This window comes from Oncorhynchus gorbuscha, linkage group LG13, assembly GCF_021184085.1.
Source record: "Oncorhynchus gorbuscha isolate QuinsamMale2020 ecotype Even-year linkage group LG13, OgorEven_v1.0, whole genome shotgun sequence".
Taxonomy (NCBI): domain Eukaryota; kingdom Metazoa; phylum Chordata; class Actinopteri; order Salmoniformes; family Salmonidae; genus Oncorhynchus; species Oncorhynchus gorbuscha.
In genome coordinates, this window is record NC_060185.1 from 29864023 (window position 1) to 29935049 (window position 71027).

General features: G+C 43.4%; 3 protein-coding genes and 1 pseudogene across 6 annotated transcripts; 3 read left to right on the top strand and 1 right to left on the bottom strand.

Moving 5' to 3' along the window:
* Positions 1–2247: 2247 nt before the first annotated feature.
* Positions 2248–20882, top strand: LOC123992691 (vacuole membrane protein 1-like). Its single transcript, XM_046294102.1, has 12 exons — positions 2248–2297; positions 2918–3022; positions 3911–4043; positions 4170–4260; positions 4627–4737; positions 12340–12504; positions 12882–13013; positions 15210–15290; positions 15472–15588; positions 16156–16217; positions 19835–19937; positions 20080–20882. Exons 2-12 carry the CDS (start codon positions 2947–2949, stop codon positions 20230–20232), a joined length of 1224 nt encoding a protein of 407 aa, XP_046150058.1. The 5' UTR covers positions 2248–2297; positions 2918–2946; the 3' UTR covers positions 20233–20882.
* tubd1 (tubulin, delta 1) lies at positions 18583–26462 on the bottom strand. Of its 2 annotated transcripts, none has more exons than XM_046294100.1 (9): positions 26126–26462; positions 25882–26029; positions 24198–24414; positions 23186–23366; positions 22885–23049; positions 22470–22610; positions 22189–22372; positions 21867–22050; positions 18583–20212 (listed from the first exon to the last, which is right to left on the bottom strand). In XM_046294100.1, exons 1-8 carry the CDS (start codon positions 26274–26276, stop codon positions 21948–21950), a joined length of 1290 nt encoding a protein of 429 aa, XP_046150056.1. In that variant the 5' UTR covers positions 26277–26462; the 3' UTR covers positions 18583–20212; positions 21867–21947. The 2 variants fall into 2 exon arrangements, with proteins under 2 accessions (XP_046150056.1, XP_046150055.1); XM_046294099.1 differs by having other exon boundaries at positions 23186–23417.
* A 3-nt stretch (positions 26463–26465) lies between these two features.
* Positions 26466–39881, top strand: LOC123992688 (ribosomal protein S6 kinase beta-1-like). Of its 3 annotated transcripts, none has more exons than XM_046294096.1 (15): positions 26466–26649; positions 27693–27736; positions 27851–27986; positions 28089–28157; positions 28705–28852; positions 30994–31051; positions 31271–31371; positions 35790–35880; positions 36018–36108; positions 36228–36335; positions 36412–36474; positions 36727–36804; positions 36901–37008; positions 38791–38903; positions 39010–39881. In XM_046294096.1, the coding sequence occupies exons 1-15, from the start codon at positions 26581–26583 to the stop codon at positions 39263–39265; spliced, it is 1533 nt and encodes a 510-aa protein (XP_046150052.1). In that variant the 5' UTR covers positions 26466–26580; the 3' UTR covers positions 39266–39881. The 3 variants fall into 3 exon arrangements, with proteins under 3 accessions (XP_046150052.1, XP_046150053.1, XP_046150054.1); XM_046294097.1 differs by having other exon boundaries at positions 26467–26649; positions 27866–27986; XM_046294098.1 differs by lacking the exon at positions 27693–27736 and having other exon boundaries at positions 26498–26649; positions 27866–27986.
* Positions 39882–49627: 9746 nt separating this feature from the next.
* The window catches only part of LOC123992692, a 30574-nt pseudogene continuing 9174 nt past the window's right edge, over positions 49628–71027 (top strand).

The window sequence follows — 71027 nt, forward strand, 5'->3', positions numbered from 1 at the left end:
AGTGGTAAGGCATTGGAACTGCTGTTGGGACTCTGCTGTTGGGACAGCTTTATGTAGGCCCTAACAGTTTGTGGTTGCCGTTTGTCACGTCATAGTGCAATTAATGTATTGTTTAGTGTTATGTTATGCATGCCAGAAAGATTTACATGCTAAAATTGTCACTGGGATACTTGTATGAGTGATAATGAATCGCCTCTTGTTGGGATGTGTTTAAAAAAATAGATATATATTGTTTAAAAAAATATTTTTACCCCTTCTCCCCAATTGGTAGTTACAGTCTTGTCCCATCGCTGCAACTCTCATACAAACTCGGGAGACTCAAAGGTTGAGAGCCAGACATCTGCCAAGCCGCACTGTTTCTTGACACACTGCTCGATTAACTGCTTGATTAACCCGGAAGCCAGCCGTACCAATGTGTAGGCGGGAACATCATACAACTGGTGACCGAAGTCAGGGTGCATGCTCTTGGCCCATCACAAGGCGTCAATAGAGTGCGATGGGACAAGGACATCCCGGCCGGCCAGACCCTCCCCTAACCCGGACAATGCTGGACCAATTGTGCTCCGCCTCATGGGTCTCCTGGTCGCAGCTGGCTGCAACACAGCCCGGGATCGAACCCGGGTCTGTAGTGACGCCTCTAGCACTGCCTTAGACCATTGTGCCACTCGGGAGCGCCCGGGATGCATTTGTTGAGTAAGGATGCTTATGTGGGAAACCCGTTTGAGGTGTCAGAAATGGTGTTGTACGCACTGGGAAAAGTGGAGTCTGTCAGACTGACCACTAATGGTCTTATTTTGATCAATTGTATTTCTGAAGAACAGAGGAAGATTGCAGTGAGCCTCAAAAGAATCTGAACAACAGAAGTTTTGTGTTTTGAACTTCGGGAGTAGAGCACCCGTCAAAGGAGTCATCTCAGGGTTGATGATGGATGTTCAGGTTGAATACCTGGAGAAAATTCCTGGTTGGGTAGGTTACTTTCTAAATGTAATCTGCCACAATTACTAGTTACCTGTCCAAAATTGTAATCGGTAACTTAACTTTTGGATTACCCAAACCCAGTAATGTAATCTGATTACATTCAGTTAGATTACTTTTCACTTAAGAGTCATTCGAAGATGACAAACTGTATGTTACCAACTGAACGATATCTATTGCAGGATAAATCAATGTTAAAGTTTACATAGCTGGCCATACTGTATATGGATGTTACATTTTAATTTATGGATTAGTTATGTAGGTTTTTTCTAACCCATCACTTTCTACAACATAATTATACGATTAAATAATATCTTTACATTGCACCAAAGTCTATCAGAATTCCAGTCATTACAGAAATATTATACCCCTTGATCTTCAAGAATAGGACTTGGAAATATGGAAGTATAGATTAGGCAAATTGTTTTACCTGAGCATAAACTCAAAATAAAGGACTTATTAGCCAGCCCTACTGTGTTTATGATGTTGTCATGGAGGACTGATTGGGCTCATTGATTCGAGTTGGCATGGCATGCTTTCAGCACTAATGAAAAGTGCTATTTACATGTGAAAATTGAATGCCATTTGCTGCATTTGCTATAGACCTATAGTATTTGTAATCTGATTACAATACTTTTGCTGGTAACAGATTACAATTACAGTTTTTGTTTTAATTTTTTGTGCATCTGAGCATCTGACCCGCTCGGTGAATGGAGAAAAAGAAGAAAGTCTGTCGGTCTTGTTGTTTTAGGAGTTCCTGGAGTGCCCTGTAAGGGTGAAGGAGAAAAAGTTTGAGCGGTCAATCTAATGTCTTATGTGGATGCGAATAAAATAATTGGAAAAACAAGTGAAGATGCTGTATGGTAGTGAATGCACCACAGCCTGCAGTAAATGTTTGCTGCCAGTCAAAAGATACCCTGAGTGTTAAAAAGGTGTGTTTTGTGGCGTCCATTGCCACATCTATAAACTACAGCACAAGTCTCAAGTCTAAAAAAACTGGACATTATTATGGCTGCAGCAGAAAAGGTTTTTGGGACTTAAGAATTTTACATCTGAAGACTTGCAAGGAGCACTGGCGCCGGAAGACCCACCCTTCCAGGTTCCCCTAGGAATAAGATCTGTTTTATTTTTTTTACTGAAAAGTTGTTTGATTTGGTTTAGTTTATTTTTTTGGTAGTTCGGTAGTTTTTGGGGGGGTATTTTGTTACATTTTTGGGAATCCTGTTTCCACCCCGCACAGTAGGTGGCGGGATGCACATGAAGTTTTGCGATCGCCAATATACCATAGAAGAAGAACATTCCTCCAGGAAGAAGACTCGGAGGTATGACAGCTCATTTAATTCAATTTGTGTGACTAACACATTTATATTTGTCTAGAATATGTATCATTTTCGAATGTGAACAGAGTTGTGGCATTAGTCAACACAACTGAAGTAACTAGATCCTAACATGTTTCCATGGTTGTTGTAGCCTATACTATTTCCACAGTGTCGTTAGCTAGCCACTTAGCTAGACAGGGCTATCTGGCCAACTAGCGACGTCAACATGCAATGAGTTACTGGAGTTAATAATCCGTTATTCATAGTTATATACATTGAACAATTAATTGTAGCTAACTATGTTTTTATAAACTCACTCCAGCCAGCTTTGCTAAGGGAGTGATATTACACACTTTAACGTTACTTGCTAGCTAGTTCTTGAAAACCCATAGTGGTTTATACAGCCGGTCAATGTATTCCAGTGGAGTTTGACTCGTGAATAAGGGTTACTTGTTATCAGCTGTTTGTTAGCTTGTATACCGGTTGGCAAGTTAACTTTAGCGTGTGGCAACATCTTCCACTAGCTGTCATTTAGTGACAAGCAATAACTAGCTAATGTGCTTCCTACCGTTGACAGAGGCCAAAACCCTAAAAAAAACGTATTTGGTGGTCCTTGTGTTCAGGTTGTCTGGTCGATTCAACAGTGAATGAGATGGCAAAGAATGGGGCAAGCTGTGAACAACCACAGAAGCGAGGAACCAAAGACAAACAGAATGGACATTTTGCAGGTTGGTTTTGAAACTTCTCCAAGTGAACCAGCATTAGGCAGTGTGTTTATGGAGAAAAGCAACAGTTTTACCAAAGGAGAATGGTGTGTTTTGCTATTGGTAAGCAGCAACTGCAAAAAAAATATTCTCTTGGTAGTTCTTCTTGCAACATTCCAGTATTGCCAGAATGGTCCCAAGCTGTTGGGTACTAACTTATTCCATAGTTAATTAACTACTAAATGATTAAAAGGTCTAGACTATAGAACACCACCAATTGCTAGTTTTATGTTCCTACTTAGGCCTAGACAGTCACATGACTTTGTCAGAGTCACGATAGTCTTATGTCAAATTTAATTGTATTTGTCACATTCTCCGAATACCATAGGTGTAGACCTTACAGTGAAATGCTTACTTACATGCCCTTGACCAACAATGCAGTTTTAAGAAAATACAACAAGAAAGTAACAAATAATTAAAGAGCAGCTGTAAATAACAATAGCGATGCTATATACAGGGGGTACTGGTACCCCCTGTACATACTACAAATGAGGTAGTATGTACATGTAGGTCAAATTAAAGTGACTATGCATAGATAATAACAGAGTAGCAGCAGTGTAAAGGGGGGGGGGCAACGCAAATAGTATGGGTAGCCATTTGATTAGATGTTAAGGAGTATTATGGCTTGGGTGTAAGCTGTTTTAGAAGCGTCTTAGACTTGGTACTGCTTGCCATGCGGTAGCAGAGAGAACAGTATTTGCCTAAGGTGACAAGATTCTTTGACAATTTATAAGGCTTTCCTGTGTCACTGCCTGGTGTCCAGCAAAATAATTGGATATTGCAGTAGCTTTTTAAAAAAACTATCCCACTTTATAAGTTAGTCTGACCTAGAGTGTTCTCCGGTATCTACAGACTCTGCGGTGAGTGAGAGGAGGCAGAAAGATCGGGAGGAGCGTCTCGCTCTGGTGCTGTGGAGGAGACCTATCGTCACACTAAACTACTTCCTCTTGGAAACCTTCATCACACTAAAGGAATGGACATTAAAGTAAACCACCACTACTTAACAGTAAAACTAGAAATCAACTGTTCAATTGAAAGCTTTTTTTTCATTTTGCCAGTCTAGTCATGAAATAGTTGTACCTAATAAACTGTTTACTTCTCCCCTCTATAGGTTATGGCAAAGAAGGGGTACAGTGTTCTTGATCCTGGTATTGTGTTCACTCTTCTCCCTTGCCTACTCCACTGAGGGAGCACACCAGAAGGTAAGGAAGGAGAGAAACAGAAACCTCTATCACCACCTCTGTAATTGATTTATTTGAGATGTTTAATGGTTAAAGATAAGTAACTGTTCATTCAGATACACATAATTTCTAGAGGAAAGGTCATCTGAGGAGACTTTTTTTTGCTTGAGGCTCAGGCCAATACATTGGCTGTAACGTAGTTTATATGTTATTATGGTGTACAATTTTTACAATTCCTCTTTTTCCACCACTATCCTTAGCATAACATAGGTCACCAATATTCTATCCAAAGGATAAATGTATTTTGCAGTATGTTATGGCTATCTATGTCCATGCAAAAGCCTAACTCTACTTCTCTTTCCCCCTCCTGTCTGTTCTCCTTTGCAGTATGTGCAGTACCTGGAGAAAAGGTTCCTGTGGTGTGCCTACTGGGTAGGTTTGGGCATCCTGTCCTCAGTAGGCCTTGGGACTGGCCTACATACCTTCCTACTATACCTGGTAAGTAAGATAACCACCCTTCCCTTGCCTGTCAGCTGTGCCAACAAACATAAGTTAACTTATCACGCTCAGACAGTGGAAAAGCCTGCTGTATCTCTGTAGTAATTACTTATCTGAGAATGCTGGCACAGTATGTTTTTGTGAGGCTGTTAGCTCTGCTTGTTCCATAACTGGCACAATAGATACAAAAATATATAGTTACGGTGAATTAGTTGACAGGCTTGTCCTTGTCCTCTTTGAGCAAGAGGGACATATTTTGTGCACAGGGTATTTTCATCTGAGTGATGTTTAATGCTGACCACTACCAGAAATGTAATTCATATCCACAGTTTGTCCAGTGGGTGGCCTCATTTCCTATCTCATTCTTTGTGTGTTCAGTTCTCCATAGATCTGCCTTTCACCTCTGGGCACAGTTTTTCAAAAGTTATCTATCTGGACTAAGTCCAAATAGATAACTTTTGAAAAACTGGGCCCTGATTAGGGCTGTTACAGTGACCATATTATCGCTACACCTGCGTTCAAATTCCATGTGACAGTTGAGTCACAGTTACTAGGCTTCTCCAAAACTGCGCTCTGATGCCACCGATGGTTATTAGTAGCCTACCAAACTTTCTAACGGCCGGTTGCTAATGACCTGGTACTCAGCAATCTGTTCCTATAATCACTCCCGCATCTATGCAAATGCAATCGCAAATCTAATCAAACACTGAAAGAGAGCCCTGACATTGAGTTTGAGCAGAATAGGATCACATGTTGCGCAGCGAGAGCCAGCTCTTCATAGCTGGTTGATGCATAGAATGAAATAAGTGTTCCTATAAGCCCATGATGTGCAACATTTCTATAGGCTATGCAAAAAATAATGTTGATGGCCTCTATTGAAGAGGATCCTATCAGCTTTCTATAGGCTAGCCTACTATATTTATTTCTCAACTTTCCTAATATTAAGCACATTGCTTATTTTACAACGAGTAGATTCTGGCATGAAAATTAACCACGGGAAAAGTGTCCTCCATTCACTGACACCCCCCCCCCCTGTTCCTACAGGTGCTTGATAATGGCCCATTCTAAATCAAAACTAATTTCAAACACATTATTTGGCATATGTAAAGACAAAATTTAATTGAGAATAGTGTGAAATAATAATAATAATAATAATAATAATAATAATAATAATAATAATAATAATAATCACTTGTGAATGATGGCCAGCGTGTGCAGTCTAAGGGAAAGACAGTTTTTGACTTTTTCAAATCGTAGTCGCATTCATCATGTATCCTAGTCGATATGTTTTGACAAGGTTCGTATCACAACTAAAGTGGAAAATAACTCTAAGTATAGCCTATAGGCCTAGGATCCCTGGAACAGAGTTGGAGAGCCTACCAACTACAGAGTCTAGTGACACTGTTATAAACCCAGTCATTGCACAATCATGTATGTAGAGTTTTGACTGACCACTATTTTAAAAGAGGATCCAAGCCTTCTTGTGCTGCTATTTATTGCTCAATTCTTATTGCTAATTCAAATTGTGAATGAGACTGAGGGAAGAGCATCCTCCATTTGCTATTCGAGCGCAGGCTATATATTTTTTTTAAAGGCCCCCCCAATTTAAAAAAAATCTCTTTTTTTTTAAGGAGACAGGTTAATTGAAGGATTTTTAAGCCTCGAGACAATTGAGACATGGATTGTGTAAGTGTTCCATTGAGGGTGAATGGGTAAGACAAAATATTTAAGTGCCTTTGAACAAGATATGGCAGTAGGTGCCAGGCGCGCTGGTTTGTATGAACTGCAACGCTGCTGGGTTTTTCACAAATGGTCCAGCAACTTGACACAACTGTGGGAAGCATTGGAGTCAACATGAGCCAGCATCCCTGTGGAACACTTTCAACACCTTATAGAGTCTACACCCTGACAAATTGAGGCTGTTTTATACACTTGTGTTAAAATTAGTAGGCTACATTTAAAGACTATTTAAATTCTAATCAAATCAAACTTTTTGTCACATGCGCCGAATATAACAAGTGTAGACCTTACCGTGAAATGCTTACAAGCCCCTAACCAACAGTGCAGTTCAAGAAGAGTTCAAATATTTACCAAATAAACTAAAGATAAAAAGTAACACCATAAAATAACAATAACGATGCTATATACAGGGGGTACATAGTCAATGTGCGGGGGTACAGGTTAGTTGAGGTATTTTGTAGGTAGGGGTGAAGTGACTGCATGGGGGGGTGTCAATGTAAATAGCCATTTGATTAGTTGTTCAGCAGTCTTATGGCTTGGGGGTAGATGCTGTTAAGGAGCATTTTTGTCCTAGACTTGGCGCTCCGGTATCGCTTGCCATGTGGTAGCAGAGATCAGTCTAACTTGGGTGATTGGAGTCTCTGACAATTATGGGCTTTCCTCTGACACCACCTGTTATATAGGTCCTGGATGGCAGGAAGCTTGGCGCCAGTGATGTACTGGGCCGTACGCACTACCCCCTGTCATGCCTTACGGTTCAATGCTGAGCAGTTGCCATACCAGGTGGTGATGCAACCGGCCAGGATGCTCTCAATGGTGCAGCTGTATAACTTTTTGAGGATCTGGGGACCCATGCAAAATTATTTTAAGTCTCCTGAGGGGGAAAAGGTTTTGTCGTGCCCTCTTCACGACTGTCTTAGTGTGTTTGGACCATGATAGTTCATTGGTGATGTGGACACCAAGGTACTTGAAACTCTCGATCCGCTCCAATACAGCCCCTTCGATGTCACTGGAGGCCTGTTTGCCCTCCGTTTCCTGTAGTCCACGATCAGCTCCTTTTGTCTTACTCACATTGAGGGAGAGGTTGTTGTCCTGGCACCACACTGCCAGTTCTGACCTTCTCCCTATAGGCTGTCTCATCGTTGTCGGTGATCAGGCCTACCACTGTTGTCGTCAGCAAACTTAATGGTGTTGGAGTTGTGTGATCAAGCAGTCGTGGGTGAACAAGGAGTACAGGAGGGGACTAAGTACACACCCCCGAGGGGCCCAGTGTTGAGGATTGGTTTGGCAGATGTGTTGTTGCCTACCCTTACCACCTGGGGGAGACCTGTCTGGAAGGCCAGGATCAAGTTGTAGAGGGAGGTGTTTAGTCCCAGGGTCCTTAGCTTATAATGAGCTTTGTGGGCACTATGGTGTTGAATGCTGAGCTGGAGTCAATGAACAGCATTCTCACATAGGTGTTCCTTTTGTCCAGGTGAGAAAGGGCAGTGTGGATTGAGATTGCGTCATTTGTTGGGCTGGTATGCAAATTGGAGTGGGTCTAGGGTGTCCGGGAGGACGCTGTTGATGTGAGCCATGACCAGCTTTTCAATGCACTTCATGGCTACCGACGTGAGTGCTATAGGGCGGTAATCATTTAGGCAGGTTACCTATGCTTCCTTGGGCACAGGGACTATTGGTGATCTGCTTGAAACATGTAGGGATTAGACTCAAACAGGGAGAGGTTGAAAATGTCTGTGAAAACACTTGCCAGTTGGTCCGCGCATGCTTTGAGTACACGTCCTGGTAATCCGTCTGGCCCTGCGGCTTTGTGAATGTTGACCTGTTTAAAGGTCTTGCTCACATCGGCTACCGATTGCGTTATCACACAGTCCTCCAGAACAGCTGGTGCTCACATGCATGCTTCAGTATTGCTTGCCTCGAAGCGAGCATAAAAATATTTTAGCTCGTCTGGTAGGCTTGTGTCACTGGGCAGCTTGCGTCTGGGTTTCCCTTTAGTCCGTAATAATACTTTCAAGCCCTGCCACAAACTACGAGAGTCAGAGCTGGTATAGTAGTATTAAGAATTAGAGGTTGACTGATTATGATTTTTTCAATACCGATTATTGGAGTACCCAAAAAAAGGCGATACCGATTTAAACCGTCCGATAAAAAAAAAAAAAAAAAAAAAATTAAAAAATTAAAGTGACAATTACAACAATACTGAATGAACACTTATTTTAACTTAATATAATACATCAATAAAATGAAACGTGTTCAATTTGGTTTAAATAATGCAAAAACAAAGTCTTGGAGAAAGTAAAAGTGCAAAATGTGCCATGTAAAAAAGCTAACGTTTAAGTTCCTTGCTCAGAACATGAGAACATATGAAAGCTGGTGGTTCCTTTTAACAGGAGTCTTCAATATTCCCAGGTAAAAAGTTTTAGGTTGTTGTTATTATAGGACAATTTCTCTATACGATTTGTATTTAATATACCTTTGACTGTTGGATGTTCTTATAGGCACTTTAGTATTCCCAGTGTAACAGTGTAGCTTCCGTCCCTCTCCTTGCCCCTACCTGGGCTCGAACCAGGAACACATCAACAATAGCCACCCTCGCAGCAGCGTTGCCCATCGCTCCACAAAAGCCGCAGCCCTTGCAGAGCAAGGGGAACAACCACTGTCTCAGAGCGAGTGACGTTTGAAACGCTATTAGCGCGCACCCCGCTAACAAGCTAGCCATTTCACATCGGTTACACCAGTCTAATCTCGGGAGTTGATGGGCTTGAAGTCATGAACAGCTCAATGCTTGAAGCACAGTGACGAGCTGCTGGCAAAACGCAGGAAAGTGCTGTTTGAATGAATACTTACGAGCCTGCTGGTGCCTACCATCGCTCAGTCAGACTGCTCTATCAAATCATAGACTTAATTATAACATAATAACACACAGAAATGCGAGCCTTAGGTCATTAATATGGTTGAATCCGGAAACTAGCATCTCAAACAAGACCTTTGCCCTCTGACTCTGCGTGCAATTACCGCAAGAGAAGTGACACACTTTCACCTGGTTAATATTGCCTGCTAACCTGGATTTCTTTTAGCTAAATATGCAGGTTTAAAAAATATATACTTCTGTGTATTGATTTTAAGAAAGGCATTGATGTTAATGGTTAGGTACAGTCGTGTAACGATTGTGCTTTTTTGGCAAATGCGCCTTTGTTAAATCATCCCCCGTTTGGCGAAGTTGGCTGTCTTTGTTCGGAAGAAATGGTCTTCAGAGTTCGCAACGAGCCAGGTTAGCAGGCAATATTAACTAAATATGCAGGTTTAAAAATATGTACTTGTGTATTGATTTTAAGGGCATTGATGTTTATGGTTAGGTATACATTGGAGCAAGACAGTCCTTTATTGCGAATATGCACCGCATCGATTATATGCAACGCAGAACACGCTAGATAAACTAGTAATATCATCAACCATGTGTAGTTAACTAGTGATTATGATTGTTTTTTTCTAGTTCCTGATGAGTGATCATAATGTGACTGTGGTTGAGTCACGCTCCTTCCTCACTGTGGTATGTTTGTGACATCCAACTTGGCTGTGGTGAAATGAAGCATTCATCTGTGACGAAGACAAGGAAGTGATTCTGCCGAGGTCCCCATTTTCTTCAGTGAGGTGGCCATTGTTCACTAGATCTTATGATGTAGATACCCTTGAGTCAACAGCTCCATATTTACAAATGGGAAATTGCACGGTTTCTACTAAACTTTTGAAATAACTGCTTTGGAAATACAATTTACTATTATAGTCCTTCCAATTCTATGCCTAACGACCAATTTCCTTCACTAAATACTACCTAAACCCACTCGTAGAGACAGGCCTGAAAACGACAGCCTCTGGTAGTGTTGGTGTTGACCTCATGACGTGTCATCTCCCCTAGACGTGTGTATTACCTTATTCCCTTTCCCAAATCTCCCCACTCAGTGTGAGGGTGGTTATTTCCATCAGCTTTCAGTCATCTTTTCCAAAATGAGAAACTAGCTCTTTAATGCAACTTACAAACACTCAAATGATTCAATATGAATTCAAAAAGACAGTGTCAGTATCATGATTTGTATAGTGGTAGGCACAATTTTGTCTAATGCAACTTATAAACACTTAAATGATGCTATATTCATTCAAAGATGCAATGTCATGATTTCTATAGCCGTTGGCCTACTTTGTATTGTACAAATGTTCATTTGGCTATTACCAGTATGTTTGCTTTATATTTCAATCTAGGCATCACTAAAATATCAACCACTTGTGTAAATATGTGCTTATATGAGAGTGCTTGCTTAACTTTTTTTGTACTCTCCACTTAAACAATATATCCTCCTACTATCTGGAGAATGGTGAGGTTGTGCTCCCTGATAAAATAGTTAGGCTGTGCACACTTTACCATACTGAGGTGAGGTCAACATGTTGGAAAGTCCCAAGTTGAATGGTGCCAGAAACATCTGCCCTCTAAAGAGCTGCTATGGATTTACCTTGCCCCATAGTAAGGAGCAGAGACTATGCTCTCATTCAGCTGGGGGTTACAAGCATAATTGTATGATTCATGAGTCTGGTAATGCTGGATTCAGATGGAAATGTAGGGACTGTTCTTATTTTGCTGAACATTCAAGGCAATGGCCACCGTGCATTTCATTTGCTGTGTTTTGTGGATGATTTCTTTCCAAATAATGAAAAGGTTTTGTTATCATTGACTCATCATGGCGAAACGAGAATTGATTTGGAATGGAAAGGCAGGGATTGAGACCTTGTGAACCCGTATTGTGAAGACTCCCCAGCATGTCCGCTCGCTTTCTCTAGGAGAGCTATGGGGATCAGTACTGACTAATTGTCTTGTCTATCTCCTGTCACTTTGGTATCTCAATAGGATATGGCATACTAGGCTTCCTGTGTTGTGGTTTCAGGTTCCCTGACTGCCCTTGTTACTGAAGCCAGGTGGCTAAAGCTGGGCGACATGGACAAAAATCCATATCTCAATAAATTGACCCATTTTTGTTTAACCAATAACAATAAATCAGCAATAAATAACAACACTTCTTTGGTGGGTAAGTGCTAGAGCTGTGTACAAAGTCATATTGCTATTAAATGTGACTATTTTGCTCGATTACAACAGTTTTTTTTTGTTGACAGTTTCTTTACATTAGCGATACGGCTCAACTTATTTTTCCAGTGCCAAGTAAGACGACTGAGGTGGTAGCCTATGATTTCATCTAACATATCCAGCAAATGCATGATTGATATTTTGAAGTACAACCTGTCAAAATAGGATCTGAAATTATCAGATTTATTTTTGCCTCTGTAGAGAATCTGCTGACATCTTTGTAGATGCTATTATTCACCACCTGAGGAAGTGGGAACTCAACTCTAAATATGATATTGTAGCTAGATAGATTCATCGATTTAGTCTACATGACTATCAGTAAATGTAGTCTAATGTCCTACAAACACTTTCCAGCGCTAGGCCTATGCTACTTGATGTAGGCAAATGGCGCACTGGGCTCTGCGGGCGCATCAACCATACTAAAGCCTACACCGGTTGTAAAGTGGTGTTATGAACTCAATATTAGGTGAGAAACTCATTGGTATACTCACAGAAAGCTGGGACTCTCTTCTGTAACTAGAACAGTAGTTGCTTTGAAAACTGTCTTTGTCCCACAATAGCATTTTGAGCAAAGGTCATGTGCTCCTCAGATTGCATTGTGTAGCAAAATCAACAAATTAAGCTAAATGCTTCGGTAGTGTCTAATTTTCAGTTTTATCATCCCAGCTCTAGTGTGTCAACTGTACATGTTCAGTTGAATTAAAGAATATCCATCCTCTGGCTCTCAGGGTCCACACATAGCATCAGTCACCCTGGCTGCGTACGAGTGTGGTTCCACAGACTTCCCTGAGCCCCCCTACCCAGACCAGATTATCTGTCCAGAGGGAGGAGTGGAGGGCAGCATCTCACTCTGGTCCATTGTCTCAAAGGTCCGCCTGGAAGCCTGTATGTGGGTGAGTAAACATGCCTTCAATGGCAAAAATAAGTATAATTAACCTAAAGTCTAGGCTCAACGTTCTAGTGAACTCTATTGGGTGGTTTCCCGGACACAGATTAAGCCTAGTCCTGGACAAAAAAAAGCCAGCTCAATGGGGAATGTCCATTTAAAAAAAAAATGTTTTTATTTTTTGGTCCAGGATTTAATCTGTGCCTGGGGAAACCGCTCCTTTTGGTTTAGAACAATCGGGGCATCTTGAGGGCTCAACAATGGTAGTCTTCAATTGACCTCACGTAACCTCACCGAAGAGATTCTCTAGTGAGACCATAGAGCTATGCTAGACTCTGGTATGAACCAGTGCTAAACTAAACCAGTGTGTGACTGTCTCTCCAGGGTGCAGGTACAGCTATTGGGGAGTTGCCCCCCTACTTCATGGCCCGAGCAGCCAGGCTATCTGGAGCAGACCCAGACGACGAAGACTATGAGGAGTTTGAGGAGATGCTGGAGCAGGCACAGACTGCTCAGGTGAGTGGGGACTCTGTCCTCTCCTCACAGTGTAGTAGCCTGCCTCTTGAATGCCCCATTCCACCCAAGTCTCTGTAGTCTTATAAACTGTCATTCAGTATTTTATTTGGGGATGGAACTCTACCTAACTGTCCATCACTATTTACTGACTTCTCTATCTGGCCTGTGATTGGTCTCCAGTTATCACATGACTTTTCTGAAAGCCCCTCCCACGATTTCCAGTAACAGTTGCTAGTGGAGTGAGTCACGGTGAAACAAGCTCCCCTTTAATCATCCCTAAGGTCTTTCTTTCATGATCCTTTCAATTGAAGGACAGGCAATGTGAACAGGCTACTGACATGACAACCAGTGCCTACCCCTTAGATTGGATTGCTAACTAAGCAAAGAGCTCAAGATTAAGAATCAGATTTTCCTCCAGTCTAGTCTCACTTAATGGAATCTGAAAGAAGTAATATCTTATCATGTCTTTACTAGTAAATGTGTGTACCACTGCATACTCTTATTATTAAGATATTGTGACCTTGGGACTATACGGTTCTATCAGCGCAAAGCATAGTTTTGAGATTGAGCATCAGTTTTTACATCCAACAACTCAGAACTGTTTGGAAGTGAATTATTTTTTCATAACCCATTTAAAGTCCTCGCCTTAAAGGTACCTAAAATTAGAGTATCCAAACCCAATCCAACATTTGTAAAAATAAAATATAAAAAGTAAAAAGTGGGGTGCAAACACAGGTCGAACCTTAAGTTTCTGAAATGTCAATATAAGTTCAGCCATAAGGTTCTATCAATGTTCCAATTATTTCAATAGGTAGACATTTTAATGATTAAATAAAGAGAATACCCTTTATAATCACATCAGCAAATATATTCATCTTCATTACACGGTCATTTTAGTTCACTAAAATGACAAATACACTATATCCTATGCAGAACTAGCAACATTGCTAAAGCATAGCTCTGGATGAGTAAACTGATATTTTTCTGGTCTCTGACACCCAAACTCTGTAAACTACTTGCTAGTTGTCAATAAAATGTGGTATGTTTGTAGTTTTAGTGAAATACTCCTTCCATTAAGGGGTGGCAGGTCGTCTAGTGGTTAGAGCGTTGAGCCAGTAACCGAAAGGTTGCTGGATTGAATCCCCGAGCTGACAAGCTAAAAATTTAATTCTGCCCCTGAACAAGGCAGTTAACCCACTGTTCCTAGGCCATTGTAAATAAGAAGTTTTTAACTGACTTACCTAGTTCAGATAAAGGTTAATTATTATTTTATTTTTAATTGAAGGTTTTCATATTGATATCGAACAAGACAAACGCAATGCCTCTCAAATGGTTCTTAAACATGCCTTAAGGTACATGTATTTATATTTGCCATGAAGGGCTTAAGTGATGGGCATTATTCTGAAAAAGTGGTGAAAAAAAGTACTTGCAAAAGAGTACCATAACCTGTGATATGAACAAAGGACTTGGTACTGAAAGGTTCTATCTGCAAATTGTATGGTTTTGAGATTAGTATTTTTCAAGTCCCAGACTGTTGTGATGTCTTTCATGATTCAAAAAGTACATCGACATACATTCTTTATTATTGACAACCCAGCTCTGTGTGATTGGATTGCAGATATAACCTTTTATAGCACCAAGTTCAAAGGTGTTTGCACAGGTTCAGATCTTTTCATTGTAAATGGACTTTTTTACATCTGACATGTCACATGTGAAGGACTTCCTAAAGAACAACTCTATACATGAATAACTCCTTAGGGCTTAAAAGGTTCCACCTGACATTTGTCAAGGTCTCGCTATACAGATTAATGTCAGATGCTTTCGACCTGACGGTTACAACGGAATAGTTTTAGGGCAAAGGTTAACACATTATCACTGAAGACGTCATTGATTTTGATGTAGTGTATATCAATCAGATCATAAGAGTTCAACAGTTCTTTGCCAACAACTCTTGGCTTGGACTTTTAGCAGAGCTGCTTAAAGAGATCAAAGGAAAAGATAATAGCCCATCTGATAGCATTTGTTATACTACTGTACATTAATTTTTTATCAAGTAACACCCTTTTCAGAATTACATTAGACTTGTTTTTCAGTTTGGTTATATATCATGATATTGATATTATTGAAGAAATGGTTTGTTAATGTGTTAAGCATAACTGTCATATTTGATAATAAACTGTTGAATTATGTTTCCAGGATTTTGTCACAAGAGCAAAACTGGGCGTTCAGAACATGGTGCAGAAAGTGGGATTCTTTGGGATTCTAGCCTGCGCCTCGGTAAGTCCAAGCCTACATTTGATGACTTGACGTGCACTCTGTTATCTTATACTGTTTTTTTTAAAGTTGAGGCCTTTATTATTAAAGCGCATCACAGAATGTTGATGTTGGTTGCAATGAAGGTCGAACTCAAATGCACTCTATTACAGGATATATTTTCACGTTATGACCTGTCTTTCAGATACCTAATCCTCTGTTTGACCTGGCTGGTATAACATGTGGCCACTTCCTGGTACCATTTTGGACCTTCTTTGGAGCGACGCTTATTGGGAAAGCCATCGTCAAGATGCACATACAAGTAAATATTTTAGTTGTACTAACCAATTAGACATTCATACAATGTCAGAATATGTTCAGTTGGCTGTAATTCCATGGTGTCTGTGTTGAAGTACTTCTAGTGCTGCTGTAGAAGACCATTCCAGATGAAAGGAGTATGGGGAGCACTTTAATGAGAGCCATTGCTTTTTGTAAACCAGATAAAACTCTTAATTGTAGGCTTTATTGTTGAGTCTGCCATAGTGACTAATCTACTCCCAGACGGTGAGAGACTGACTGTGTCTCTCTGAGTCGTGGTGAGAGCTGAGCCGTCTAACCAGACCAATTAATCTCCGTGGTAGCAGCCAGTGATCTCACCAGTTCTGACAAAGCCCTCCAGGGTTGAGGAGGACCAGGGTCCGGGGGAGGCTTTGTGCTTCTCCCTCAGACCTCATGGGTCTTTTACTGTCCAGATTTGGCTGGGATGGCATGTGTCACTGTGTTCATAGGATATGTCCCCCAACTCTGTGCAGATGGCGACTCAGGGTCTCACTGTCTCTGACCGAGACTGATCACTAATCACCCAGTTGATTCATTTGTCTTCCCACAGAAACTGTTTGTTATTATAACGTTCAGCAAGCACATAGTGGAACAGATGGTGTCTCTGATCGGGTGAGTATGTGTCTGTTAATGTATGCGTATAGATGAGAGGTACTTTTACTGGGGGGCAGGGGCTCAACATAGATGCTTGTCCTGTGTTTAAAACTGTTTTTCAAAGTAGCCTAACCAAAATAAGACCATGGGAATTATTTGATAAACTCTTGGGTCTAATAGCCTATGCCATTGAAACCAGCATTTTTCTCATGTTCTATGTAGTGAGCGGTGTTTTCCCACTAATTGCATTTTGGAACATTTGCGCACAGCCTACAGCCATGTGCACATTGACATTATAATAAGAAAAAATAAAACTACTGTATCAACATTCTAAGCTAAACTGTCTGATCTGTTGCATCAGCATTGCTTTTTAACATTTTGTGCAGTGGTTGTATGAATCTTCCCAGAACTGTCCAAGAGTTCTGTACCGTAGACAAAGTATTTGTCGACGGGACACCCTTAATTTCGAGCCCTGGAGGGAATTATTTTATAAAGACCAAGTATTTTGTATGCTACCAGGGTGGTCAACCATCCTCCAAGAGCCTTAATGTAGTAGTGTAGCCTACATTTGTCTGTTTCTATGGTGAAAAAGATAGTAATGCATTTTGTAAAGTGGTTCCTTGCTTCATACAATGATGTAAAAATGCTCTTTACAGACAAGTGACTTGAGCTTTTGGACAAGAGAAAAAAAAGTTAATGTCAAGCCCTGGGGGGGGGGGGGGGGTTGATCAAATATCATCATAAAAGCTTATAATCAAAGTCAGATGTGTGTGTTTACCTTTAAGGGTATTTCCCTTACACGCAAACCAATCCCCCACATAGGACCCCACATGGCTGGCTGACCACCTATCAGATGGAATCTGTTCTGAATCTCCTTGACAGCAGCAGGGGAATAATAACTGCAGGATATACAGTGCCTTGCAAAAGTATTTGTCCCACTTGGTGTTTTTCCTTTTGCTTACAATTTAAATGAATTTTGTGTAATGGACATACACAAAATAGTCCAAATTGATGAAGTGAAAGGGAAGAAATTGCTTGTTTTGAAACAATTCTTAAATAAAAAATGTAAAAGTGGTGCGTGCATATGTTTTCACCCCCCTTTGCTATGAAGCCCCTAAATTAGATCTGGTGCATCCAATTACCTTCAGAAATCACATAATTAGTTAGCTTGCACACAGGGGAACTTTATTTAAGTGTGACATGATCTCAGTGTTTGTGTGTATATATACACACGTTCTGGAAGCCCCGGCATCTGCAATACCACTAAGCAAGGGGAACCACCAAGCAAGACCAAGGAGCTCTCCAAACAGGTCAGGGACAAAGTTGTGGAGAAGTACAGATCAGGGTTGGGTTATAAAAAAACATCTGAAACTTTAAACATCCCACGGAGCACCACTTTAAATCATTATTAAAAAATGTAAAGAATATAGTACCACATCAAATCTGCCAAGAGAAAGCCGCCCACCAAAACTCACAGACCAGGCAAGTAGGGCATTAATCAGAGGCAACAAGGTGAACCTGAAGGAGATGCAAAGCTCCACAGCGGAGATTGGAGTGTCTGTCCATAGGACCACTTTAACCTGTACACTCCACAGAGCTGGGCTTTACGGAAGAATGGTCAGGAAAAAAGCCATTGCTTAAAGAAAACAAGCATACATGTTTGGTGTTCACCAAAAGGCATGTGGGAGACTCCCCTAACATATGGAAGATACTCCGGTCAGATTAGACACAAATGTAGCTTTTAGGCCATCAAGGTAAATGCTATGTCTGGTGCAAACCCAACACCTCTCATCACCCTGAGGACACCCCTACAGTGAAGCATGATGGTAGCAGCATCATGCTGTGGAGATGTTTTTCATCTGCAGGGACTGGGAAACTGGTCAGAATTGAAGGAATGATGGACAGTGCTAAATACAGGGTAATTCTTGAGGGAAACCTGCTTCGGTCCAAAGATTTGAGAGTGGGATGGAGGTTCAACTTCCAACAGGACAATGACCATAAGCATACTGCTAAAGCAACACTTGAGTGGTTTAATGGGAAACATTTAAACATCTTGGAATGGCCTAGTCAAAGCCCAGACCTCAATCCAATTAAGAATCTGGTATGACTTAAAGATTGCGGAACCCATCCAACTTGAAGGAGCTGGAGCAGTTTTGCCTTGAAGAATGGGAATAAAAATTGCAGTGGCTAGATGTGCCAAGCTTATAGAGATATAGCCCAAGATACTTGCAGCTGCAATTGCTGCAAAGGGTGATTCTACAAAGTATTGATTTTGGTGGGGGTGAATAGTTATGCACGCTCAAGTTCAGTTTTTTTGTCTTTGTTTCACAAAACATTTAACATCTTCAAAGTGGTAGGCATGTTGTGTAAATTAAATACAGACTCACAAAAAATACATTTTAATTCCAGGTTGTAGGGCAACAAAAAGGGAAAAATTCCAAGGGGGGTACATCTTTTTGCAAGCCACTGTATGAAATAAATAAATCACTTCCATTTAACACATCCAACATAATCAGCTAAAATCTTCAGCTCTTCCTTGACTATTTCTTCTCATCCAATTGTTTTTATTATCATGAACAAATAAAATACATCTTACAACTAATGATCAGTTTATAGTGGCATCTTATTCAGTTAAAATGAGTCGCGTGAGAAGGAACAATTGCTTGCTACCATTGCAATTGTTTGACTGGTCTGACTCGCTATTATGTGTTTCAGCGTTCAAGCACCAGTGTATCGGAACTGTTGGTGATTGCAGCAGTTTGTGTGTGGCTTTGTGAGTCACTCAAAGTTAGTCTGGGAATGGGCATGCCATATCCCTTTGTTTAAGATCAGCAATTACAATTATCCAATTAACTTTTTACCCCAATAGTAAATTCTTGAATCTGTCTAGTCAAGCTTTAGATTAAGTTTATATTAACACCTGCATTTAAAAATTTTAAAAACGAACCATGTCCAAAATGTTTGTATATTTTATTTAATGATGGTTGTGATACATTGATTAAATTATACCAATTATTTTGGTATAGTACTGTCAACTACGAATTATTGTGTTACTCCGGTACATCAAGTTGTGGTGTCTGAGGGTTCTCTTCCAATCAATTTGTCTGCATTCCCTGTAACTATAATGTAAAGAGCCCTGATAAACTGAGGGGCCCACACAGTGATGTAATCCTTTGCTCTCCCTCCCATATGGACAATCATATTGATGAACACGCCTAGTATGATCTGTTTCCACCCATAAGGCTGTGATGACAGCATATTGAGTCACTTCCTGGTTATTGGGCTCAGACTGGTTGCTTATAGGGATCTCAGGAATAAATAAGAGATGAGGACTGCCTCACTTCACTCTGCTGTGTGCTCTCAGCCACTACACTGGCAGTGGGAACTCCCAGCTAGACTTGATGCCTAACTAGAAACATAGAAATTGGAACTCTTGACATAATGAGCAATAGACTGCTCTCTTGTCCTATGGACCAAGTGTTCCCTCGACAAAGCCTCATTATTTTACCATGTGAAGGGATACTGCTGATATGGTAAGTACTCTGGGATATAATGTTGTCTGTCTTTCCCTCCCTCTTTTCCCCTGCCTCGCCTCTCCCTTGCCTGTGGATGTCCTTTCCCTGCCACTGTGTCAGGTCTCTGCCGAGGGTAGGCCCCTCCATACAGAAGCCTTTCAGTGAGTACCTGGAGGCCCAGAGGAGTAAACTCCACCACCACACTGGCGCTGGCACCCCGGCGGTAAGAGCACTATTACCATCATCCATCCTTCCTAAGTCGAGACAAAGCATGTGATTTTATTGATTGCCAAGATAATAGAAATTGTAATGCATTCGTGTTAATCAAGAGTAATATTCCTCTGTATGCATGTCTCTCTGTGCAGACTGAGAACTGGCTGTCATGGGTCTTTGAGAAGGTGGTTCTGGTCATGGTCTGTTACTTTATCTTCTCCATCATCAACTCCATGGCTCAGAGCTACGCCAAGCGACGACAACAGAGTCGGCAGCAGAGGTACACTGAGGAGAAAACCAAGTGATAAGAGACTCACCAACTGACTGCTGAGAGTCCCTCGGCTCTGTCTCAAACTAACCTTGCCCTTTTCCATTCTTAAGAGGCTGAACTGGCACTATTCGGTGTGTGCTTACGGATGTATACTGTTTGTTTGTCCTTAAGGTTTTGTAGTTTCCCCTCATCTGTGTTTAGTGTGTGATAGGATATTATGAGCAGAAACTGGAGGTCAACTGTTTTGCTGGCAGCTATACCAGCTGCAATGCCTTATGCAAGGTGGAGGGTCCTACTTCCATTGAACACAGTTCTTAAATCACTAGACTTGATTTGTACCAAACTTTTCACTGTATGGATGGACTCAGACATTGTGTATGCTGATATGATGCTAAGGATGTTTTCAGGGTTACATTTTCTTGTGTTTTGTCCTGTTGATCAGAAATAGACCAGCTGTCATTTGTGTTTCTTGGAAATAGCAATATCAAGTCGGATCAATGTGTTATTGGTTTGCACATCCTGGAAATATTTTTGGGACGGTATGTATTTTGAATGATCTGGACGAACTAACTTGGACCAAAACGGAACAAAAAGGATTTGTAACTTAACATTACACTCAGCGTCATTTTTATTCTGTACATTTAGATGGTCTTTGAGCAGAATATATAAACATGCCTAAATCATTCTTGTTTCCATGTCTGAGTTTCTCTTACTATTTAAACAATTGCTTCCATTCTTGTAAGCTTGCCCCATGTTATTGTATATAGAGCATATTCTACTGTTGAGGTAATAGTGCTTAGGCACTCAGACCACCAAGATTGAAAAAATGCTTGAACTGCTTTTAAAGAATTAACATCAAAAGGTAAGTGCCAAGATTCTCAAAAAGCATATGGATCGCTATATTGTAAATTGGAGAATAATGTATTTAAATATGGAATTGATATGTTGTAATTTGAAACTAGATATGAGCGAGTTGTATATCATCACTGCTTATCATTTCAGATAATGCAATGCTTATTGTCCTGTCGGAAAATACGTTTTCTGAAGCTGGTTTGTATAGACCTGGTCCTGGTTGTTGCAGGTATTTTACTCCCTCTCCCATCCTGTCAGATAGCTTATCAGACTGGTGTTGACTGTTTGAATCACATGGCAACAACAGCCTGTAAGCTGTCTGAAGTTCTGGGTATTAACCATCTGAAGAGTGCTGTCTTGACCATGGTACAACCTTTAAAGCATGTGCTAATTTCAGTACCTTTTATGGCTAATGATTCAAATCAAACTTGCCTTTCCAACAAATACATCTTTAAGGCATCATGGCTGTTGTGTGCATTTAGTGGTCTTTTCTGAAAAATCTTCAATAAAAGCCTTGTTCATATAAAATGTTTTACTTGTATTTATACCCCTCAATGTACTTGAATAATGGATTTGTATTTGTATAAATTCATTTTACAAGTGTAATGTAATTCATTCAACATTAATGCTCTTTGACTCCCTTGGTACAAGAACAGTAAGTGTGTAATGTTCAATCTCCTGTCCAATAACATGCCAATATAGCATAAGCTCCCTGCAAGTTTTTATTGGCTTAGGCCGGAATACAATCTGATCGCGCAATGTTCAGAGACCACATTGACGCTAAACACTGCATATGTTAGCTCAATCAGAAATTACCTTGAAAGTGCATTGTTGGAGTGAATCCTGGTTTTCGTCATATCCAAACAGTATCGTACTGGTCCAAAGCAGACCGTAGCATCAAAGTTGACTGTAGCTAGAGATGACCTGTTCAAGAGACGTGAAGCTATCCAAGAAATCCTCCTCTGAGATCCCAAACTTAGTGTATTGATGAATGTAGGCCCTATGGAAGCAAAGACACATCAATATGTGGAAACCCAATAACCTGGGAATGAGGTAGTTTAAATCATTAGTCTACCATTGGAAAACTTCAAAATAAGTGAACATGCATGCCATTTTTACATGATGTGTCTAACTGTACCTGGAGGCAAACATGTTCCAGGCTTTCCCCACCATGTTGTCCAGAGGCCTCAACAGAGTCTGACTGTTGCTGACCAGTATAGCAGACTTCTCATACTTGTTAAACGGGACTGGGGTTTTCCACATGCTGAAAGCCTCATCTGCTGGAAGCCAGGGGGTATATAGACTCGGATGCTGAAATCCACCTATAGATTTAAGAACATTCAAAAGTTGTTTTGGATTCTAGAACAAATCAACTACTATGTCCCATAGTAGTTAGACACCTATGTACTGGTCTCTTACTTATCTCTGCATTGTTCACATCCTTCCCCCGCAGTATGAGCAGGTTGGCCAGGGAAGTGTTGAAGCCTGGTCGTCGGTGACTCCCGGTCCTCTCTATCCCTTCAGGCTGGAGAGAGGGGGCTCGCACCTGCCAGTCGATGCCTGATAAATAACAGTCCTCTGAGCATTAACATCTGGACATGAAAAACAGTAAACACATGATGGAGAAGCTAGCTTATACAAACTAGCATGGCTACACAACAAAAAAAAACAATACAATTCATGACTAAACAGCATCAATATAAATAGACCCATGTTGAGTTGCATGGGGACATAGATTGATTTGGAATTTCAGTTAGCCAATACAGACTCCTAGTGTTCAAGACTAGTACAGCACTCATTTCTGACCAATGCACTATGAGAACACAACACGTGCCTTCCTCCATTTTGGAGTTTGCAATGAGCATCTGACGTAGATGTTTGAGCAGACCCGGCCAGGTGAACATGCTGTAAGCCATAGAGGAGCTGGACACCTGGGGAATGTTGCACACGCTGAGAAGCTTGTACTCTGGGTGACACACCAGGCTGCTCATCAGTTCACCTGGAAACACAGTGTGTGATATGCAACTTCAATACTTTCTGACACACTGGTTTATTTCATCCACCTACTACACTTGAAGGGGGCATATGTTTATGTGTGTTGTTACAGTACAGTGTTGATGCTGCTCAGTACTCACCTATGGGGTTTCTATTGTAGATACCATGGGAGTCACCAGTGAGTGCAGGCTGCAGAACACTCCCTAGCTGGTGGGCGATGACTTTGTTGACGTCCCTGAATGATATGTGCTTGATATTCATGAGCTGAGCACAGATCTTGTGAACCGTGTCATTTTCATGAACAAGGATGGCATCTGAGAGCTGGTAGAGGTGTGACAGTGTGAGCACAGAGTTGTAGTTCTGGACTATCACCTTCAAAACGAAAGCACAATCCAGCAATTAGTGAAAACTAGTCATCCAAAGAGTACTGATGATGTTGTTTCTACCTTCAAAAATTATATTATTGTAACGGTGTAATTTTTTTGTGGTTTTGTGGAAATGTGGTTGTCTCACCTAGCTATTTTAAGATAATTGTAAGTCGCTCTGGGCAAGAGCGTCTTTTAAATGACAAATGTAAATGTAAAAAGTAAATGCTTTGCAATATTACTTTCTTATTCCATAGGAAATATGTCTATTTTAAAACATAAATGTTAGGCCTTTACAGTGCATTCGGACCCCTGGACTTTTCCCACATTTTGTTACATTACAGTCTTATTCTAAAATCGATTAAATTGTTTTTTTGTCCACATCAATCTAAGCATAATACCCCATAATGACAAAGCAAAAATAAATTAGGAAACATTTCTAAACCTAAAAATAAAAAACGGGAAATATTAGTATTCAAACCATTTACTCAGTACTTTGTTGAAGCACCTTCGGCAGCGATTACAACAGTCTTCTTGGGTATGGCGCTACAAGCTTGGCACACGTGTATTTGGGGAGTTTCTGCCTTTTGTTTTTGCTTTGTCATTATGGTGTATTGTGTATAGATTGCTGAAGAAAATGATTTATTTTAGCCATTTTAGAATAAGGCAGTAATGTAACAAAATGTGGGAACAAGTCAAGGGGTCTGAATACTTTCCGAAGGCACTGTATATACACATTTGTTGACAGTTCTGTGATGTTTTGCAGGTGCTGAAGCAAGCTTCTTACCTCTCCAGTGCCATAGGGCCATGTCAGGTGGTTGAGGATGAAGGAGTTTGGGTAGGCGTCCCGGAGACACCGAGTAACGTATGTGCCCACCCCTGACCCTGTGCCCCCTGCCACACTCATCATGGCCACGATTCCTGCCAGACAGTCACAGTGCTCCACCTCCCTCCTCACAATGTCCATCACTACCTCCTCATGACGTGGTCCATGGACACAGTATCTACAAGCAAAGAAACCACAGTGTTGTCATATTATAGTGCTATGGACACTGCTGTCAGGTGCGGGCATAGAGTTTTTCCTAATTACAGTGTATTCGGAAAGTACTCAGACCCATTGACTTTTTCCACATTTTGTTACATTACAGCCTAATTCTAAAATTGATTAAATTGTTTTTCCCCCCTCATCAAACTACACAAAATAATGACAAAGCAAAAAATTTTGCAAATGTATTAAGAATTTAAAAAAAATGAAATATCACATTTACATAAGTATTCAGACCCTTCACTTAGTACTTTGTTGAAGCACCTTTGGCAGCGATTACAGCCTCAAGTCTTCTTGGGTATGACGCTAGAAGCTTTGCACACCTGTATTTGGGGAGTTTCTCCCACTCTTCTCGGCAGATCCTCTCAAGCTCTTTCAGGATGGATGGGGAGCGTCGCTGCACGGCTGTTTTCAGGTCTCTCCAAAGATGTTTGATCGGGTTCAAGTCCGGGCTCTAGCTGGGCCACTCAAGGACATGCAGAGACTTGTCCTGAAGCCACTCCTGCATTGTCTTGGCTGTGTGCTTAGGGCCATTGTCCCATTGGAAGGTGAAGCTTCGACCCAGTCTGAGGTCCTGAGCGCTCTGGAGCAGGTTTTCGTCAAGGATCTCTCTATACCTTGCTCCGTTCATCTTTCCCTTGATCCTGACTAGTCTCCCAGTCCCTGTCGCTGAAAAAACATCCTCACAGCATGATGTTGCCACCACCATGCTTCACCGTACAGATGGTGTCAGGTATCCTCCTGACTGGTCACTTGGCATTCAGGCCAAACAATGTTGTTTCTCATGGTCTGAGTCCTTTAGGTGCTTTTTGGCAAATTCCAAGTGGGCTGTCATGTGCCTTTTACTGAGGAGTGGCTTCTGTCTGGCCACTCTACCATAAAAGCCTGATTGGTGGAGTGCTGCAGAGATGGTTGTCCTTCTGGAAGGTTCTCCCATCTCCACAGAGGAACTCTGGAGCTCTGTCAGAGTGTACATCGGGTTCTTGGTCACCTCCCTGACTAAGGCCCTTCTCCCCCGATTGCTCAGTTTGGCCGGGCGGCCAGCTCTAGGAAGAGTCTTGGTGGATCCAACATTCTTCCATTTAAGAATGAGTCTCATTACAAAGGGTCTGAATACTTATGTAAATAAGGTATTTCTGTTTGTTATTTCTAATAACCTGTTTTCACTTTGTCATTATGGGACATGGTGTGTAGTTCGATTAGGAAAAATGTTTACTTTATCAATTTTAGAATAAGGCTGTAACGTAACGTTTCCAAAAATTTGGAAAAAGTCAAAGGGTGTGAATACATTCTGAATGCACTGTACATGATGTCACCTGACCAGTTTTTCATGTCACGTCATGTGGTCATGAAACATTCAGAGCCATTATAATTACAAGGTGGCCAGCCCCTCCAAACAAATTCTGCACATTGAAAACATCCTTACCCATTTGCCCAGTTGTTTCCAGAACCCTGTTTCTGACTGAAGTGTGAACGGTCCCCATATCTCCACTTCCCAGATTTGGCAGTCTTTGCAATACTCTGTGAGATGACTTTGGGTTCCATGTCAATCAGCACTGACCTTGCCACGAGTTCTGTGCAGACAACATTAAAGGTTAAATACACATCTGTTAAGTTTAAATGTTAGAAGAGGTGCACCAGCTTATTATCATTAGGAATAGCTAACTTACCTCTATTTGCAGTCTCATTGAAGAAACGCTCACTGCTGCATTCACTGTAAACCTTTCTTTGCGTATCATTTGCATCATTGCTGATCACCTCGAACAACTCTTGGCCTACCTGGTTGCCACATTGTCCAAGTTGCACTGTCACGATGGACATTATTATTCCTGCTTGAAAAAGCTGTTTTCAAGTATGTTCGCCTAAATGTTCAATGAATATGTATGGAAAATACATTTGCTAGCTATGTTTCCTCCAACTATCAATGACAGTTTTATGTTTGTATTCCAGTCTGGTTTGAAGCTCGCCGTGTTTCCTGCAACAAATCGATCATATGTCCGCGCTTCACTTGGTTGGTTGCGTGGTGCGCATGCTCAGTGTAGTAGCCGGTTATGGCCGCGGCGATGTGTGTTTGTCCATGAGGCGGGGAGCGCGAGCTATTTTCACGGACTGAACGAGAGCAGCGATGGCGGGTATATTCGATATCGATTTGGATCAGCCGGAGGAAAATGTCTCCGACGATGACCTCGAGGAGGTAATTTTCTCGATTTTGTCGCGTGTGGTTGCACGAGTATTCGATGTAACTTCTAATAGCCATGTTAGCTAGCTTACTAGGTATAGATAGGCCTGTCGTCTTGGTTTGTTACCAATGCATTAGGCCCAATTTTGACAATGCTACCAGCTAACATTAGCTAGCCGCATAGATCAGCCAGCTAAATTAACACTCATGAGCTGTCACTTGTTCTCAGCTTTCGCGAGATAGTTGTTATACATTGCATTACGACATTTGCATACGTAACGCGTTATACTATTATTGAATATACTATATTTAAACTTGCTATACGGTCTGTGTGCAGCAAAAGCACGCGTGCTTTGGTTGCTGGCGTGCAACAGTTTATTTTGGCACTTCTGCAGTTTGGAACGATATGGACTGGAGGTGAGGTCCTTATGTGGACACAGGCAGATCCCAATTTGGACAAGCTTTTAATCATGGTTATAGTGGACATCCACAGTTCTGCTAGACCTATCTATGAACAATTTGCGACAACTAGCTAGTGAATTGGTTGTATAGGGCCATGTTTAAATGGTATGAAATAACTATTCATGCACTGACAGTTAGCTACCAAGAATGACAACTTTAGCGTAAACATTTCGTATGTAATCGCATCTCATGTTCAGTGCCCTTTGTCAAGGATTTTGGGCAACACTAAATATCACGTCACATGTTTATTGGGGTGTAAAATATTTACCCCCATAAAGACTTCTTAACATTTATAACATAATACACGTAAATTAGGGGTAAATTCCTAGGCTGTCAAGAAAAGCAGTCTACAGCTCAAGAGCCGCTATCCAGGATTCTGAATGAATGATGGTATGCTCTCAAATCTTGGCTTGTGCTGATTTAATGTTTTAACTAATATTGCATTGATTTCAGTTGTCCTTGGGTCTAAGATTGAACACTTTTAAAATATAATCAACATTCCTGTTGAATCTAATGAGATGCTACTGCGGTTCTATGGCTCTGCAGTGATTTCAGTTATAAAGCAGATTTATTTTTTAATTCACATTTTCTGTCAGACTCAGATCAACGATTTCATGGACCAGTGCAGCGGCTTTGAATTGTAAGTGTTAACACTTAGCATTATGAAGGACTGGTCGATTAAATCATTATGTTGAGTAGTTAGTCATTGTACCGTGCTACAGTCAGGGTATTGAAAGTGAGCATATAATTGCAGGACTTCTTTCCTCAGCAATCTGGACGACTGTGAGAAAATTGAGATATCTGAAGACAACGTCAATCAAGGAACAGAGAACATCAGGCCGGAGTGTTTTGAACTGCTGCGAGTGCTGGGAAAGGGCGGTTATGGAAAGGTATCCTCCTCTTATTCAAATGTCTTTTTCATAAGATCACACTTGTCATTATTTGGCCTGGCCCATTGTGTTGAACTGGTTATTGCCTTTTTCTTTTTGTAGGTTTTTCAAGTTCGAAAAGTTGCTGGAGCAGCATCGGGGAAGATATTTGCAATGAAGGTTTTAAAGAAGGTACCTAAAAACAACATTCAAACACATTTATTTACATTTAGTACATCATTGGCAGCATGCATAGCCCTTAAGTGTCTCTCAATTTTGTCTCAAACTTAGTAAATATGACAAACATTGTTTTATGTTGCTTCTGTGTACAAATATTTCCTTGAAGCCTGTTGGTGGGTAAAGGTCTTGTTGGTAGTTCGCCATCTTCGTTGCTGCAGACTTGGCTGTTAAGAAGCTGTCTCAATCCATTAGATTTTGCACAATAGATAGTGTTTTTGCTTGATCAGTGAAAGTGAAATGGCCTTCAATGACATATGCAGACACTTACCACTTCATCAAGATTTGTTCAACAAGCTATGCTTTAAAAATGCACTGAAAAGCCAATTGCTTAATTTCAAACAACTATTCTAAGCAACACTGAGTTCAGTGTTAGCACATTCTTGACAGTGGCTGCTTGTCGTGAACTGATAATGAAATGTATTTTATCATGTGGCTTTTGAAATGGCAGACTAGCGGTAATAACGTGACTAATGGTCATGAATGTTTTGGGGCCTCGCAGGCTATGATTGTACGCAATGCAAAGGACACTGCCCACACCAAGGCGGAGAGGAACATCCTGGAGGAAGTGAAGCATCCTTTCATCGTGGATCTCATCTACGCCTTCCAGACGGGGGGAAAGCTGTACCTCATCCTGGAGTACCTCAGCGGTCAGTAAATCAGGGGTCACAAAGGCAGTTACACCAAATGACCTATTCACCAGAAGATAAACAACCATCCATTCTTTCCACACTCTTCCTGTTGCCCAAGAGTTGCTGGGGAGCCAGACTGAATCTCCTTCCATATTAGAAGTCCCAGTCATGCAGATGGTTTCTTTTCTTAGACCAAAGGATAGTTTCACCAAAATCATGATTCAAATCATCTGAATTGGTTGTCACACACAGGATGTTGGCCTTTGCATACTTTACATCAACACTTAATGGGCCTCTGCTCATTAAATCTAACCATAATCAAATCAAAGTTTATTTGTCACGTGTGCCGAATACAACAGGTGTAGACCTTACAGTGAAATGCTTACTTACAGGCTCTAACCAATGGTGCGGGGAACAAAGTTGTGTGTGTGTGTGTGTGTAGGTAAGTAAAGAAATAAAACGACAGTAAAAAGACATTTGAAAAAAGAGTAGCAAGGCTATATACAGACACCGGTTCGTCAGGCTTATTGAGGTAGTATGTACATGAATGTATAGTTAAAGTGACTATGCATATAAGATAAACAGTAGCAGCAGCGTAAAAGAGGGGTTGGGGGGGGGCACAGTGCAACATTTTTGGGTAACCATTTGGTTACCTGTTCAGGAGTCTTAATGGCTTGGGGGTAAAAACTGTTGAAGCCTTTTTGTCCTAGACTTGGCACTCCGGTACCGCTTGCCATGCGGTAGTAGAGAGAACAGTCTTTGGGCAGGGGTCTTTGCCAATTTTATTCTTTGACCGCCTGGTGTAGAGGTCCTGGATGGCATGCAGCTTTGCCCCAGTGATGTCCTGGGCCATACGCACTACCCTCTGAAGTGCCTTGCGGTCGGAGGCCGAGCAATTGCCGTACCAGGCAGTGATGCAACCGGTCAGGATGCTCTTGATGTTGCAGCTGTTGAACCTTTTGAGGATCTCAGGACCCATGCCAAATCTTTTTAGTTTCCTGAGGGGGAATAGGCTTTGTCGTGCCCTCTTCACGGCTGTCTTGGTGTGTTTGGACCAATCTCGTTTGTTATTGATGTGGACACCAAGGAATTTGAAGCTCTCAACCTGCTCCACTATAGCCCTGTTGGTGAGAATGGGGTTGTGCTCGGTGCTTCTTTTCCTGTAGTCCACAATCATCTCCTTAGTCTTGGTTACGTTGAGGGATAGGTTGTTGTTCTGGCACCACCCGTCCAGGTCTCTGACCTCCCTATAGACTGTCTCATCGTTGTCAGTGATCAGGCCTACCACTGTTGTGTCGTCAGCAAACTTAATGATGGTGTTAGTCGTACCTGGCCATGCAGCCGTGGGTGAACAGGGAGTACAGGCGGGGACTGAGCACGCACCCCTGGGGAGCTTCAGTGTTGAGGATCAGCGTGGCAGATGTGTTTAGATGCACTATTGTAAAGTGACTGTTCCACTCGATGTCATAAGGTGAATGCACCAATTTGTAAGTCGCTCTGGATAAGAGCGTCTGCTAAATGACTTAAATGTAAATGTGTTGCTACCTACCCTCCCCACCTGGGGGCGGCCTGTCAGGAAGTCCAGGATCCAGTTGCAGGGGGAGGTGTTTAGTCCCAGGATCCTTAGCTTGGTGATTAGCTTTGAGGGTACTGTGGTGTTGAATGCTGAGCTGTAGTCAATGAACAGCATTCTCACATAGGTGTTCCTTTTTTCCAGATGGGAAAGGAGATTGCATCATCAATAGAGATTGCATCGTCTGTGGATCTGTTTGGGCGGTATGCAAATTGGAGTGGGTCTAGAGTTTCAGGGATAATGGTGTTGATGTGAGCCATTACCAGCCTTTCAAAGCACTTCATGGCTACAGACGTGAGCGCTATGGGTCTGTAGTCATTTAGGCAGGTTGTCTTTGTGTTCTTGGGCACAGGGATGTATGTAATAGTGTCTATATCCTGTCTACCATCCCTTCCTGTCTGTGCACATGTAAGGTTACAGAAATTCACACTATGGTATGTGAAATTCAGTCAATGTCAGGATTCAAAATGTAAATGGGTTAATTTGGTGTAGTCCCCCTACAATTATTTTGTGCATTTGTACATCACTACAATTGCATAGTTTCTTTTATGTCTGTTTCAGTTTTAATTAATTTTGTTATTTTCAGGTGGAGAGCTGTTTATGCAACTGGAAAGAGAGGGGATATTTATGGAAGACACAGCCTGGTGAGTAGAGATGACGAAAGGCAATATTGTCATACCAGTGGCAGTTTTTACATCCACTGCACTAAGACACTTCTTTGGAATATCCTCCACCAGTATGTTAGTTGGTGAAAGGGAAAATGCAATTGACAAAAGCAGTAAACTGAAGATTGGGGAACCAGGTGTTGGCTGTGCCTGGCACAGAAAATAATACAATGTAAATGTGGTCTTTCTTATCTGCAGTTTTTACCTGGCAGAAATCTCCATGGCTCTGGGCCATCTGCACCAGAAAGGTATCATCTATAGAGACCTGAAGCCTGAAAACATCATGCTTAACAACCAAGGTAATGCTGGAGCTGGGCAAGGATGTCAGAACAAACGTCCTGAGTTGCAATCATGTTCACTGCAAGTCGGACCATATTTGATGCTACATTGCATTTACATTTAAGTCATTTAGCAGACGCTCTTATCCAGAGCGACTTACAAATTGGTGCATTCACCTTATGACATCCAGTAGAACAGTCACTTTACAATAGTGCATCTAAATCTTAAAGGGGGGGGGTTGAGAAGGATTACTTATCCTATCCTAGGTATTCCTTAGAGGTGGGGTTTCAGGTGTCTCCGGAAGGTGGTGATTGACTCCGCTGTCCTGGCGTCGTGAGGGAGTTTGTTCCACCATTGGGGGGCCAGAGCAGCGAACAGTTTAGACTGGGCTGAGCGGGAACTGTACTTCCTCAGTGGTAAGGAGGCGAGCAGGCCAGAGGTGGATGAACGCAGTGCCCTTGTTTGGGTGTAGGGCCTGATCAGAGCCTGGAGGTACTGAGGTGCCGTTCCCCTCACAGCTCCGTAGGCAAGCACCATGGTCTTGTAGCGGATGCGAGCTTCAACTGGAAGCCAGTGGAGAGAGCGGAGGAGCGGGGTGACGTGAGAGAACTTGGGAAGGTTGAACACCAGACGGGCTGCGGCGTTCTGGATGAGTTGTAGGGGTTTAATGGCACAGGCAGGGAGCCCAGCCAACAGCGAGTTGCAGTAATCCAGACGGGAGATGACAAGTGCCTGGATTAGGACCTGCACCGCTTCCTGTGTGAGGCAGGGTCGTATTCTGCGGATGTTGTAGAGCATGAACCTACAGGAACGGGCCACCGCCTTGATGTTAGTTGAGAACGATAGGGTGTTGTCCAGGATCACGCCACGGTTCTTAGCGCTCTGGGAGGACACAATGGAGTTGTCAACCGTGATGGCGAGATCATGGAACGGGCAGTCCTTCCCCGGGAGGAAGAGCAGCTCCGTCTTGCCGAGGTTCAGCTTGAGGTGGTGATCCGTCATCCACACTGATATGTCTGCCAGACATGCAGAGATGCGATTCGCCACCTGGTCATCAGAAGGGGGAAAGGAGAAGATTAATTGTGTGTCGTCTGCATAGCAATGATAGGAGAGACCATGTGAGGTTATGACAGAGCCAAGTGACTTGGTGTATAGCGAGAATAGGAGAGGGCCTAGAACAGAGCCCTGGGGGACACCAGTGGTGAGAGCGCGTGGTGAGGAGACAGATTCTCGCCACGCCACCTGGTAGGAGCGACCTGTCAGGTAGGACGCAATCCAAGCGTGGGCCGCGCCGGAGATGCCCAACTCGGAGAGGGTGGAGAGGAGGATCTGATGGTTCACAGTATCGAAGGCAGCCGATAGGTCTAGAAGGATGAGAGCAGAGGAGAGAGAGTTAGCTTTAGCAGTGCGGAGCGCCTCCGTGATACAGAGAAGAGCAGTCTCAGTTGAATGACTAGTCTTGAAACCTGACTGATTTGGATCAAGAAGGTCATTCAGAGAGAGATAGCGGGAGAGCTGGCCAAGGACGGCACGTTCAAGAGTTTTGGAGAGAAAAGAAAGAAGGGATACTGGTCTGTAGTTGTTGACATCGGAGGGATCGAGTGTAGGTTTTTTCAGAAGGGGTGCAACTCTCGCTCTCTTGAAGACGGAAGGGACGTAGCCAGCGGTCAGGGATGAGTTGATGAGCGAGGTGAGGTAAGGGAGAAGGTCTCCGGAAATGGTCTGGAGAAGAGAGGAGGGGATAGGGTCAAGCGGGCAGGTTGTTGGGTGGCCGGCCGTCACAAGACGCGAGATTTCATCTGGAGAGAGAGGGGAGAAAGAGGTCAGAGCACAGGGTAGGGCAGTGTGAGCAGAACCAGCGGTGCCGTTTGACTTAGCAAACGAGGATCGGATGTCGTCGACCTTCTTTTCAAAATGGTTGACGAAGTTATCTGCAGAGAGGGAGGAGGGGGGGGATTCAGGAGGGAGGAGAAGGTGGCAAAGAGCTTCCTAGGGTTAGAGGCAGATGCTTGGAATTTAGAGTGGTAGAAAGTGGCTTTAGCAGCAGAGACAGAGGAGGAAAATGTAGAGAGGAGGGAGTGAAAGGATGCCAGGTCCGCAGGGAGGCGAGTTTTCCTCCATTTCCGCTCGGCTGCCCGGAGCCCTGTTCTGTGAGCTCGCAATGAGTCGTCGAGCCACGGGGCGGGAGGGGAGGACCGAGCCGGCCTGGAGGATAGGGGACATAGAGAGTCAAAGGATGCAGAAAGGGAGGAGAGGAGGGTTGAGGAGGCAGAATCAGGAGATAGGTTGGAGAAGGTTTGAGCAGAGGGAAGAGATGATAGGATGGAAGAGGAGAGAGTAGCGGGGGAGAGAGAGCGAAGGTTGGGACGGCGCGATACCGAGTAGGGGCAGTGTGGGAGGTGTTGGATGAGAGCGAGAGGGAAAAGGATACAAGGTAGTGGTCGGAGACTTGCAATGAGGTTAGTGGAAGAACAGCATCTAGTAAAGATGAGGTCGAGCGTATTGCCTGCCTTGTGAGTAGGGGGGGAAGGTGAGAGGGTGAGGTCAAAAGAGGAGAGGAGTGGAAAGGAGGCAGAGAGGAATGAGTCAAAGGTAGACGTGGGGAGGTTAAAGTCGCCCAGAACTGTGAGAGGTGAGCCGTCCTCAGGAAAGGAGCTTATCAAGGCATCAAGCTCATTGATGAACTCTGAGGGAACCTGGAGGGCGATAAATGATAAGGATGTTAAGCTTGAAAGGGCTGGTAACTGTGACAGCATGGAATTCAAAGGAGGCGATAGACAGATGGGTAAGGGGAGAAAGAGAGAATGACCACTTGGGAGAGATGAGGATCCCATAGCCACCACCCCGCAGACCAGAAGCTCTCGGGGTGTGCGAGAACACATGGGCGGACGAAGAGAGAGCAGTAGGAGTAGCAGTGTTGTCTGTGGTGATCCATGTTTCCGTCAGTGCCAAGAAGTCGAGGGACTGGAGGGAGGCATAGGCTGAGATGAACTCTGCCTTGTTGGCCGCAGATCGGCAGTTCCAGAGGCTACCGGAGACCTGGAACTCCACGTTGGTCGTGCGCGCTGGGACCACCAGATTAGGGTGGCCGCGGCCACGCGGTGTGGAGCGTTTGTATGGTCTGTGCAGAGAGGAGAGAACAGGGATAGACAGACACATAGTTGACAGGCTACAGAAGAGGCTACGCTAATGCAAAGGAGATTGGAATGACAAGTGGACTACACGTCTCGAATGTTCAGAAAGTTAAGCTTACGTAGCAAGAATCTTATTGACTAAAATGATTCAAATGATACAGTACTGCTGAAGTAGGCTAGCTGGCAGTGGCTGCGTTGTTGACTTTGTAGGCTAGCTGTAAATACGTCCATATTTGTGCTTGTATATGCACTTCATGTTAGACATTAGGGCTGAGAATTGCCAGGGACCTCATGAGACGCGCTTAGGTGCTGATTCGATACTGCGATTTTATTGCAGTTTGGTATTCCAAAAATATTGCTCACTATAACAGGGAACCCAAACGGCTTTGCGCGTGCGCCATTGTGCATAAATGTATTTTGTCCCCCTACACCAAACGTGATCACGACACGCAAGTTAAAATATCGAAACAAACTCTGAACCAATGACATTCATTTGGGGACGGGTCGAAAAGCATTAAATATGTATTGCAATTTAGCTAGTTAGCTTGCACTTGCTAGCTAATTTATCCTGTTTTTCTAGATTGCTAGCTAATTTGTCCTGGGATATAAACATTGAGTTGTTATTTTACCTGAACTGCACAAGGTCCTCCACTCCGACAAATTAATCCACACATAAAACGACGAACTTATATGGTGATTGCATCTAAACTACCGGCAAAACAGTTAGTCTTTCAATCACCCACGTGGGTATAACCAATGAGGAGATGGCACGTGGGTACCTGCATCTATAAACCAATGAGGAGATGGGAGAGGCAGGACTTTCAGTGTGATCTGCGTCAGAAATAGGAATGAGTTCTATTTTAGCCCATGGCAACGCAGATGCTCGTTGGCGCACCGACGCATGCAAACAGTGTGGGTGCAATAATTGAATAACATGGATTTCTATATTTATTTTTGCGACGCTCGCACAGGGGACGTGTCCGGTCTGGTCAGCATGTGAGTCTGCTGCTGAGAGACAAGAGAACATGTGAAAACAAGTTTTTATCGGTCATGGAAATAAGTGGGGAAAACATTAAAAAGATGGGGAACAAGATATAGGATGACCAACACCAGAGTTTTGGCTAACAGCTGACTAGCGCTAGCTAATGCTACCTACAGTAGCAAAAATGTAAAATAATATTGAGGTATATAACTTGATTTCCTCCCCATCAATATATTCTGCAGGAAATGTAATTTACTAAATGTTCTGCATATCCACCTCAAAGTGAAATTGGCTGACTTGTTTCTGTTTTGTGTTTTTCCAGGCCATGTGAAATTGACTGACTTTGGGCTGTGTAAAGAGTCCATCCACGGTGGCACAGTCACCCATACTTTCTGTGGCACCATAGAGTACATGTAAGTCACATTTTGTAAAATACACACCACCTGTTCTTCATGTAAATCTGTTGAAAGCTGTGCAATTTTTATATATTGACTGCATCAGTCTACCATGAAAATATGTCTTTTTTTTATTTAAATGGATGTTGTATCAGGGCCCCAGAGATCCTGATGAGAAGTGGACATAACAGAGCAGTGGACTGGTGGAGTCTTGGAGCGCTTATGTACGATATGCTGACTGGAGCGGTGAGTACAAAACTTCTCTCATAGCCTCCTGCTTATAATGATGTGGTAATACAACAACTTCTATTACAATCAAGTGGTGTTGACCCAATGTTATTATTTTGTTCTTTCTTCAAATGTAGCCACCCTTCACTGGTGAAAACAGGAAGAAGACCATTGACAAAATCTTAAAATGCAAGCTGAACCTCCCACCCTACCTCACACAAGAAGCCAGAGATCTCCTGAAAAGGGTGACTATTTGTTTAAACATTTTACATTTTTATTTTTGTAATCACTTATGTATTTATACTAGTTCTTGTTTTTCAGCTGCTGAAGAGAAATGCCTCGTCAAGACTTGGAGCAGGGGCCGGAGATGCTATAGAGGTGCAGGTGAGAACAAATTGAAAAGTGTTGGATGGAGTGACTTGATGCTGTCAAGAATAAACTGTAACCTCATCCTTGAGGGCAGGAGAGTTTGAGATTTTACCCCATTCTGGCAAGCACCACTTTCTGTCTCAAGCCTTTGATCATAAAACAACAGAAGATGACCCTAAATAGAAGTGTTCAAAAGTGAGAGAGGAAAGGGAAGTATTGAAATTTAAAAGCTATTGTTATAATTATTTTCTGATGATCTTTCCTTAGGCTCATCCCTTCTTCCGACACATTAACTGGGAAGAGCTCCTGGCCAGGAAAGTGGAGCCTCCATTCAAGCCTTTCCTGGTAAGCAACAGAAGAGCTTCCATTTTGTTTTAGACAACCTTTCAAGCTCTCACAGGCATTAGACTCTGTAACACATCTGATCTCTTGTATCCATAGCAATCCGCTGAAGATGTGAGCCAGTTTGACTCTAAGTTCACCAGCCAGACACCAGTAGACAGCCCAGATGACTCCACGCTGAGTGAAAGCGCTAACCAAGCCTTTCTGGTAAGACGGCTACATATCTTGTTAGGGATTACATTATTTTATTATTATTTGTTTTTTGGCCTGTCCACCACCCCTTTGTTTTTACAGCTTTTTCTTTCTTTGTTATATGCACATTCTAAAGACATTTTATACTGAACAAAAATATAACACAACCATTTCAACGATTATACTGAGTTACAATTCATATAAGGAAATTAGTAAATTGAAATGAATTTATTAGGCCCTAATCTACGGATTTCACATGCCTGGGCAGGGGGGCAGCCATGGGTGTGCCTGGGAAGGCATAGGCCAGCCTACTTGGGAAACAGGCCCACCCACTGGGGAGCCCGGCCCAGCCAATCGGATTGAGTTTTCCACCACAAAAGGGCTTTATTACAGACTGAAATACTTCATCAGCTGTCTGGGTGGCTGGTCTCAAACGATCCCGCATGTCGAGGTCCTGGGCTGGTGTGGTTACACGTGGTCTGCGGTTGTGAGGCCGGTTGGACGTGCTGCCAAATTCTCTAACCAACTTGGGGCGGCTTATAGTAGAGAAGTTAACATTTAGTTATCTGGCAACAGCTCTGGTGGACAATCGCATGCTCCCTCAAAACTTGAGACATCTGTAGCATTGTCTGTGTGACAACTGCACATTTCAGTGGCCTTTTATAGTCCTCCGCACTAGGTGCACCTGAGTATTGATCATGCTGTTTAATCAGCTTCTTGATATGCCACACCTGTCAGGTGGATGGATTATCTTGGCAAAGGAGAAATGCTCACTAACAGGGATGTAAACACATTTGTGCACGGACTGATAAAAATAAGCTTTTTGTGTGTATGGAACATTTCTGGTATCTTTTATTTCGGCTACATATTGTTTTTATTTTTGTTCAGTATACATAGTGGCAAGAAATAGTATGTGAACCCTTTGGAATTACCTGGATTTCTGCATAAATTGGTTATAACATGTTATCTGATCTTCATCTAAGTCACAACAATAGACAAACCCAGTGTGCTTAAACTAATAATACACAAACAATTATACGTTTATATGTCTTTACTGAACACACTGTGTAAACATTCACAGTGCAGGGTAGGAAAGGTTTGTGAACCCTTGGATTTAATAACTGGCTGACCCTCCTTTGGCAGCAATAACCTCAACCAAACGTTTTCTGTAGTTGCGGATCCGATCTGCTCAGAATTTTGACCATTCCTCTTTACAAAACTGTTTCAATTAAGCAATATTCTTGGGATGTCTGGTGTGAACTGCTCTCTTGAGGTCATGCTACAGTATCTCCATCGGGTTGAGGTCAGGACTCTGACTGGGCCACTCCAGAAGGCGTATTTCCTTCTGTTAAAGCCATTCTGCTGTTGATTTACTTCTGTGTTTTGGGTTGTTGACCTGTTGCATACACAACTGAGCTTCAATTGGCAGACAGATAGCCTTACATTCTCCTGCAAAATGTTCTTATCACAGAAAAATGAATTCAAGTTTGACTCGTCAACAGGCGCTTAACAAAATATTCATACAAATATGATTAGGCCTCTCATAGACTAGTAGGCCTTGTAATAGAAAGAGGGTCAATCAAGTTAGGTCTGCCAAATTAATGTAGCATAGGAAAAAATATAAATCCAGCCATAGGCTATACTCTATCATTTAAAAAAAAGTTTTTTTACATGCACAATCTATATAGAACAAGGTTGACTAAATTCGAGCTTAGTAATTTTGCTCACCTTAATTTCTCCTTAATACATTTGTAGGCAGTACTGGTGACCATAACCCCTCTGTCATTGCTTCTGCAGGGCTTTACGTATGTTGCTCCATCAGTACTTGAAAACGTCAAGGAAAAATTCTCATTTGAGCCAAAAATCCGCTCACCCCGACGGTTTTTGGGGAGCCCAAGAACACCAGTCAGGTAATTCCATTGTTTCAGCCTCTACGGCTGTTCCTACATAGCTTGTGCAGTAACATTGAATATGCCACATCATCACAGTCATAGTATGTCCCCTATTCATTTTCAGCCCTTTCAAGTTCTCTGCTGGTGACATGTGGCCCCGGGGCCCCTTGATGCCCGGCGGATCCTCTCTATGTCTCCAGTCGCCCCAGGAGCAGGTCATGGAGGTGTCCGCCTCAGAACAGATGGAAGTGCAGGCCAGCTCTGAGGCCTCTGCGCCCCTTCCCATCCGCCAGCCTTCAGGAGCCAACCTGTCCCGGTTCAAACAACAGGCCTACCCTGTCATGGCCAAGCGGCCAGAGCATCTACGCATTAACCTATGACCAGCAGCTCATCTTAGAGGATTTTATTTTTTCTTTGTTGATATTTCATCTCTTATTTTCTATTTTTTAAATATAAAGACACTAGAGACTATGAAACATTACATTTCAGTTCTACACACCATCACTACCTGAAGTCTCCCTCAGGCTTTCACCTCCAGTGTGCTACAGCTGAGCTCGGTGGACTGGGCCACTCCCTCAGGTCCCCTTGACCTCTTCACCCTGACCCCTAGCAGGACTGGACCAGCGGGCCGGGGCATCACTTTGAATCTTTAACTTGTTTTTATTACTCCATCCTACCACAAAAAAAGGAATGAGAACATGTATATAAAATACCATGCAAAGTGCTTCTTGTTTGATGATTGAATGCTTATGATGAATTAATTGCTTCCACTGAACACTTGGGAGATTTGACAGTATTTCTTGAAGATTGCTTCCTGGCTCGGAATGAAATCATGAATTATTGTTAATTGAAAATATGATTGGGAGGGTTATCAATAAGCTGAGGTTCTGAACATAGCTTTGTCTTAATACAAAATAAATGCATCTACTGTGCTATATCAATGATGGATCAATTCATGAGGGCCTCAATAAAGACAAATGTTTACTTTTTACATTCTTTCACTTTTAGTGTCAATTACTTACTGAATGGGGACATTTGGTTATATTTCTTGTGCTGATAGAGAGGAGAATGTTGCGTCATGTAAAAGGTGAATGCACCAATTTGTAAGTCGCTCTGGATAAGAGCGTCTGCTAAATGACTTAAATGTAATGTAAATGTAAAAGCTAAATGAGTACATGCATATCTTCTATAATGATGAACATGAATAATAACTCAAGTGTATTTTTAATTGTTGGAAAGGTACCATTGCTTAGTTGGACTAGAATTGCTGTGACAGACCCGGGACTATGACTAGACTTTAAAACATGTTGAATATACTGGTTACCTAGGTTAATCCTACCTAGGTAACTCAGCTTTCCAGCCTGTCGTACGAGCTCGCCTTGAATAATATTTGCCAGCATCAACAACCTCATGTATAAATTATTTTCACGTCCTCTTCGCTGTGGAAAAATCTCTGCTTCTGTCCTATAAACCAGAAAACTGAGAGCCAGACTGGGTGGCTGCTGCCAACTTCGGTGAAAATACATTTCTCATACTGGGGCTGCTGCCATGTGGTGGTAAGTGGTACTGCATGACTAGATACACTTGTTTGGATTTTGCCTCACGAAAATTAACTAGGCAAGTCAGATAAAAATAAATTATTTTTTGCAGAACGACAGATTTTGACCTGGTTAGCTCGGGGATTAGATCTAGCAACCTTTCGGTTACTGGACCAATGCTCTAACCACTAGCCTACATGCCGCCCCTAAAAACAATGATACTAATAGAGTTTAGACTCATAATGAACCATATATTTGGATTGCTGTCATACCTTGTCCATAGACTGCTTACAGGGTAAGGAAACAAATGTGATTTTGTAATTTGGGTGTATCCCTTTAAATATGAGGTGTAATACTCCCCAGAAATCTGGATCAAAAGAACGGGGAACGGTTCGGTCAAAATGCACTGCGTGCAAGACTGGTCTTCGCACCAATGTTCATGTTTATATACAGTACCAGTCAAATATTTTGTACACACCAACTCATTCAAGGGTTTTTCTTTATTCTTACTATTTTCTATATTGTAGAATAATAGTGAAGAGAACACATACAGTTACAGTCGTATACAGTCGTAAGTTTACATACACCTTAGACAAAAACATTTAAACTCAGTTTTTCACAATTCCTGACATTTAATCCTTATAAAAATTCCCTGTTTTAGGTCAGTTAGGATCCCCACTTTATTTTAAGAATGTGAAATGTCAGAATAATAGTAGAGAGAATTATTTATTTCAGCTTTTATTTCTTTCATCACATTCCCAGTGGGACAGAAGTTTACAAACACTCAATTAGTGTTTGGTAGCATTGCCTTTAAATTGTTAAACTTGGGTCAAACGTTTCGGGTAGCTTTCCACAAGCTTCCCACAATAAGTTGGGTGAATTTTGGCCCATTCCTCCTGACAGAGCTGGTGTAACTGAGTCAGGTTTATAGGCCTCCTTGCTCGCACATGCTTTTTCAGTTCTGCCCACAAATGTTCTATAGGGTTGAGGTCAGGGTTTTGTGATGGCCACTCCAATACCTTGACTTTGTTGTCCTTAAGACATTTTGCCACAACTTTGTAAATATGCTTGTGGTCATTGTCCATTTGGAAGACCCATTTGTGACCAAGCTTTAACTTCCTGACTGATGTCTTGAGATGTTGTTTCAATATATCCACAGAATTTTCCTCCTCATGATGCCATCTGTTTTGTGAAGTGCACCAGTCCCTCCTGCAGCAAAGCACCCCCACAACATGATGCTGCCACCCCCGTGCTTTACGTTTGGGATGGTGTTATTCGGCTCCACAAGCATCTCCCTTTTTCCTCCAAACATAAAGATGGACATTATGGCCAAACAGTTCTATTTTTATTTCATCAGACCAGAGAACATTTCTCCAAAAAGTACGATCTTTGTCCCCATGTGCAGTTGCAAACCATAGTCTGGCTTTTTTTAATGGTGGTTTTGGAGCAGTGGCTTCTTCCTTGCTGAGCGGCCTTTCAGGTTATGTCGATATAGGGCTCTATTTTCTGTGGATATAGATACTTTGTACCTATTTCCTCCAGCATCTTCACAAGGTCCTTTGCTGTTGTTCTGGGATTGATTTGCACTTTTCGCACCAAAGAACGCGTCTCCTTCCTGAGCGGTATGACATCTGCGAGGTCCCATGGTGTTTATACTCGCTTACTACTGTTTGTACAGATGAATGTGGTACTGTCAGGTATTTGAAAATTGCTCCCAATGATGAACCAGACTTGTGAAAGTCTACATTTTTTTCTGAGGTCTTGGCAGATTTTCATTTATTTTCCCATGATGTCAAGCAAAGAGGCACTGAGTTTTAAGGTAGGCCTTGAAATACATCCACAGGTACACCTCCAATTGACTCAAATCATGTCAATTAGCCTATCTGAAGCTTCTAAAGCCATGACATCATTTTCTGGAATTTTCCAAGCTGTTTAAAGGCACAGTCAACTTAGTGCATGTAAACTTCTGACCCACTGGAATTGGGATACAGTGAAATAATCTGTCTGTAAACAATTGTTGGAAAAATTACTTGTGTCATGCACAAAGTAGATGTCCTAACCGTCTTGCCAAAACTATAGTTCGTTAACAAGAAATTTGTGGAGTGGTTGAAAAATGAGTTTTAATGACTCCAACCAAAGTTTATTTAAACTTCTGACTTCAACTGTATATATATATATATATACAGTGGGGCAAAAAAAGTATTTAGTCAGTCACCAATTGAGCAAGTTCTCCCACTTAAAAAGATGAGAGAGGCCTGTAATTTTCATCATAGGTACACTTCAACTATGACAGACAAAATGAGAAGAAAAAAATCCTGAAAATCACATTGTAGGATTTTTAATGAAAATATTTGACAAATTATGGTGGAAAATAAGTATTTGGTCATATATTTTTTAAAGTATAGGTGAAATAGCCCTTGCAAAGCTTGGAGGTGAGTTTTGTATCATTGTCCTGTTGAAAAACAAATGATAGTCCCACTAAGTGCAAACCAGATGGTTTTGCTGCAGAATGTTGTGGTAGCCATGCTGGTTAAGTGTGCCTTGAATTCTAAATACATTACTGCCAGTGTCACCAGCAATGCACGATCACACCTCCTCCATGCTTCAGGGTGGGAACCACACATGCGAAGATCATCCGTTCACCTACTCTGCGTCTCACAAAGACACGGTGGTTGGATCCAAAAATCTCCCATTTGGACTCATCAAACCAAAGGACAGATTTCCACCATTCTAATGTCCATTGCTCATGTTTCTTGTCCCAAGCAAGTCTCTTCTTATTATTGGTGTCCTTTAGTAGTGGTTTCTTTGACCATGAAGGTCTGATTCATGCAGTCTCATTTGAACAGTTGATGTTGAGATGTGTCTGTTACTTGAACTCTGTGAAGCATTTATTTGGGCTGCAATTTCTGAGGCTGGTAACTCTAATGAACGTATGCTCTGCAGCAGAGGTAACTCTGGGTCTTCCTTTCCTGTGGCTGTCATGCCGGTGAAAGAGGACCCAAAAGCGACTTAACAGAAACAGAGTTTATTCAAGTCCAAACAGAAAACGACAAATCCTGAATCCTTAACAGGAAATGTCCAAACAGGGAATACCAGAAATCCTCTAGTCTGTAGAGGGGAATAACAGGAGAAGCGGCCACAGACTGCAGGTCGCTTCGGGTAGGCGCAGGCCGTAGCTGACAGAGACACCTGCTCACACGCAGCATCTGATGAAGGCAAAAACACGACAGGACAGGGCGATACACAATCACAGCACGGTGAATTCTAAACAAGGAACCGACGGGACAGGAACGGAACACAAAGGAAGAAATAGGGACTCTAATCAGGGGAAAGGATCGGGAACAGGTGTGGGAAGACTAAATGATGATTAGGGGAATAGGAACAGCTGGGAGCAGGAACGGAACGATAGAGAGAAGAGAGAGCGAGAGAGTGAGAGAGGGAGGGGGAGAGAGAGGGATAGAAAGAGGGAAAGAACCTAATAAGACCAGCAGAGGGAAACGAATAGAATGGGGAGCACAGGGACAAGACATGATAATAAATGACAAACATGACAGTACCCCCACTCACCGAGCGCCTCCTGGCGCACTCGAGGAGGAATCCTGGCGGCAACGGAGGAAATCATCGATGAGTGAACGGTCCAGCACGTCCCGAGACGGAACCCAACTCCTCTCCTCAGGACCGTAACCCTCCCAATCCACTAAGTATTGGTGACCCTGTCCCCGAGAACGCATGTCCATGATCTTATGTACCTTGTAAATAGGTGCGCTCTCGACAAGGACGGGAGGGGGGAGGGAAGACGAACGGGGTGCGAAGAAAGGGCTTAACACAGGAGACATGGAAGACAGGATGGACGCGACGAAGATGTCGCGGAAGAAGCAGTCGCACAGCGAAGGATTGACGACCTGGGAGACACGGAACGGACCAATGAACCGCGGAGTCAACTTACGAGAAGCTGTCGTAAGAGGAAGGTTGCGAGTGGAAAGCCACACTCTCTGGCCGCAACAATACCTTGGACTCTTAATCCTGCGTTTATTGGCGGCTCTCACAGTCTTCCCAGCAGACAAAGGCAGACCGGTAATGAAGTCTTGTGAGACCATGGTCGAGAAGGAATGGGGAGCGGTCTGAGACGACCGGCAGGAGGAGAAGTCTGCGCGCAGTCCGAACAAGCAGCCACGAAACGGCGCGTGTCACGCTCCTGAGTCGGCCACCAAAGCGCTGGCGAATAGACGCAAGAGTGCCTCGAACACCGGGATGACCAGCTAACTTGGCAGAGTGAGCCCACTGAAGAACAGCCAGACGAGTGGAAACAGGAACGAAAAGGAGGTTACTAGGACAAGCGCGCGGCGACGCAGTGTGCGTGAGTGCTTGCTTAACCTGTCTTTCAATTCCCCAGACTGTTAACCCGACAACACGCCCATAAGGAAGAATCCCCTCGGGATCAGTAGAAGCCACAGAAGAACTAAACAGACGGGATAAGGCATCAGGCTTGGTGTTCTTGCTACCCGGACGGTAAGAAATCACAAACTCGAAACGAGCGAAAAACAACGCCCAACGAGCTTGACGAGCATTAAGTCGTTTGGCAGAACGGATGTACTCAAGGTTCTTATGGTCTGTCCAAACGACAAAAGGAACGGTCGCCCCTCCAACCACTGTCGCCATTCGCCTAGGGCTAAGCGGATGGCGAGCAGTTCACGGTTACCCACATCATAGTTGCGCTCAGATGGCGACAGGCGATGAGAAAAATAAGCGCAAGGATGAACCTTATCGTCAGACTGGAAGCGCTGGGATAGAATGGCTCCCACGCCTACCTCTGAAGCGTCAACCTCGACAATGAATTGTCTAGTGACGTCAGGAGTAACGAGGATAGGATGCTCCCTGGGCGGAACCGGACCACTTAAAACACGTCTTGACAGAAGTAAGAGCTGTGAGAGGGGCAGCAACTTGACCGAAATTACGAATGAAACGCCGATAGAAATTAGCGAAACCTAAAAAGCGCTGCAACTCGACACGTGACCTTGGAACGGGCCAATCACTGACAGCTTGGACCTTTGAATCCATCTGAATGCCTTCAGCGGAAATAACGGAACCGAGAAAAGTAACGGAGGAGACATGAAAAGAGCACTTCTCAGCCTTAAAGAGACAATTCTCTAAAAGGCGCTGTAGAACACGTGAACGTGCTGAACATGAATCTCGAGTGACGGAGAAAAAATCAGGATATCGTCAAGATAGACAAAAACAAAGATGTTCAGCATGTCTCTCAGAACATCATTAACTAATGCCTGAAAAACAGCTGGCGCATTGGCGAGACCGAACGGCAGAACCCGGTACTCAAAATGCCCTAACGGAGTGTTAAACGCCGTTTTCCACTCGTCCCCCTCTCTGATGCGCACGAGATGGTAAGCGTTACGAAGGTCCAACTTAGTAAAGCACCTGGCTCCCTGCAGAATCTCGAAGGCTGATGACATAAGGGGAAGCGGATAACGATTCTTAACCGTTATGTCATTCAGCTCCTCGATAATCCACGCAGGGGCGCAGAGTACCGTCCTTCTTCTTAACAAAAAAGAACCCCGCCCCGGCCGGAGAAGAAGAAGGCACTATGGTACCGGCGTCAAGAGACACAGACAAATAATCCTCGAGAGCCTTACGTTCGGGAGCCGACAGAGAGTATAGTCTACCTCGAGGATGGTCCCCGGAAGGAGATCAATACTACAATCATACGACCGGTGAGGAGGAAGGGAGTTGGCTCGGGACCGACTGAAGACCGTGCGCAGATCATGATATTCCTCCGGCACTCCTGTCAAATCGCCAGGTTCCTCCTGAGAAGTAGGGACAGAAGAAACGGGAGGGATGGCAGACATTAAACACTTCACATGACAAGAAACGTTCCAGGATAGGATAGAATTACTAGACCAATTAATAGAAGGATTATGACATACTAGCCAGGGATGACCCAAAACAACAGGTGTAAACGGTGAACGGAAAATCAAAAAGAAATAGTCTCACTGTGGTTACCAGATACTGTGAGAGTTAAAGGTAGTGTCTCAAATTTGATACTGGGAAGATGACTACCATCTAAGGCAAACATGGGCGTAGGCTTGTCTAACGGTCTGAAAGGAATGTTATGTTTCCGAACCCATGCTTCGTCCATGAAACAACCCTCAGCCCCAGAGTCAATCAAGGCACTGCATGTAGTACCCGAACCGGTCCAGCGTAGATGGACCGACATAGTAGTACAAGATCTAGATGAAGAGACCTGAGTTCACCAGTAGCCCTCCGCTTACTGATGGGCTCTGGCCTCTTACTGGACATGAATTAACAAAATGTCCAGCAACTCCGCAATAGAGGCACAGGCGGTTGGTGATCCTCCGTTCCCTCTCCTTAGTCGAGATACGAATCCCTCCCAGCTGCATGGGCTCAGTCTCAAAGCCAGAGGAGGGAGATGGTTGCGATGCGGAGCAGGGAAACACCGTTGATGCGAGCTCTCTTCCACGAGCCCGGTGACGAAGATCTACCCGTCGTTCTATGCGGATGGCGAGAGCAATCAAAGAGTCCACATCTGAAGGAACCTCCCGGGAGAGAATCTCATCCTTAACCACTGCGTGGAGTCCCTCCAGAAAACGAGCGAGCAGCGCCGGCTCGTTCCACTCACTAGAGGCAGCAAGAGTGCGAAACTCAATAGAATAATCCGTTATGGACCGTTCACCTTGGCATAAGGAAGCCAGGGCCCTAGAAGCCTCCCTACCAAAAACTGAACGGTCAAAAACCCGAATCATCTCCTCTTTAAAGTTCTGGAACTTGTTAGAGCAATCAGCCCTTGCCTCCCAGATAGCTGTGCCCCATTCTCGAGCCCGGCCAGTAAGGAGTGAAATGACGTAAGCAACCCGAGCTCTCTCTCTAGAGTATGTGTTGGGTTGGAGAGAGAACACAATCTCACACTGCGTGAGAAAGGAGCGGCACTCAGTGGGCTGCCCGGAGTAGCAAGGTGGGTTATTAACCCTAGGTTCTGGAGGCTCGGCAGGCCAGGAAGTAACAGGTGGCACGAGACGTAGACTCTGGAACTGTCCAGAGAGGTCGGAAACCTGAGCGGCCAGGTTCTCCACGGCATGGCGAGCAGCAGACAATTCCTGCTCGTGTCTGCCGAGCATGGCTCCTTGGATCTTGACGGCAGTGTAACGAGCGTCTGAAGTCGCTGGGTCCATTCCTTGGTCGGTTCCTTCTGTCATGCCGGTGAAAGAGGACCCAAAAGCGACTTAACAGAAACAGAGTTTATTCAAGTCCAAACAGAAAACGACAAATCCTGAATCCTTAACAGGAAATGTCCAAACAGGGAATACCAGAAATCCTCTAGTCTGTAGAGGGGAATAACAGGAGAAGCGGCCACAGACTGCAGGTCGCTCGGGTAGGCGCAGGCCGTAGCTGACAGAGACACCTGCTCACACGCAGCATCTGATGAAGGCAAAAACACGAGGACAGGGCGATACACAATCACAGCACGGTGAATTCTAAACAAGGAACCGACGGGACAGGAACGGAACACAAAGGAAGAAATAGGGACTCTAATCAGGGGAAAGGATCGGGAACAGGTGTGGGAAGACTAAATGATGATTAGGGGAATAGGAACAGCTGGGAGCAGGAACGGAACGATAGAGAGAAGAGAGAGCGAGAGAGTGAGAGAGGGAGGGGGAGAGAGAGGGATAGAAAGAGGGAAAGAACCTAATAAGACCAGCAGAGGGAAACGAATAGAATGGGGAGCACAGGGACAAGACATGATAATAAATGACAAACATGACAGTGGCGTTCCCCATAAGAGCCAGTTTCATCATAGCACTTGATGGACCTTGCGACTACATTTGAAGAAACTTTCAAAGTTATTGAAATGTTCCGTATTGACTGACCTTCATGTCTTAAAGTAATGATGGACTGTCGTTTCATTTTGCCTATTTGAGCTGTTCTTGCCATATGGACTTGGTCTTTTACCAAATAGGGCACCCCTACCTTGTCACAACACAAGTGATTGTCTCAAACCCATTATGAAGGAAAGGAATTCAACAAATGAGGTTTTAACAAGTCACACCTGTTAATTGAAATGCATTCCAGGTGACTACCTCATGAAGCTGGTTGAGAGAATACCAAGAGTGTGCAAAGCTGTCATTAAGGCGAAGGGTGGCTACTAGAATCTCAAATATAAGATATATTTTGATTTGTTTAACACTTTTTTGGTGACTACATGATTCCATGTGTTATTTCATAGTTTTGATGTTTTCACTATTATTCCACAATGTAGAAAATAGTTTAAAAAATAAAGAAAAACCATTGAATGACTAGGTGTGTCCAAACTTTTGACTGGTACTGTACATTGGATGCAAGAGTTTCACTCGTGACAAACATAAAATAATCAAATAATAATATTTCTGTCACTCTACACCTGAAATTGTATGGGGAGTATTTCAGAAATGTATTCTGATAGCTGTAACAGAAATCGCCAAAATAATGTGAATTGATAAATCTATTTGTAGACTAGAGTGCCCTGGAAATTAAACATTATACCCTCATGTCATCAGCTGGAGTTGAAAGTATGCCACACTTCTGTCAGAGCTCCCCCAAACAGCTGTGTATGTTTGAGATATGATTCCCCCTCCTTTACTTCTATTTACCATTTTCTCTAATAAAGAACAAGGGAAAACTTGCAAAAATGCAAACATTTGGTAAAACTGTCCTATTGTGCCCTGTTTTGTTGACATAATGTGCAGTAGTTCTGTCTTTTTATTTAACTAGGCAAGTCCGTTCAGAACAGATTCTTATTTACAATGACAGCCTAGGAACAGTGGGTTAATTTAACTGCCTTGTTTAGGGGCAGAACGACAGATTTGTACCTTGTCAGCTCAGGAATTCGATCAAGCAACCTTTCGGTTACTCTTTCGGTTACTGGCCCATCGCTCTAACCACTTGGCTACCTGAGGAGGATTACCTGTGATTGACTGACTGGGACCAGGATGAGAGGTTCCATTTTTTTTTACTATTTCCATTAGATTATGGCTGGCTGGAGCCTGAAAGCATAATGATCATTATAGGATGAGTTGGCTTGATACAAAGATGTCATTGGTTTGATCAGTAAACTCAGTTACGAGCTATCAGTTATAGTGTGACCCCCCCCACCCCCCCACCCCATTGCCACAAATTGGCCAATGGGAGTTGGGAGGCAGAGTTGTCCTCTTGGCCGCCATTAAAGAATTCAATCCTTGAATTCAAATGGCAACCTGCAGGACCCGAGAATCAGTAAACGCAAATGCTTACCCTTACTGGACATTTACATCATGATGTCAGTATTTTAGTGAAAGTTTTGATAGTTTTATCGGATTCCGGCGACTATGGGGAATATAAGGGTGGTGTTAGCTAACTGTTTTATTTAGTCTGACTTGGCTATGTTAGCTAGATAGCTTAACTCGGGGAGGGGAGCGTTTCTTTGCTCTGAACTTGTTTTAGATTACATCACTTCATGGTTAGGCTATGGTATGGTTCGTGTAGATATTTTAGTTAACGTATTATGAAGTAAAGTAAGAAAACTGACTCTTAAGTGGGGGTTGATGAATTTGTTAGCGTAGAAAGCTAACTAGCTAGTTGTGCTAGCTGGCTATTAAGACAGCGAGACTGTTTAGCAAGCAAGAAGCTAGCGTAGTGGCTAGGCATCAACCGGTTGTATAAATAACTAGCAAGTTAGCATCTTAGTTTTCTGGGTTAGTTGACTAAATACTCAATATCCAGATAAAAAACTTGGCTGAATATTGCTCTTCTCGGTAACTGAGACAATGGATTGTTCAACCACGCTGTGAGGATGAGTTCATGTTTTGTACCAAACGGGGCCAGTTTAGAGGACTGCCACTCCAACCTATTTTGCCTGGTGAGTGATTAAACTATGTTGGCATGCTAACGTTAGCTAGCTCAAACTGAGGCCATAAAGCCATTTTGGCTAGGCAGACAGCAAGCTAAACCGCTTGACTGCAGCTGACTGGAGGCGTCAAGGCCTGTTCTAGATTACTGTCTAATGCAATTTTGCAAGTGACTTAACTGTAGTTAGCTAACATTAATACTTTGTTGATACGATGTTAGTTTATAGCAATTGAAGTACACCAGATTTAACTACAAACATTCTTACTTAGCTAGCAATCATTTCGCTAGCTAGCTAATGTTGGCTAACTGGCATGCAATGTTCAGGTTATTTTGTGAGGTTGTCTGTCATTGTGAGATGTTAATGATTATTCTTCACCTCATTACCATTAGCTATATATTTGCTTTCAATTTATTCTATCCAACTAACTATTTCTTAGCAACTAGTCATAGTGTACATTAGCGTTTGTTTACAACTTGATGCTTGGTTAGTTAGTTATGGCTAACTTTTTAGGCCAACAATATGAGTCAGCCTATGACTAAGTCTACAGTATTGTTTTCTTCAGTGAGCATTCCTATCACCAGTGCTGTCAACTACAACTCATGAAGCTAGTGAATTGCACACTTCCTCATTGTAGTGTTATGTGGTACTCTCTTATGGATAGAACTTTCAACAGGGTACTAAGACAATTGTACCTTATATCAACTATAGGCCAATAGTTTTAGTGATCCTGAAACAGTATATTTTATTAAAACTAGGATATAAGAAATGTCTTGTCATATTTTAAATTCATTCTATATTCTTGTTCTAGAAAATGTTGCATAGCATTCGAAGCTATTCTATATTGAATATTCTAGGTAATAACCATTGGCACTAAATACTTAGAAATGGGTTTCCCACCCTTTGAACCCTAGACTAATGATTTGGAAGGTTAGGTTGCACACAAAGGTATAACTGCATCCTTTACATTTTGTATTTGGAGGTACTTCACACTGGTTAGATAAAGGAGCTGTTAAAGTTGTCCCAGGAGTTGGGCTACTACTGCACTGCTTTATATTCAGCCGGCTTGCCCCTTGTCTCTGGGTCAATCCCAAACCCTACATACTTTCGGAGATCTGCAAGGAATATGGTGAAACTTCCATTGAGCCTATCAGAGGGCAAGGTAGAGCGATTACCATATTAGTTGCACCTGTGAAATCCTCTCAGAAATCCTCTCGGTGCATAGGTTCTAGTGTCCATTTGGGATTGAACCTCTGTCTCAGCTCTCTTTTCTCACCCCATCCCCCAGGCTGACCTGACTGGGATAAAATGGCGACGTTTTGTGTGGCAGGGGCCCACCTCCTCGCCCATCCTCTTTCCTGTGACCGAGGAAGACCCCATCCTGTGCAGCTTCAGCCGGTGCCTGGCGGCCGATGTTCTAAGCGTGTGGCGGAGGCACCACACACCGGGCCGCCGTGAGCTCTGGCTCTTCTGGTGGGGGGACGACCCCAGCTTCGCCGAACTCATCCACCACGATCTGTCAAGTAAGGGCAAGTCTCTGCTACGGGAAGGTTATGTTTGTGGCTCACATGGCATTGGAGTTAGGATAAACTCTGACTTTTGGAGAGAGGCTGCCAGAGTCGTGCAAGGCACTGCTCAGATGAATTGTCCAGTAGTCTACAGCCTGATGCACTTCAATGACTACCTGCATCTTTCACTACCAAAATATGCAAGTAGTTCACATGTCGGGCCTGCAGTTTTAAGGTATACTTGTTGGGGGGGGGGGGGGGGGTTGCACACCATGACACTGGTCAGCTGAAAGCCTAAATCATAATATCTCCCATCTGCTTTTTCATTGGAGTCGCAGCTCCTGTTACAGTAGTTAGCTGCCTACAGGATGAAGCGAAGTGGCTGCCTGGTGGCTAGATCTTATAGTCCTTGCCACTGATAAAAACAAAGTGAACATGTTTGTTTAGTATCTATCCTACACTAGTCAGGTGAACTTACCTTTTGTATCCTCACCACCCGTCAAACTGTTGCAACAGTTCATTGTGAAAGCTTTAAGGGAAACTCCACTCAAATGATCTTTTGGATATAATGCATCATGATTGTGTGGGTGGTGACACTTTGCTTCTTGAATGTCCATGAAAGCTACACAGTTTGACTGCTGTTTTTTAGTGGATTTTTCCTTTAACATATTATTTCCATAGTTGCATAATGTGTTGAGTTTCATCGTAAACATTGGCAGATAGTCAAAAATTCCTATTCAATCTTGTTTGAACCCATAACAAATGGCAACACCACCAATCCTTTAGTTCTTGTTTACAGTTTAAAGTTGTGATGTTGATAGAGCATTCAGCAGCTATTTGACTGTCTTTGCTCTCTCCCTGGCGCAGGTGAAGAGGAAGGCGAGTGGGAGAGCGGGTTGTCCTACGAGTGCCGCACACTCCTGTTCAAAGCTGTACACAACCTACTGGAGCGTTGCCTCATGAACCGCAGCTTTGTCCGTATTGGCAAGTGGTTTGTCAAGCCCTATGAGAAGGATGAGAAGCCCATCAGTAAGAGGTAAGAGTCCCCATATAAACCCTCTTCTCTAACCAGTGTATTGATATCTTCATCAGTTTTGAGGAGTGCTCTGGTAACTTTCTAATACATTTCTACAGCAGTTCAACCAGGCATCCTGATCCAGTGTAATTCCTTATTGGTTTTAGTAATGTATTGCACTGGATTAAAAACATCTGCCAAGAATAGTAAATTGGTTGGCCACAAATGTAGGCCTATAGTAAATTGAGTGAATGCCAAAGGAAGGTGTTAATGATGTGCATTAATGTCTTGTGTGAAATTCAGCCATTTCTGACATGCTGAACACACCACTCGTGTTACAAAATAAATGTACACGTTATTCGACTATTTCATCCAAACTGCTCGTGTCATTGGGTGTCTCCATAAAATCTAAAATATAACTTTGTTCTATTTTGACTCGATGCAAGCCCCGCCTCTCCATTCTCCTAGTTTTTTTGGATCATATACCCATGTGGGTGATTGAAAGATGAAATGCGGTCCACAGTCCAGTTGGTGGTGGTAATGCACCTTATATGGTGGTTGGCAACCAAAGGAGGAGCGATAACTAGAAACGAACTAGGTTTAACCTTTTATCTGTGGAATAATTGTCGTAGTAGAGGACCTTGTGCGTTTCATGTAAAATAACCCAATGTTTATATCCCAGGACAAATTAGCTAGCAACACCAAGCTAGCTAGCTGAATTGCAATGAATGTTTCATGTGTTTCGACCTGTCCCCAAATGGGTATAGTTGGTTCAGGGTTCGTTTTGATATTTCAACCTGCGTGTCCTGATCGCATCTGGTGTGGATGGACAAAATCAACATTTGTGCGATGGCGGACCCACGCGCATGCCTGATCTTGTCAGCATGTGAATGTGATGGTTTTCCTTTTACTTGATGTTCGGGCATGTGCTTTGTAACACACAGGCCATAGAAATATACACACTTTGTCTGTGACTCCCTATCTGATGCTTTTGTCTCTTATGATTTATTCTTGAAATAAACCCTGAATTTTGTTGGATTGATGGATTCATTGAAATCCCCCTAGGACACTTGGCTCTTCAAAGGCAGCATATGTTTAGTAGCCATTCACACTTCAGTATCCTTTTCTGTTAATAGATCTGCTGGATTACTTCTTGGATGTCTGGAGAGTTTCCTGTTGTCCGTAGATAGTATTTTAGTGGGGGCAGGTGAATGTATGCTTGTTCACGTGAGTCAGCCCTGCACAGATTCTGATCTATAAATTACCTCAGATTCCAGACAACTACTACACTGCCATTAGATAATTTGGGAACATTAGGGAATCTGTGGTGCCTTTTCTCAGGCTGAACAAGCAGCAGATAATTATTTTCTGCTGCTGTGAGTAGACATGCATTCTGTATTAATTTTTGCCCTGTTATGCGTCAGCATGCTTTAGTTTTCCTGGCGACTAGGCTGACCAAACGAGTGTGCTCGCATAAGCCTTTAAAAGACCTTAGCTTGAAAAACAAGAAAAAAGCACCAATAGTACTGTTTGTAAATTTGAGACGCCGTAGCAAGTATACACTTCCTCAAAATAGTCAATTTATTCACATAAATCTGTCATTCATTCTAAGATTTTTGCAGAGAAGATCTTAGTTGAGCAATTTTACATCTAAGATGTTTGGTGCAGTATTTCTCAATGAAAAAAATGTGCGGGAAAACAAACAAATACTTAATTGAACAATCCCTACTGTTGACCAAACCTAGATGAAGGGGCATAGACATTGGCTTGCGTCCTACATTTTTTTTGCCTTAACAGCTTATGTAGTCATAGTATATGCAAGAACTCTTAGGCTGGGAAGCATGCAGGCGCCTTTAAGTGGAATGACATCACAGTTTTGGCTTCCCCCTGCACTCAAATGGGGCCTGGGGGAATCCTGGACAGCCCTAATGGGCTAATTTGAGCCCTGCCTGTTTTGCCTGCCCTGCTAATTCAAGCAGTGCATGATCACTGGGGTGTTAAGCTGTCATGGTGTGTTTACGGGTGTGAAGTGTGTGACAATTGGCCACAATGTTCAGGATGAAGACCTCTACAAGTGGGTGTTGAAGAAGAGCAGTGCCTCCTTGGACTTGGTGAAAATGAGTTGGTGTGTGAGTGAGATTCAGCGGTCTCACTGTCACCTGTACTGTCTGGTCTTTGGACTAATGCAGAGTCTGCATGGTTGTTTTACACAAACCTTGTCAACGGGAACTATTTTGGTGTGTTTAGCCCACTTGGCTGGGCAGCACTAGTGAGGAAATAAAGCCTTGTTTCAACATTTCAATTTTATAATAGTCTTATTTTTTTAACAAGGTGATCACATTTTGGTCTATAGGTGTCTTGGAGGATCACTTTTAATTGAAACTAAAATAATCTGTCTGTTGTCCATGCTGGTTGAAGGCCAGGCCTCAATGACCATTTTCCTCACAGTAAGCAGCCATTGTGACCTGGAAGTAGGTTTTAATGGCATGCACACATGACTGTAAGTCGCTTTGGATAAAAGCGTCTGCTAAATGGCATATATTATATTATATTATTATATAAGACAGTATGTGATTAAAGCACGCTCTTTTCACCAGCTCAGGGCATGCCCGCCCCAGCATGCATTTGTAGTCTACTTGTGTGCTGCTATATCCCCTTGCTTTAGCTACTGTCTTGGAGTTTGCTAAATATTTTCATAAAGAAACCAATAAAGCACACAAGTGCTAAATCAGGGTGACTTACAAAGATGAGTACCAAGGGAGGGAGTATGCACACATGACTGTAAGTCGCTTTGGATAAAAGCGTCTGCTAAATGGCATTTATTATTATTATTATTATTAGTGTCCACAACTAAATAATCATTGTGGAATCTGAAGACTCATATCCCAAAAGCAAGATACTTATTCTGTGCACATGCTAAAAGAAAGGAATGTGGTGGGTAGATAACTGAGTCATAACTAAGTGTATCATTGTTGAAAAGTATTTATAAACTAAAAATCAGATCTCTTAAAAGTTTCCTTCATTTCCGTTGTATTATTTATAGAATAGGCCGTAATTGATTTTGGACAAATAGGCCTGGCATATTCCCCCATTCAAGGAGCTTTCTGTTTTGATTGCGTTATTTTGCCTAAAAACCTTTTTGGGCCTACCATTTTTTTATTTTTACTCTGCATCTCTGCACAGCCCAAGTTTGTACGAGAGTTGCAGCGATGGGACAAGACTGTAAATACCAATTGGATATCATGAAAAAGGGGTTGTATAATTTGTTTTTACTTCTAAGTAAGTCACATCTTATAATTTATAAACTAATGATTTAATATAACAAAATGTTTAGATGCCAATGGTTTATTTCCCTACCAGCTTATTGTGTTTCACTCGCAATGCTTCACAATGTATTTCTTTGTAGGCTATAGCCTTGGAATAATGTACCCTACCAACATATTTTATTTAAATTCCTTCTTCCTGCTGCTGACATGTTTAGTGTTTATATGCTGTTTAATATGGCATGTAGCCTATTTGAAATTGTTTGCTGCTCATATTTACTGTCATGTTTATTCAAGTACTTTTCATTCAAATCCATATGGTTTGGTTTCAATACTTAAAAACCAATCGTTAGGTCCAGGTAGTCACAAAAATAGATGGGTGTTGGTTAAATTGTGATTTTACAGAACAGAGCGCATTTAGGGAAGCAGTTTTCTTTTCTTGTGGGCACGTCTTAGTGGAGCGCCTATCATCGGGATTTCCAGCTGCTTTCTCTCTGGTGAAGACATGGGCCTGTCGCTCTAGGAACAGACCAATAGCCTGTCATCAGTTGTATTTCTGGGATGTTGAGACTATTATCCTTCCAGCAAAGTACTGGAGCTGCTATCTATGTAACACAGACTGTAAAAGTTTTGATTGTCAAGATTAGTTTGACATTGATAACCCTGTCTTGTGCCTTCTCGTGCCAACATTCCCACCTTTGATTCAACCTAATAGAAAATCAACGTTTTTGTTACGATTTAACTGGAAGACGGGGATTTTTCGGCCATTGTAATCCTTGGGCAGGCCGCCAAAGCGTCCAAACGGTTTTAAAAATATTTCACTTTTGGGATGGACAAATGCTTTCGGTGTGAACTTAACACCACATATTAAGTATGTTGAAAAGATAGACCTACTTTTTTGTAATAATGTGTTTGTTAGTTTTCAATCACCAACATAAAATCTAGACGGGGAGAATTGAAAATCCCCAAAATAATTAATTTAGCAGTTTTGATTTTGTTTGAGCATTAGCCATGGCAAAATGCATACAATGGCAGGAAATTAACTTTAAAACTATAACATTCTGTACTCCATGGCAGAATATGTAGAAAATATATATTTTTTGTAGCAAATTTCATGATCTCCACTCCATGGTGAAAATTGCAGGAGATTGGCTTAAACTGCCTACACAGCCGAGATGGTGGTGTAGAGATTCGGCAGTGCCGCACCCATTGCCACACCAAACCCACCACCTACGCTCCTTTTTGATCCAGAAGAAAACCCTGGATGTAGTTTGTTTTTTAAAATCTGTACATTTACTGTTGTTAACTGTTCAGTGCACGTATAACATGAGTGAGCCTGAGGCAGAAGGAAAGATGGCACCGATTGTAATAAACCAGTGTATCCTGACTTGCTCTGTTTGTCAAGAAATCATGCAAGAAGATCTTTACTCTGCATACAGCAGCAAATCTTTGTTTGCCTTTCAGTTTCATTTCCAGCCCAAACCCTGCTTACAGCCTCATATGACTGTAGATTGTTTTGGTATAGTTTTTTTTTTTTTCATGTCTGAAGTATCTTGTCAGGTCAAGGACAACATACCTCCCTGTTCAAACCTTTTAATTGTTTTCTTTTGCATTTAGGAAACCTGTAACAGTGAATCCAAATGAGAATAAGTCATTTTGTTTTCTGTATCTGATAAGACATTGAATCTTTTGTTTGACTCGGATTGCTTCTCTAAGGAATGTCTTACCAATATTTCCAGGTGGATCTGAGACTGACCATGTTTTTCCATCCCTTCTGCAGTGAACACCTGTCGTGTGCGTTCACCTTCTTCCTGCACGGGGACAGTAATGTGTGCACGAGCGTAGAGATTGCCCAGCACCAGTCTGTCCAGCGACTGAGTGAAGAGCACCTGAGCTTGGCACAGCAGAATGCCAGCCCCCTGCAAGGTGGGTCTAACCAGCCATGGCCTATTGAGACAACAGTTAAACTACCTGTCATTGGTTAGATACTGTGATTTCCATAGATTTTAATTATATTTTTTGTCAAATGCAATGCTGCTGCAGTAGTATTTATAATTCAAGCATAGTCTTGCCTGCTGTCATAATTCATTTATCTCTAGTCACGACTCTATTCTGACCTGTGCTGACCTCACACTTCATATCCCCTCTCTCCTTTCCACAGTCATCTTGAGTCCATATGGTCTGAACGGGACGGTCACGGGCCAGTCCTTCAAGATGTCTGACCACCCCACCCAGAAACTCATTGAGGAGTGGAGGCAGTTCTATCCCATCAGCCCCAGCGCCAAGGACCGCCCCGAGGACAAGATGGAGGACGCAGACTGGGAGGACGACTCACTAGCAGCCGTGGAGGTCCTTGTTGGTAAGATGGAGGATGTTGCTACAGTTGCGTGTTGTCCAGTGTGTGGATGTGTTATTTTCATGGTTAGTATGTGGTATTGCAATTGTGTGTGTTTTCTGAATGAGGCTGTCACTGACAAAATGTGTTGTGCTGATCTGTTCCAGCTGGAGTGAGGATGGTGTACCCTGCCTGTCTAGTACTGGTTCCCCAGTCAGACCTCCCTGCCCTAGCCGCCCAGGGCTCAGCCAACCCCTCAGCCATCTTGTGTGAGGGCCAGGGGACCCACAAAGACCATGCCATGTCCTCTGTCACCCTTACTCCTCCCACATCACCAGAGGAGGCCCAAACGGGTATCCTTACCATTTACTAATTAGTCTATTAGGACCAAAAACACTGCAGGTGTAATAGGATATGAGTAGCTGTCTGGCTTCAGTGTCGATCTTTTGAATGATTAAACATTGATGCGTTCAGGTTAAATTATTTTATAAAAACCCTTTTTACAAATTGCTTATACAGATACCTAAAACCCCAAAGAGCAAGCAATGCTGAAGCACAGTGGCTAGGAAAAACTCCCTAGATAGGTACATGTACATGAAACTCATAACTGATTATTTTGGTAAGTAGAAGGATTTACTAATACTGAGTATTATTAATTTATACAACGGGTGGGTCTAATCCTGGATGCTGATTGGATAAATGCCGCCTTCCAGGCGATGTCTATTCCACAAGTTACCACTGGCTAAATCTGACGTTGTAATACCTATTTACTCTGTTTCATCTGACTGCTCAATCCACTGTCTCATCAGCCCAGCCAGGCAATTTATGTAATAGATCTACACTAAAAGATTTGTATTAACCTTGCCGGTCTGTGACATTCGATTTCCAGCTGTCCCATAGTAATGAACATGTCAGATGTCAGGACGAGCCAGTCGATTATCATGAATCAGCATAAAAAACTCAGCAAAAAAAAGAAACCTCCCTTTTTCAGGACCCTGTCTTTCAAAAATGATTGGATTTTTACAAATTAACTTCACATATCTTCATTGTAAAGGGTTTAAACACGGTTTCCCATGCTTGTTCAATGAACTATAAACAATTAATGAACATGCACCTGTGGAATGGTCATTAAGACACTAACAGCTTACAGACGGTAGGCAATTAAGGTCTTGTAGGCCTAACCAGTAAGGCAGTTCCTCACCAAACATCACCGGCAACAATGTCGCCTATGGGTACAAACCCACCGTCGCTGGACCAGACAGGACTGGCAAAAAGTGCTCTTCACTGATGAGTTGCGGTTTTGTCTCACCGGGGAGATGGTCGGATTCTCGTTTATTGTCGAAGGAATGAGCGTTACACCAAGGCCTGTACTCTGGAGCGGAATCGATTTGGAGGTGGAGGGTCTGTCATGGTCTTGGGCGGTGTGTCACATCATCGGACTGAGCTTGTTGTCATTGCAGGCAATCTCAACGCTGTGCGTTTACAGGGAAGAGCTCCTCCTCCATCATGTGGTACCCTTCCTGCAGACTCATCCTGACATGACCCTCCAGCATGGCAATACCACCAGCCATACTGCTCGTTCTCTGTGATTTCCTGCAAGACAGGAATGTCAGTGTTCTTCCATGGCCAGTGAAGAGCCCGGATCTAAATTCTATTGAGCATGTCTGGGACCTGTTGGATCGGAGGGTGAGGGCTAGGTCCACCCCCCCCAGAAATGTCCGGGAACTTGCAGGTGCCTTGGTGGAAGAGTGAGGGTAACATGTCACAGCAGGAACTGGCAAATCTGGTGCAGTCCATGAGGAGGAGATGCACTGCAGTACTTAGTATCTGGTGTGGCCACCAGCTGCAATGACTTTTGCTTTTTATTTTGACTCCCACCCCTTTGTTCAGGGACACATTCCATTTATGTTCGTAACGTCTGTGGTACTTGTTCAATTTGTCTCAGTTGTTGAATCTTGTGTTCATACAAGTATTTACACATGTTAAGTTTGCTGAAAGTTAATGCAGTTGATTGTGAGAGGACGTTTCTTTTTTTACTGGGGTTACATAAATGTCAATAGAAAATCACAAAATGCTGCTAGTTTGCTGTCATTCCAGCTTCAGTTCGAAGTTATTGTTTTAGCTGTGCAGTTAGCAATCTATTCTGAACAGTGGCCTGGCGAGAGAGCAAATGTTATATGCCAGGTGAAATTGTGCATCATTAGCGCATTCATTGTTATGGATGTATCCCAAATTATTTTACTAGAAAAACAGCTTAAACAATATTCAGCTACTTTGCTGCTGTTCTGGCTGTGCTGTTTGACGTGACTGTTAGCCAAATTTGGCTGGCTAGCAAGCAAGGCATAAGAAAGTTACCAGCCATTGTGGCAATGGAACTTTTAGAACAAACGACTGGGTCGATCCTTAGATTTAAAACAAAAATACTTTAACGACTGGTTCTAACCTAACCTATAGAACAAACAACCAGCCTGCATAGGTAGCAGCCCTAGATTTGTGTCAGGACTATGAAATAGTATGAATAAATTGATCAGAATAACTTTTTTTTAAATGAAAATATGTCAATCATTTAGAGTTTGTTGGTAACCAGTCTTATAAAAGTGATAATACCCTCGAAGCCAGTGTTTTGTCTCTGGGCTAACACCTCTGCCAATACTGTATATCCTCCAAACACTGGCTTCTTGGGCATTATCACTTAGAGAAACACTTATCTTTTCTGCTATAGATCATCAGGCAGCCCAGAGGTGGTTAAAGCTGTGCTTGACAGTGGATGGTTTCAACTCCAACAGCAGTGGTATCCATGACAGCAAGATCCCCCGTAGGCTGGCTGCCCAGGTGGTGGAGAGCGTGTGGCAGGAGTGCACTACCAACCGGGCCCAGAGCAAGTATGTACACGACCTGTCACCTCACACTACTGATTCATATCATACTACTGGTCTATTGAAGGAGAGGCTGTCTGCTGAGCTCTGTTTGTCTGGTTCTTTGTCAGGAGGAAGTTTGCTACATTGACCAATGGCACCTGTGAGGAGGAGGAGGGGGACAAAATGGGAGTATGGGATTTTGTGGAGTCATCGCATAGGGCACACTGCAACTGTTCAAGGTACTGTGGATCACGTTTTATAAAACGGTGGGGGTTTTAGGCCAGGGGTGTCAAACTCAATCACCGCATGGGCCATATTGAAAAAACACAATGAATTTACAGTCCAGACGTGGCCTATGTTTGTTTTTAGAATAAAACGTGAATAGAACTGCGACCCAAACTGACCATATTTATTTAAAAAAATATAGCTTAGGAGGACTGCCTGTGCCTTTTCCCTCTGCTGCTCTGTAAATGGGACAGCACATCAAGCTGTAATTTCATAAAGTCGATGACTCAACCTTTAACTCATACTCACTTGTGTGCTTTAGTATTAATTTATACTCGTGTGAATCCTTTATCTAATAACTTTTTGACATCAAAGATGACATTGTCTGTAGGCTACAGCAATGGAACTGAAACCTGGCATCAACATTTAGCCTACAACTTAAACTTTTGGTCTGGTAGATTCGGTCAGTACCATTAAGGAAAATGGCTTGGCTGCTGCAAATGAGGTGATACAGTGCACGAGCTGGCTCCTGGTTGGGTGGGTGTGGGTCTGGGAGGAGTGGGGACATGTGTGGCAATGCACTGTCTTTGGAGCTCATCAAGTTGGCAGTGCTTGCTAGGACTTGTAGTGCAGAGCGTCATGGGCGGTATGGAAGTAGGCCAAAATGAATTGACAACCCAAATCATTGTGCACACCAGAGAAATGTATCATGGGCCAGATCCGGCCCGCGGGCCTTGCTTGACATGTGTTTTAGGCTGATGTGAATTGTTCTCTGTAACTCACCAGAGTCCTTTAGGGGGTCTGATTTTTATCACAAACATCTTGGAAATGAACATTCAGTAAATTGCTATTCTAATATTTTGACTCTTCACACCAGGCATAAAAACCAGAAGCAAAGATTAAGCAGCACCTCAGGAAACCCCCCATCAGTGGGCAAGCCCCCACAGCCGCCACCCAAACACAAGCTGGGCGAGAAGTTGGAGAAGGGGGAGAAGCAGCAGAAGAGGCCCCAGACACCCTTTCACCACCGCAGCTATGTGTTTGAGGAGCAGGCCATGGAGCCCCGGAGGCTGTGTATTAGAACCCAGGATGAGGGACCCTACCCGAGCCTGCACCACATTGACACAGCCCCTTCCAAAGCCCCCATGTTGCACACCCACGGGACCCCCCAAGACCTGGCTGGCTCCCCCCAGCCCCCACCTCTCAGCCCCCACCCCTGCGAGCACGGGGAGGAAGACCCTGGGGCCATGAAGAGCTCCTCCACGCCCATCCACCAACACTTCTACCCCCCCTCCTCTGAGCCCTGCCTGCTGCCTCAGAAGACCTTGTCTGATCTGCCCCTGCCTTTCCCCCATACCTACCCTGAATCCCTGGAACCCACTGCCTACGTGGGCTCAGCCATCAACCCCAACGAAGACTCGGCCCACAACCCCTGGAAGTACTTCAACCTGCCACGGAAGAAGGCCTCAGACTTCTTGACACCACTGCTGCCTGTGGACAAACTACAGGATGACTCTGGGGGAGGAGGAGGGCAGGAGAACATTGTCTCTGTCACAGAGTGAGTACACTACCCCCTCCTCTCTTTCAAGATGTAATGATAAACCTTACTACAAGCACCAAGGTGATGAGTGCCTATGATAGATATTTGGTTTCTCCCTCTCTGTACATCCACTTTGAGCATTATATATGCAGTTTCCCCTGCTTTCACATGATTACTGAACATCTATGTAACATTGTCTCCTCCCAGGTTGATGTCTGGCTCTGGCAGGCCTCTGAAGGTGTCTGACGACCTGGTGAGAACCTACACCCAGAGAAGGAACAGCCACCTGGCGGCTGCCATGGCTGACGAGGACCATGAGGAGGAGCCAGACCCCTACGCCTTCGTGGAGGGAGACGAGGAGTTCACCTTTACTGACAAGAAGGACAAACCAGGATCGGAGAGAGAAATCAGCAAGAGACACAAGGTGAGTTTCAAACATGAGTTTCTAAGAATTAATTCCATAGTTATCCCTACACCCTTTCCCTAATCCTACCTAATGTGGTCGGATTTGTTAGTTCAGTTGACATGTGTATGCCACTTTTGCTTATGGGATGATGTAGCACTGTGGTTCCCAACATTTTTTGCTTACTGTACCACCAAATTAATTTTGCTCTGCTTGGAGTACCCCTGAAGTACCCATGTACATTTGACCAGTAAGCTTCTGGTCTTCTCAAGTACCCACTGTGGCTAGACCAAGTAACCCCTGGTTGGGAGCCAGTGATGTAGCAGATGCCAAGAGAATAACGCATTTCTTTACGCTGGTGTATGTTTAGGGTGACGATGGCAGTGGGACTTCAGCAGATGGTGAGCATTTCCTCTATTGTTGAAAACATTTTTTAAATCACTCCTATAAAACTACGAGTGGAATTTCAATAAAATGGTCATCCAGAGTGGTTACTGATGGCACTTCCTTTGTGTGTGCAGATGGTCAGGGTGCAGCCGGTGGGAAGCCTATACCCTCCACCAGCCTCATCCATGAGACAGACCTGGCTGTGTCCATCAATGATCTGGACAACCTCTTCAACTCAGACGAAGACGAGCTTGCGGTCAGTAGAGTATACAGTGCCTTTAGAAAGTATTCATACCCTTTGACATAATACACTTTGTTGCGTTACAGACTGAATTCAAAATTGATTAAATAAAAATTATCACCCATCTACACACGCTACCCCATACTGATGAAGTGAAAACATGTTTTTATAGATTTTTGCAAATTTCTTGAAAATGAAATAGTCCTTTGCTGTGACAGTCCAAATTGTGCTCAGGTGTATCAACTTTCCTTTGATCGTCCTTGAGATGTTACTACAACTTGGAGTCCAGCTGTGGCCCATTAAATTGTTTTAGGAAGAAACAGACCTGTCTACATAAGGTCCCACAGTTGACAGTACATGTAAGAACAGAAACTATAACATTGAGTCCAAGGAAATGTCTTTAGATCTGAGAGAATTGTGATGAAGCATATCTGGGAAGGTTATAAAACTATATCCAGTGTTGAAAGTTTCCAAGAGCACAATGGTCTCCATCATTGGGAAATTTAAAAAATATGTAACTATCCAGACTCTGCCTAGAGCTGGCCGTCTGACCAAACTGGGCAAGAAGGACCTAGGCAAGGGATGTGACCAAGAGCCAAATGACCACTCTGACAGCTACAGAGTTCATTGGCTGAGATGGGAGAACCTGCCAGAAGGACAGCAGTCTACAGCATTTCACCAATTTGGGCTAGACAGAAGCCATTCCTGAGAAAAAGGCACAAGACAGCACACCTGGAGTTTGCAAAAATGCACATGAAAGACTCTGAGCATAAGGCAAAAATATTGTGGTGTGATGAGACAAAAAATGTAACTCTTTGGGCCTGAATGCCTAGTGCCATGTCTGGAGAAAATCAGGCACAGCTCATCACCCGTCTAACACCACCACTACTGTAAAGTATGGTGGTGGCAGCATCATGCTATGGGGAGGGTTTTCAGCGGCAGGGACTAGGAGACTGGTAAGGATAGGGGAACAATGAATGGAGCAAAATACAGGCAAATCCTTGATTAAAAACCTGCTTTAGAGTGAAAACAACCTTAGACGGGGCGAAGGTTTACATTGCAACAGGACAATGTCCCAAAGCATACAGCCAAAGCAACGCTGGAATGGCTTCAGAACAAGAATGTGAAAGTCCTTGAGTGACCCAGCCAAAGCCCAAATCTGTTGTGGCAAGATTACTGTTCACGGCTGCTCTTCATCTAACTTAACAGAGCTTGAGTAAATCTGGAATGGGAGAAAATCCACAAATCCAGATGTGCAAAATTGATAGATGTACCCAGGGCAACTCAACGCTGGAATCACTGCCAAAGGTGCTTCTACGAAGTGCTGACTTCTGGGTGTATATACTTATGTAAATGAGATTTCTGCAATTCATTATTAATACATTTGTTAACATTCCTCAAAATATTTGTTCACTTTGTCATGGGGTATTGTGTGTAGATGGGTGGGCAAAAAACTATTTTATCCATTTTGAATTCAAGCATTAACAACATTTTGAGTAAGTTAAGAGGTATGAATACTTTCTGAAGGCACTGTAGTTCTCATCTACATGGGGGGCAACATTGTTTGGGTTACATATCCTTTTGTCCATTTCCATATCTTAAGTTGATACTTTGCTAACAGAACATTGTGTAAAGTCTTAGAAAAGCTCTCTGTTCAAAGCCTTTTTAAAATGATCTGTCCCCAACAGCCTGGATCCAGGAGAGCAGGTGTACATGGAGACAAGTTTGGCAGTAAGGAACACAAAACATCAAATCTGGACCCTCTGTCCTGCATAAGTATGTTCACTTTCTCCAATTCCTTCCCTGAAGTTTCTCTTTAGGTCATCACTGTATCCTACATTAATTTACCAAACAATAGGGTGATTCCTCTGTTCACCTTCCTGTCCCCAGGCTCTGCTGACCTGCACAAGATGTTCCCCACCCCCCCCTCTCTGGAACAGCACATCATTGGCTACTCCCCCATGAACACTGGGGGAAGGACTATGGTGGCCTGGAGGGTGGGTTGGGCCTCACTCTGCTGGATGGGAACCAGTTTAGCAGCCACTACAAGATGGAGGTGGAGGAAGGCTTTTGCAGCCCCAAGCCTTCTGAGATCAAGGTATCTTAAAGGCACAATGCAGCTGTTTTTATCTTGATTGAAAATCATTTCTGGGTAATAATTAAGAACTTACTCTTATTGTTTTCTTTGAAAATGGTCAAAAATAACAAATGGCGTCTTAGCGAATTGCCAGAGCAATTTCTCAAGCAAGAATTTTGCTAGGACTTTAGGGGTGGTTGGAGTGTGGGGCCTAATGAGGGATATGTAACCTGAAAAAGAGCCGTTATTGGCAGAGAGGTTTGAAACTCTTTGTTATTGGTCTAGTGACTTATACCGCCTGGTGACGTCCCCAAGCAATGCCAAAACTCCATCCCACCAAAATGGACAGAAATTTCATGTGGTCTTTTCTAACAGCTCTTACACTAAAAGGGCATTATAATTTTCAGAATATTATTCCAACCTCATGGTGTGGAAATATTCCTAAAACACAGGAAAATAAATGTTTAAATTGTAATGGGCCTTTAACTTCAGTCTAGTGTGGAGGGTCTTGATTTGACATGACATTAGTCATTTAGCAGTTGCTCTTATCCAGAATGACTTTCAGTTAGTGCATTCATCTAAGGATAGCTCTTTGAGACAACCACATGTCATAGTAAGTACAGGGTATCAGCAAAGTGCTCGTAGTGGAAGTTTTTTTTTGGGGGGGGGAGAACAACACTGACGTATTATTAACATACTCTGTCTAGTCATGCTGTTGTCAGCTTCAATACTTTCTCTAAGCTTAGACTTGCTGAATTATTATAGTGGCTTATTTTCCTTCTCTCCCTCATCTACCTCCAGGACTTCTCGTTTGTTTACAAGTCGGAGGCATGCAAGGCATTCACGGGCTGCTCCATGTTTGCTCCGCTGAAGATGCTGCCCAGTCAGTGTATGATGCCCATCAAGCTGCCAGAGGACTGTGTTTACACACCCAGCTGGACCATGGGCAAACTGGAGCTCATACCCCCAGTGCCATCCATGGGCCTCCTCACCAAAGACGGGTAACCAATCAGACTGGTCCCCTTGAATTATACAAGTCATGTACCCACTTGTGTGTCAGGAGTTTTAATGTTTGTGCTGTTGTCTCCCTATTTCAGTAACATCCCCAGTGTTGAGCCAGACTACCAGAGCTACACACCTCAGACCCACACGCCCTTCATGTCCAACAGTGCCCCACCCAGCAACAGCGGCACAGGCATCCTGCCTTCTCCAGCCACACCCCGCTTCTCCGCCCCCACCCCACGCACTCCCCGTACCCCACGCACCCCAAGAGGGCCAGCCAGTGTCCAGGGATCGCTCAAATATGACAACTCTGACCTCTACTCGCCCGCCTCCACCCCTTCCACCTGCCGACCTCTCAGCTCAGTGGAGCCAGCCACCGTGCCCTCCATCCCTGAGGCCCATAGCCTCTACGTCACCCTCATCCTCTCCGAGTCCGTCATGAACCTTTTCAAGGACTGTAACTTTGACAGCTGCTGCGTGTGCGTGTGCAACATGAACATCCGTGGTGCAGATGTGGGCGTGTATCTTAACGACAATGGCGAGGCCCAGTACCCCTGTACCTGCGGTTTCAGCGCTGTGGTCAACCGCCGCTATGGCAGCTCGGCTGGGCTCTTCCTGGAGGACGAGCTGGACCTGGTGGGGCGCGACTCAGACGCTGGCCGGGACTCAGAGAGGCGTTTCCAGGAGCTGCACGCTGCCTCCCTTCACAGGACTGGCAACCCCAAAGAGAGGCCCCCAGACGAGCTCATCCTGCTGCTGCAGGACCAGTGTACCAACCCATTCTCCCCCATGGCTGGGGTGGAGTACCCCAGGGCTCTGTCCTCAGGCCCCTCTCGCTTTTCTCTACGGGTGGAGGAGAGGGACTGCTATAACGACTGCTACATGGCTCTGGAGCATGGCCGGCAGTTCATGGACAACATGTCAGGAGGCAAGGTGGACGAGGCACTGGTTAAGAGTACGTGTCTACACAACTGGCCTAAACGCAAAGGTGAGTCCACTCCACTCATTGACAATGCACAAACTTGTTTCCCCTCCTGCTCTCTTCCTCCTTTTCCCTTCTTCCTCCTCTTATGTGAAGCACAGTCTTCTTGGTTGGATGTGTGTTTGTATGATGTTGATCCCTCCCACCCACTGTCTCCCCCTCCAGCTGCAGAAGTGAGCAGGCTGTTCTCTCAGGATGTTCTGCGGGTGTTGCTCTCCCTCCAGCCTGTACTCCAGGATGCCATCCAGAAGAAGAGGAGCATACGGTCCTGGGGAGTTCAGGGACCTCTCACCTGGCAGCAGTTTCACAAGATGGCCGGCAGGGGATCCTACGGTAAACACAAGGATGATGATGATAATTTAAAGATGAATGCATTCAGGGCTTTCTCTGTATCAAAAAGGGGCTTAGGTGGCCTTTCGGCGCAGTTGAATTGAAGAGAATTCTTTCAATTCTATAAATGTCTGCATGGAGCTGAGAATCTTTTTCCCTTTTAAATCGAATTTCCTGCAATTACATGCATTTTGCCATGGTTAATGCTGTGTTATTTTGCTCCAACATAATGACAAAATCCATACTACAAAATGCATTGTTTTCTAAATGTAATTCACCCTGATTGTCTAGCTTTTATTTAGTTAGTTCTCAAATATTATATTATAAAAAATAGATGTAGGTCCGTTGTCTTTTCTAAGTACTTTATATCTTGTTTACGTTTACACAAAGCATTTTTTTTCAGTTACTGGACCAATGCTCTTGTCTGCTAGGCTACCTGCCGCCCTTAACTAAACTTTGCAATGAGTCTGACTGTGCCTCCTCTCTGAACCATTAGGCACTGATGAGTCTCCAGAGCCCCTCCCCATCCCTACCTTCCTGGTGGGGTATGAGTATGACTTTGTGGTGCTGTCGCCCTTCGGCTTGCCTTACTGGGAGAAGCTGCTGCTGGACCCCTTCGGCTCCCACAGGGACGTTGGATATGTAGTCGTCTGTCCTGAGAACGAGGCTCTGCTCCGCGGGGCTAAGAGCTTCTTCAAGGACCTTACGGCCGTGTACGAGGTAAGCAGATAGACCCCCCCCCCCCCCCCCCATAGTCTAATAAAATATAAATGTTTAAGAAAATTGGTATGTTTACCCATGATTTTCTCTTTGCAGGCCTGTCGACTGGGTCAGCACAGACCAATCTGTGAGACTCATGCAGATGGCATATTGCGGGTTGGTACGGCAGAAGGCAGGAACCTGGCAGAGCAGCCCCTCAGTGATTGGTTCCTCAAAATGGCCAGCAGCAACGGGAACAGCGAGGCCTTCAGCAAACTCAAACTCTACGCCCAAGTGTGCCGGCATGACCTAGGTACGTCGTTCATTAGATTGCGATCTTCTATTTCAGGAGATTGTACTGAATAAGAGCTGGGATCTCTTGTGTTTATAATTTTTGATTTGGCTTCTACAAAGGCAAGTTGGGTGTCTCTTAATATCTGACAATATCTGTCTTCTTTTTCTCAACTTTTTTGTTACTCTCCTCAGCTCCATACCTGGCTGGGCAGTCTCTGGACAGCTCTTTGTTGAACCAGCGCAGCCCCGCTGTGGCCTCTCCCCAGTACTCCTCCTCTCAGTCCCCCTGCTCCACCACCACCCCCCTCCTCAGGCCCCCAGAGCTCCACCAGCAGCAGCACTGCCCAGCCTACCAACAGCACCCCACCCTCCTCCACCATAGGCCCCCAGGCAGTGGGAGGGATAGGGGGGGATAGGAATGCCCTCAGCCAAGCCCAGCTCCTACACACCATATGGGACATCAGGCCTGCAGGGCAGCGTCGCCCAGAACGGGCCCCAGTCGGGTGCTCAGACCACAGGAGAGACTGGCCCCACTGCCAACCAGCCCCAGGCCACCACTGAGCCCGTGGAGACGTATGTACCCTCACCATCTGACGTCCTCTGGTTTAGTCAAACTGATTTTCAGTAGCACCACTTGTAGCCCTGAGTTTGTAATTTACACGCACTTGGAATAGGCTGAGTTACGACCTTACCCAATCTCTCCCATTTTTATCAACGGCTTGTCTAGAAGAGAACATTTGGATTGCTAAATATCTTTAATCTAACACATAAAGCTAGTTGATTATTGGTTGTTTGACCCGAGTGCTTCTCTCTCTATAGCACGTTGGAGAGAGATAAGGTTGGTGTCCCTACAGACGGAGAGTCCCATGCAGTGACGTTCCCCCCGGCCATTGTGGTCTACATCGTGGACCCCTTCAGCTACGAGGACGGGGAGAGGGACACCCACTCCAGTGTGTGGACGCTGGGTCTGCTGCGCTGCTATGTGGAGATGCTCCAGTTCCTGCCGCCTCACATCAGAAACTCTGTGTCTGTGCAGGTAATGGAGGACTTGACACATGTAGCCAGACTGCAGACCATTCATATTTATGTTTAGCACATTGGCTCTTTTGACAACAGTTCTCAAACACCTGTGGGTTTGGTGTGGTTAAAACATTGGTTTCTAACTATGTGTTTTGTTGGTCAGATCATTCCCTGCCAGTACTTGTTGCAGCCAGTGCGCATTGAGGAGCGCCATCTCTATGGTCAGCACCTCAAGTCCCTGGCCTTTTCGGTGTTCACCCAGTGCAGACGGCCCCTCCCCAGCAACACCAACATCAAGGCTCTGACGGGCTTCGGCCCTGGCCTGGCCATCGACATGGCACTGAGGAGCTCCGAGGTAAACAACACATAGGAAACCTCACAAATACTATTAATGGATTGATTTAGATTGCTTAGAAGTTCTAGAAATTTGTCACAATTAATGGTTTGTTTAATATAACATCCTGGTCTTTGGCAACTCCTTGCATATACCTTGATGATGCAAGAGACCACTGCTTTGTTGAATAAATCACAATGGCTTA

Bases quoted from the DNA above. Each gene is read 5' to 3' on its own strand.
- LOC123992691 (XM_046294102.1), top strand. From the start codon at position 2,947: ATGGCAAAGAATGGGGCAAGCTGTGAACAACCACAGAAGCGAGGAACC. The intron at 12,505-12,881 runs GTGAGTAAACAT...CTGTCTCTCCAG, and splicing joins GCCTGGAAGCCTGTATGTGG to GGTGCAGGTACAGCTATTGG. The intron at 15,291-15,471 runs GTAAGTCCAAGC...CCTGTCTTTCAG, and splicing joins GGATTCTAGCCTGCGCCTCG to ATACCTAATCCTCTGTTTGA.
- tubd1 (XM_046294099.1), bottom strand. From the start codon at position 26,276: ATGTCCATCGTGACAGTGCAACTTGGACAATGTGGCAACCAGGTAGGC. The intron at 22,611-22,884 runs GCACGTGTTGTG...GTTATTTATCAG, and splicing joins AAACTCCAAAATGGAGGAAG to GCATCGACTGGCAGGTGCGA. The intron at 22,051-22,188 runs GTACAGTTAGAC...TTGCTTCCATAG, and splicing joins TGGAACATGTTTGCCTCCAG to GGCCTACATTCATCAATACA.
- LOC123992688 (XM_046294096.1), top strand. From the start codon at position 26,581: ATGGCGGGTATATTCGATATCGATTTGGATCAGCCGGAGGAAAATGTC. The intron at 26,650-27,692 runs GTAATTTTCTCG...ATTTTCTGTCAG, and splicing joins CCGACGATGACCTCGAGGAG to ACTCAGATCAACGATTTCAT. The intron at 36,109-36,227 runs GTGAGTACAAAA...CTTCAAATGTAG, and splicing joins ACGATATGCTGACTGGAGCG to CCACCCTTCACTGGTGAAAA.